Source organism: Lolium rigidum, chromosome 7, assembly GCF_022539505.1.
Source record: "Lolium rigidum isolate FL_2022 chromosome 7, APGP_CSIRO_Lrig_0.1, whole genome shotgun sequence".
In the NCBI taxonomy this organism is placed as follows: domain Eukaryota; kingdom Viridiplantae; phylum Streptophyta; class Magnoliopsida; order Poales; family Poaceae; genus Lolium; species Lolium rigidum.
The window spans coordinates 30296760-30368848 of NC_061514.1; the positions used below are offsets into that span (position 1 = coordinate 30296760).

Consider the following 72089-nt stretch of genomic DNA (forward strand, 5'->3'; position numbering starts at 1 on the left):
ACTGCTATTATGGGAGAACCTACAACCTATTTGGAGCTTATAGAATTGTATAATAATTATAGAGAATCAAGAACGGGTAAAGTTATGAGTGCTGTGATAGAAAAATTTAATACAATTGCTAAAATCTTGCTTAAACGCCATGATATAAACTGTTGCTCTCAACAGGATACTAAACATCTTAAATTTCAATGTGGCTTTAGTGAGGAAGTTTTAATTAAGAACTATAATTGGAATAGCTATCTTCATTTTGGGTTCGAAGAAGTAGAACAATTTGTCTTATTTATGGGAGCCTCTAAGATAGAATCCTTACTTCAATACAATGATCTCATGAGCTGCCTTACATGATTGAGATTCATCTGATGTAATCGATGTTGTGTTTGTTGGGATCCGATGGATTGTTACATTATGATTAGTCTATCTATAAAGTTTGTGAAGTTATTGTTGCTGCAATCTTTGTTGTGTTTAATGCTTGTCACTAGGGCCCGAGTGGCATGATCTTAGATTTAAGCTCTATACTTATTGCTTAGATTGTATCTACAAGTTGTTTGCACATGTCTATGTCCGGAACCCGAGGCCCCAGAGTGACAGCAACTGGGATAACTGGAGGGGAAGGCTTAGATATGAGGATCACATATTTTCACGGAGTGTTAATGCTTTACTCCGGTGCTCTATTAAAAGGAGTACCTTAATTTCCAGTAGATTCCCTAGAGGCCCGGCTACCACCGGCTGGTAGGATAAAAGATGTTATGCAAGTTTCTCATTGCGAGCACGTATGACTATATATGGAAAACATGCCTACATAATTAATAATCTTGATATTATGTCTTAATGCTATTTCAATCCTATCAATTGCCCAACTGTAATTTGTTCACCCAACACTTGTTATTGGAGAGTTACCACTAGTGTAGATAGCTGGGAACCCCGGTCCATCTCTCATCATCATATACTCGGTCCTATATGACATTGGAAGTAGTATCAACTATTTTATGGTGCCATTGCTCTCATATTACTGCTACTACTGTTGTGTTACTGTTACTACTGCTCTCATATTACTGCTGCTTTCACATCACCCCTGTTACTAGTGCTTTCCAGGTGCAGCTGAATTGACAACTCAGTTGTTAAGGCTTATAAGTATTCTTTACCTCCCGTTGTGTCGAATCAATAAATTTGGGTTTTACTTCCCTCGAAGACTGTTGCGATCCCCTATACTTGTGGGTTATCAATACTCAAGGCATATCTTTTATCTTCATGGCATCCATACTTAAATCCAACACATGGAATATTGAGTTCCACATAAGAACTCCATCTTCATTTCTTATTCTTTATCATATCACGTATATTTCTTCAAATCGATGATCTTGATGCCAATACTCAAGATATATCTTTTATCTTCACGGCATCCATACTTGAATCCAACACATGGACTACAAGTAGTACTTATGGAATATTCCTTCATATAAACTCAATGAAAACATTAGTCGATAGGGGTTATCATTAATTACAAAAACCACACATAAGGGCAATGTACCCTTACATATAGGCATGGGAAAAACTCATGCGCACAAATGGCCAAGCTACAACTAGAACAAATCCTGTCTAGGCTAAAATTTGGTCTCTTAAAACCTCTGCTAAAGTGAAGATTTCTACATGGAGATTACTTCACGGGCCTATTCCTTGCAACTGCATTCTTGCCACCAGGAACATTATCACCAGTAGTACCTGTCCGGTCTGTGAAATCTACTGTGAAGATACCCTCCATGCTTTCTTTCAGTGTCCCTGAGTTACAGAAATTTGGGAGCACTTGGGTCTGTATAATCTGGTTAATGAGATGAGAACATCTGATAGACTGGGTTCGGGTGTCTTGGAGGCCATCCTATTGCTCCCCGATCGATCGGCCCCTTATATTTCCGACGTGGGGTTAAAGGAACTTGTGATCACTGCATGCTGGTATATATGGTGGCAGCGTAGACAGATCTCCCATCAGCACTCATCGGCCAAATATGCTCAAGCTATTCTGACGATTACTACAAACTACTATAGAGCTTCTAAGAATAATGCCCGTGCTCGCATTGAGGACTAGGAGAAACCCAAAGAAGGGTACTGCAAATTAAATGTGGATGCATCTTTCTTTGCTGAGACCTTTAAAGGTGCCACAGGTGTGGTCATCTGTGATGATCATGGTGTTTTTGTTGCTGGTAGCAGTTGCGGAATTCCTTCAATCTCTGATGCGACGACTGCGGAAGCTTTGGCTCTTCGAAACAGTCTTCGCTTGGCTGGTCAGGTTGGATGTACGAAGAGTATTGTTAACAGTGATTGCATGGAAGTTATTTTTACCATGCTTGATGGAGGCAACTATGTTGGAGCATCGGTGGCGACCTATGAGGAGTGCATTTTCTTGGCCAGAAGCTTTGCCCATGTTCTTTTTGCTCATTGTGGTAGGGATAGTAATAGAGTAGCCCATATGTTTGCTTGTAAGGCGGAGGGACCCCATACCACTTGGTTGGAGGATCTGCAGAGATTTTATTTTTGAGCTTCTCAAAAACGATGTAACTGATCCCGAAGCAGCATGTTTTTGACGCACTTTTTTCCTCACCAGGTACCTAAGGAGACTGAGAGGTTTTTAATGAGGCCGCCTGCTGACTTAATATATGGTGTTTTTAAAAAAAGATCGTGATATCACAACTCATTATTATTTTGAATTTTAAATAATTATTTAAATAAACATCAATGGTTAAGTAATACTAATCCCTACCGAGGATGCAATTATTAACTTATTTTAAAAAAAATAAAAAAATCTTGAATTTCTAGCAAAAACTAAAATCTTCCTGCTTTTAATGACCAGCGCAACACATTCCGTTTCCAGAACCAAGTTCCTCACCCCCGAAACTCTAGCAACTTCAACGACACGATAACATGCTAATAGTTCTACTCCTCCAGGATCTGACACGCGAGGGAAAAAATGGCAAGCGCTAGCGATCGCAACGCCATACTGATCCCTCATGATCACCCCCGCTCACCATGTTCTTCTCCAGGAGATAGAGCTCCGTCAGAGTTAGTCTTGTGCCAACCAGTATCAGGAGGGAGCCAATGCTCCAGTGGCGGAGCCAGGACAACAAGGCTGTGTAGTCAGTTTGAAACTGTGTAGTCAAATACATATACTTATACAATTTTTTCATTATTTTTTGCATTCGTTCAGCCTATTTTGCCAAAAAAAAAACAGTGTATTGAATTGACTACACTGCCTAAACGTGGCTCCGCCACTGCAATGCTCCATTTCCTTTGGCTCATGCATCACAACATCAGGTTTCAAGCCTTCAAGGCCTGCCATTCCTCAAATAGGGCCAGGGTTCATCGCACCGTCTGGTTTGGGTCTTCGATCATAGGCTCATCTCGGGCATCGTTACACGCTAGCCATAGCTGATATAGGCCGTGGAGAGGCATCATCTGATCATGAAAATATTTATATGCGAGCACACATGTCACTATTCAAACCATGGCATCTGAGACTATGCACAACTATCTATATAAAATTCTTGAGTGCAATTCGCCGAGGTGACAAACGGGGGAAAATAGATGGGCGTGGTTCAGGATGGTGTGCTCACCGATACTGTCGATTGAGTAGTAGCAAGAGTTAGTTCACGCATTGAACGCAAAGTTGGCTGTCCATTTTTGACATATTAATTGGTGTGTGATTTGGTGATCATGCATGCTTAAAGCCAACTACTGAAAAGTAACTCGATTTGTTAACCTCTATGAGAAGAAATCAAATTAGTTGTCTGTGCACTATGCACCTAAGTGACTTTTAGGTGCACTCATGGTTGATGCTTAACTACTCCCTCCGTTGAAGTGAATTCACTTAACTAGCAAGCTTAATTAGTCCTAGAAGACTAGCTACTTAACTACTCCTCCGTTTCGATTTATAAGATGTTGATGATTTTGCTGTTTAACTTCTGTCACGTTACGAAAATTACCGGGTTTCTAGTTTTGCCCTCACTCGCGTCGCTCTATCACCCGCATATATGCTTATGGACAAGCCGAAACGAGCGGACATAATTCTCTAGAGATAGTAGCTTAATTAGCTTAGGTTTCAATTCTAATGCACGAGAAGAAAATGAAAAGTCATGTCGGATGATAGGGCCACACCTCTAGGCTTTGTGCTTGCAAAACTAAATGAGTAGTTTATTTTCGAATTTTTTTCAAGCCAAATCCATAACAATTTTAAAATCGCATATTCACTCCCTCTATGCGACATATCGTCCTTTCAAAAATATCTATTAAGTTAGACTGAACATAAACAATCATAGCGTACGAACTTCTGGTAAGATATTCATTTTACTTGTATGCTCCAGAACTCTCGACTAGCTAGTATGGCTAAAGAATCTAAAATGGACATAATGCACATAAATTATTCTAGTACCATGTCTTGTTATATTCTACCTTTTTTTTATGTTTTAGAAATCGTAGTCTACAAATGCATTTCTTTTAACATAGCAAACTCAATCTCTGATAAAAAAACAAATTTTGCCGACGTATTTCAGGTAATTAGCCCTAGCACATTTGTATATATGGTGATAGATAAGCAGGATACTATAAGAACACACATTAGTTTCAATATTAGTTGCCCAGTTTAGTGCTATAGGCAAAATTATTAATATACTAGTTAAATATATACCCAAATACATGTAAATATGGCATATGATTAATACAAAAAGTGGATTCACGATCCCATAACTCATGTAGAAATCATCGTGAATGCAAATTTATGTTCCCATTTATTTTGTTTGGGCTTCTCTTGCGGTTTTCCTTATAGAAAATATATGTAACATGTGTTCGGAGACACGATAAGAATATATGTTTTGTAACATCATAAGTCACACAACAAGTAAAAATGTTTACTATAAATATATATATATATATGGTGATAGATAAGCAGGATACTATAAGAACACACATTAGTTTCAATATTTAGTTGCCCAGTTTAGTGCTATAGGCAAAATTATTAATATACTAGTTAAATATATTCCTAAATACATGTAAATATGGCATATGATTAATACAAAAAGTGGATTCATGACCCCATAACTCATGTAGAAATCATCGTGAATGCAAATTTATGTTCCCATTTATTTTGTTTGGGCTTCTCTTGCGGTTTTCCTTATAGAAAATATATGTAACATGTGTTCGGAGACACGATACGAATATATGTTTTGTAACATCATAAATCACACAACAAGTAAAAATGTTTACTATAAGTATATGAAACATTCATTTCTAATACACCAAGGTAGCGGCTAGGATTGCTCCTCAAGATGAAACAAGTCGAGAATGCAAATCTCATATCCAAATAGAAATCAAAATGCATGAAGCTTATCAGGTTTGCCGGTCCCGCGGACACGGCGGAGGTTGGAGGCGAGCTTGAGGAGGAAGTAGGCGCGGACGCCCGTAGAACGTCTCCACTGCGTTTGGGTGACGACCTGCAAAGCAATCGAGGCAAGGGAGGGGATACACCAACATAGGCAAAATAGTGCAACATCGAGATCAAACACCAGATCTACGACACAGACAACAACATGATCATGCACACCATCCAAAATCGCACCGCATATCCACCATCACCATAATATGTGTGAAACTAGAAATCTAAGTATAATATGTGTGGAACTAGAAAATTTTAAGTTACAACACATGTGGCACTGAAAAAAAATCTCCATTGCAACTAATGCGCAACTAAAAAAATTATTGGTTGCAACCTACATGCAATTAGGAAAAATGTCAATTGCAAACTATGTGTAACTGAAAAAAACCCATTGCGCAACTTAAAAATACTCGGTTGCAGACGACATGCAATTGGGAAAATATTAGCTGCAACCCATGTGTAACTGAAAAAATCTCCGTTACAACCAATGCACAAATCGAACATTCTTGGTTGCAACCCACGTGGAGCTGAAAAATTGTTAGTTAGAACATATGTGCAACTGAATATACTCAGCTACAACCCACTGGCAACTAGGAAAAATATCAGTTGGAACCCTTGTGTAACTAGAAATCTTTGTTGCAAAACATGTTGCAAAACATACCTAACTCACATTAAAAACAATCAGTTGCAACATATGGGTAACTAGTAAATCTCAGTTGCAACCTACCTAAGAAATTATGTTATAACCGATGCAATCCAATTGTCCATAACTTGATTGGTCGAAAATTAGGAAACAAAATAAACATAAAACATCATTTTGTTCATATTAACAAGTAGTACAACCTTTCATGTTGGTTATGCAAAAAAAAACTTGGAAAATGTAAGTAAAATGCGCATTATAGTGGTATAACAAACAAAACAAACAAGAAGAGTCAACACAAGCAAGGTTTGAATTAGTTTGCATTGCTGGTTTACCCTGATCACTCGTAAGGAGGAGCATGCGGAAATGTGAAGGTCATAGCTCTGGTATGTTTCTTTTTCCTGGGCCGAGTTCCTGGTCTAAGGCGGACGCAGGTTAGCAATCCGTGTAGAACAACAACCCCAAAAAAGATCCACACGAATCTCCACATAAAGATCTAACGGTAATCTATCAATTCCGTTTAGAATATATACCCGTATCTAATAAAATTCAGTTGGAAATCTAGCAATTCCGTTTATAATATATATTCGTATCTAATAAAATTCAGACCCCGGTCTCCACTTCCCTTTCCTCCAAAGAACCGACATGCGCGCTGATTAGAACCTCTCTCGTCCCTGTCCCCAGCGCTCGTAACCGCACGAGAGGCAGCCGATCTCGCCGGTGATTGCTTTGCTCCCCTTCCTCTCCGATTGCTGTTCTAGCATCGCGAGGGGAAGGAGAGGCGTGGTTCTCTCTCTTGTGTGTGTTTAGGTTTTCAAGGTTCCTCTGTCAGTATCATGGTGGGACAGATGTTGGTGGTGCTTCTAGGAATAATGGTTTCCCAGTCCATGTCCCTGCTCGCTGGAGGTGTTGTTGACGCCGACGAGAGGCTTGTGGAGTCCAAGCAGTTGGAGTGGCTTAGATCTAGTGCCGCATCTTGGCGTGGCGCTAGGGATCGGCTACTCTTGTAGCGCGGCAGTTTTGACTACTGCGTGTTTGCGGAATATGGTGGGGGATACAGCTGCCTGAAGGGTGGAGTGGCGCTGGCCCCGAATCCGACGTTGAAGAGGCTCGGAGGGCTCCTCCGGCCAATGTTTCTTATCGGGCTAGATCTAGTCTTATGAGGCTGGTGGCTATCGCGACTCATCAACGCCTTATGATTAAGGGCTTTTTCAGCGCCAAAGAGCGGATCAACTGCTGGTACTCTTCTTCTCTCTCGGTGAAGGACGCGTGTGCTTGGTAGTTACGGTGATGGCAGTTTGCAGCAGTTTAACCGTTTATTTGCTCCTTGTGTCTTAGAAGGAGAGAGTATTTCGTAAAAAGGATAGCCACGGATTGGGGCCTTGGGGGACAAGTCCGTTGTCCTGATCCAGCAAGGCGGCGGCCCAACAAAACTCCATCGCCGTGCCCTACATTTCAGCCTCACCGCCGACGCCTCCCGACACCCCCGCCTTTCGCGCGCCGCCGCCATCGCCGCCGGTTCCCCCGTCCCAACTCGTCCCCGCTGTTTCCCCCTCCCCTGGGCCTCTCACGCGCCGCCGCCACCCCCTCCGCTCCCAACACCTCCGCCACTCACGCCTCCGCCGCCATCACCGCTCCCCGTTCTTCCTCTTCGGGACACCCCCTACCTGCTCTCTCGGCCCCGCTCCGCCCACAGTATTTGGCCACTGGTTTCGAGGTAAGAGCTTGTTTCTGTCCAGCGACTCTCCTAGTTAAATCCCACTAAGGGGTCCTTCACAAATTCTAGATCCGCGCGACCAATCCCAGGTTCAGCTCCGACTGCTGGTAGATGAACACGTATATCATCTTTGGGCCGTGGTAAAAGAGGGGCTTCTACTCTTCATTGATAAACAGTGCCTATTCATTCTGCTATTGTAATGCTGCCTCTGCACTATAAGTGGCTTCCGTGCCAGCCTCTAATATGATTGTAGGGTAGATATTTCTGTTTGTTCACCTTGCTGGAGAATCGCCCCCTATTCATTTTGCTATTGTAATGCTGCAGCTATCAAGCAAAAGAGAGTGAGCAATGGACGTTCGCAGGGCAGAGTCTCCCCATCAGCATCTGATGGCAGGACCTGCTGCTCTAGACCCTCGGCGGGCTGAGGCCGCCAGCAAGCACGTCAGGGCGCTCAATACCCAGTTCGCAAGGTTGGCCTGCTATAGCTTGTCTTGTGTCATATCAATCGCATCGTCTGAAATATGGTGGTGCTGCATGAACAGTGCCCTGTCATGTTTATTGTTTCCTCTCTGATTGCTGAATATCTAGTCCTTAATCATTCCATAAAGGTTTCAAATAGTCAGTTATTGTCATATGCTCAAAAATCCTTATGTGGATACAGTTTTAGAAGTTACATTATCAGCATTCATGCTGCATATTTCCTGCTGAGACATGAGAAAAACTCATCTACATGTTTACTTTGAACAGCTGGGTACAACTGCAGTTGCAAAATCATCCAGCTGAACTTTGGGAGGATGGTATCAAAGATTACATATCACATGCTTCCGAAATCATGGTAAGCTTCACAGTCTTGTAAGGTACAGTGCTTAAGTAGACATATTATATCTTCCTGTCTCCACTGATCAAACGTATCACTACCACTATCAGTTTTGTTTTGTGCATGGCGTGCATGTTTGCTGGATTTGTGGATGTCAAGATTCCAGTAGGCAAAATATAATTTACTCCCTTGTTATGATTAGTTAAATAATATTATGGATTTTTGAACAAATAGATATCACCGGTGAGTCCCAATGTGGGGATGAACCTTGTTAGACCTCACTTAATCAAACTTCCATAGGCTCTTGTTTTCATTTGATTTGTTGGATCTCCTAAGTTTGTAGGTTGACTATGAAACTATACTAATCTGAAATCATGTCACGTGGGGAATACACTTTAGCAGGCACAAGCCCAAGCCAGCATCTGGACAGCCTGCAGCTTAGCAGCAGTTCGAATCGGAATAGTAGAGGCCCTCTTGGATCCTGAGGTGTATCAAGTCTGGATTGTACCAGATTGATATGCTCATATCAGATTAGGATTATAATTCTGTAGGTTTTATTTCCGTTGCTACGTTGTGTTGCAGTCTCCAAATATTTTGAGCTATAGGCTGTATGTGATTATCAAGTTATTCTCGTCCCTGAACTCTATCTTCTCCTTCCCTGCTACGTGTTGCACGTTAAGCACCTACCAGTCGAGTGCTTGCTGTCCCTCAAACTCCTGCTGGGCACGGCTATGCCCTCTGAGCCAGGTTACAGCTCCTCAAGTCTGTCTGTAACTTATTAATCACTTGTCATGTCCACAAGTATGTAAAGCTATTTGTATTTTACCACCCTCTAGTTTACAAGAAGTAACGTTTTGGACATGTCTTAAGTCAAACTTTGAACACTTATTTAGATTGAGAACATGAAAATCATATACATAGATTTGCCTTGAGAAGTTTGTCTTTAATAATTTTTTAGGTCGTTATACATCTATTGCAATACAAAACAATTGTCAATGTTAGATTGTGAAGAATGTGTCAATGTGCAAAGCGTCACTTTTTCGTGAATTGGCGGTAGTATTGTTTAGTCAGCACATACTATTTTTGAACACATCACCTATTGGGTCATGGCTGCTGCTTAGTTGGCCTTTTGGCACTTTAAATGTCATGTCAACAGTGTGTCAGTCTCATAATGTCTTGATCTCATAACATTCTATCTCCTTAGGAAAAGTTCAAGGATGTTGTCAGTTGGCTTAGGCAAAATAAAGCAGGTGCGACAGCTGTTTCATCCCCAAGTCCAGCCAATGATGAGAAGACTACTTCACCAGCGACTGTCAATAGCAAGTTCGTGGTGCAGCCAGGATCAGACAATGGACAGAAGAGTCCAACTATAGGAGCCACCTCCCTTGCTTTTCAGAACTCAAGCTCACCAAATATGTTCTCATTCTCTTCTCAGAAGAAACCAGCAGCTGTTGGCGGTATCACTTTTTACCAGTTTATACCTTTATATGTCATATTGCATTTACGCTTGTTGTAATTTTTTCCAGACTTATTAACTAGATATTTATGTTAGTTCTCTCATAATGATGTGCAGGCATATTTGATAACAAGGACACGTCTCGCGACAGCAGCAAATCAACATTCCAGTTTGGCGGAAATAACGGCTTTTCATCACCAGCTACTCCGTCCATTTTCTCTTCTCCAGGCTCTCAGAGTTTTAGCATGCCAACCCCAACACTATTTTCAGTGAACCCACAACCAATTTTCACTGGTATTTTTCTTTCCTTTTGTATGCCATTAGTGCTTTCTTATTATTTGTTGTTTCACACGTATAAGTGGCCAACACATGACATTTCCGATATCTGTATCTATGGCATTTATTTCGAATATTTGAATGGAATAATAAAGCCAGAACTGGTGTTATTGTCATTTTAGTGCCAAGGTTGTATGACTGATATATCGTCAACTCAGCCAAATTTACTGGGGCATGGTTGTTTGTGTTTCACACTTTCACTATTTTATTTATTTGTGGACCAATCATACTATTGTCAAATATTTATGTTCTGCCAAAGGACTGCATAACATAATATACTTTTGTGAGTAATGACAAACAAATGCATACAAAGCTAATATTAATAGATACATATCAAGTGCCCCAGAGTTATTCATGTTTGACGAAATATCGAATTACCATTTTCTATGCAATTCAGAAAAGAAAGCATCTATTGGCTTTAGGCATTCCTTGGTTTTTCCTAACACACTCCTCCCCATCCTATAAACTTACATGTGAAACTCTGATGATGAAGACAATTTGATTATTCTATTGACGGCGAAATAAATAAGTGCTGTATTATGAGCCCTCTATGTCGATACAGTAACGAATTTTTCTTATTGTTGCTCTTTCAGGAAACAAAAATGCTGCTGAAGCTTCAGGTGATGCAGATGATGGTGAGTATCTATTGATTTGTTAAGTTATGGGGAAAGTCCAGTTTAGCACCCCACCCCCCATCATGACAATTAATTTTACACCCTCAGCTATAAAATGGTCCAACGAACACTGCCATCTCTTAAAATTAGTGCAAGTCAACCCTCAATGGCGTTTTGTTGTTGGTTTTGGCCTGCTGGCAGCAGGCATCATCTAACATTGCTAACTGTACCACATCTGGATCATCTCGTATCTCCCACACCCCCTGACTCATGGAATGCTCCAAAGAAGCAGTTCAAGATGTAGTTCATCATGCAAGACGGCAAGATTCTTTTTTGTCTTGATTGATCTAACAGCTAGGAATCTTGCCCCAGTCTCACATTCAACGAGATCATGGCTAATATAGCAGCGATTGAGTCCTTCCCAATATTAAAATTATAGTCTAGTTCATATGTCTAAAACTCCTCTTGCAAGACTGAGGTATTGAGGCCGACATGCTCGACTGCTGCAGCTGCTCTTCTGTTATTCTGTCAGGGTGGGGTATGAGCAGCGAATGAGGCAGTGTGTCATGACATGTAAAGCAGTGCTTTGGCATGACACAGGCTGGAGGCAGGAGTGCTGTTGCCTGTGGGCAGCAGCTGAAGTTGTCAAACCAGTGAGTTTGAGCCACTCAAGATGTTAACTTAACCTTTGACAGCTTTTAGATGCCACGTCAACCTGTATTCCCTGGTAGAATGCCACATCAGCAAAATATCAGTGTGGTTTACAATGAGGGGTTAGCTATACAGGTTTTTAATAGATCATGGTGTAAATTAAAGTTTTATAGTAGTTGACTTGAGCGCACGCAGGGGCAGGAGGTGGTTATGTGGGCATCTCTTGTCTCTTCCATATCTGGAATGTTTGTTGTTGTTTTAATTGAAGTATGTTCTTTCATTACCAGTCCCCATCACTGTACTCGCTCACTGCCAGTAAATTATCTGCTTCAATACTTAAATTTTCTCCTGTTTGAATGATCAGATGCTGAAGCTGAGCAACCCAGCAGCCCTTCTGTAAAAAAGGCAGAAGAGAAAGGAATAGTTGTTGTTCATGAAGCCAAATGCAAGGTGTATGTGAAGGTATCATTTTCCATTCATCTCTGTTTAGCATAATTTTTGTTCTTAGATCTACAACTTGTTTTCCCTGGTGATACTATCCAAGTGTTCTGCAAAATATGCTTAGCATTCTTATTTTCATTCATGTAGCACGAAGATGCTACCAAGGGTTGGAAAGACATTGGTCTTGGTCAGCTCTCTATCAGATGTAAAGAAGGTGCAGAGAAAGCTACGAAAGAGTCCACCCCAACAGTTGTTATTAGAAATGAAGTATGCTCTTTCCCTTTTCTGCTGATATATAGTGATCCAACTTCATTTATCCTCAGCTCAGTGGTGGTATTCTTTTGTATGTCAAATGTGAATGCCTATATCTCATATAGTTGTTCAAAATGTTGTGTTTACTGAATTTCTCCTTTTATGAAGTACATTAGATGGAAACATAGTGTACCATAGATGAATTTCTTGAATATTTCTATCGTTTTGGCTGGCAGGTTGTGTGAGATCAACTCCCCTTTCATATTATCTGTTATGCTGCTATAATTTTATTTCTGTCCGCAAACAAGATATTGATGACTGCTTTCTGGTATCAGGTTGGCAAAATTCTTCTGAATGCTCTGATCTACAAGGGGATAAAAACAACTGTTCAGAAGAACACAGTGGCCTCGATATTTCATACCTCAGTAAGTACCACGTTCAGCCCCTGTCAGATATGTGCAGTGCATATCTCACCCAGTTCGACTCTGATCCATGCTATATTTTTCCACAGGATGCTCAGTCAAGTGAACCAGACGGTGGAAAGGTTGTTGCTCGGCCATACTTGTTCCGGCTGAAGAACGAAGAGGCTGCTACAAACTTGTCGGCAGTGATCAAAGAGAATGTGCCGACGGACTGATTCTATATACAGCCTGCATTACTGTCGTAGAGGATTGCTTTTGGCAATAGCTGTAGTATGTAGAGGGGCCAGATAACTTTTCGCGAACGGGCCAAAAGACGCCCTGCAGTTTTTGCCCCTGAGTTACACACCTGGAAAGCACACCGAGATAGAATTTTGCGTGGTTGGTAACTCTAGCTAGCCAGGTTAGGCATGCATTGTCTTTCTTCCCTGACTGTATCGTTTGTTGTCACCAATTGAGGTTGTTGAACACGCTTAGAGCATGTCTTGTTAATGCCAGATGACTAAATTAACAATTTTCATCTCTTGAGTTCATCTGTTGGCACTCCTTGCAAGCCGCGTTATAACTTACAAACTGTTATTAAGTGATACAAACTGTTATTATTAGATTGTAAGGTCTCCTTTTAGGCAAAAATTAAGGTTTCGACTAAGTTTTTCTTAGAAAATTTAAGAACTATGAGAGTTGAAGAATGATGGCGCGCATCACATGCATGTCCTTGTCTTTACGGTTACAAAATGATAGCAATATAGTTTGAGGAGGCTTGCCAATTTTTTTTTAGAAAAATCGACATACATGATGGGTGGGACATTGTCATGACCGAACCTTGGGAGACATGGGCCTGGGTCTCATGGGCCACGAGCTGGTGATCATGGGCTGACAGCATCGGTGGATACCAACAAAAGGGGAAGCCACACCTGGAGAAGTTATCGAAGAAATTGTACCGAGTCGGGTTGCTCCCGTTCATCTCTCTCCCGTCCCCTACCTCTCCGGTGGCTGCTCTCCACAAGCAGTGATATCCTCCGGTGGCCGCTCTCCACAAGCGGCGTTATCCTCTCCTCACGCTCCGGTGACCTCCGGCAGCAACGGGGTATTACAGACATCGAGTTGCAGAAGGGAAGAGAATGACGAACCGAAAGAGTGAACCACCACGCTTCACTGGAGTAGGCAAGATGGCATGACAAATTCCTTGCAACACACGGACATTTAGCCAATCTTTATGAAGTCTTATATAAATAAACACGTGATTTTTTTACGAAACATAGTACATACATAGAGGCTCACAAATAGTTAATACACTCACCCCTACTAACAAAAACATCAAATCGACCCATGTAAAAAGAATATCCATACCGGACGTCTGATTTCTTCTCCATTAGGCCGTTGCAATTCAGATTATGGCCGGCGCCATTCCTTATCAGCGGATTTAGTGTAGTTTTCAGCCACGCACGGTCGGAAAGCGAAACAGTTATTTTTTTTATGGGAGAGACTGCAGCTCAGTCGACTGAGATTTTATAAATCTCAATCGCTGACGTCACTTAGTTATTAAGGCAGCTCTTACGAACGTGCTCAGTTTGCTGTTTGTTGTTTCGACGTTAGCTTGTAGCGAATTGCCTAGGGGCTCTTTGACATACTACAAACTAGAAGACCATGGAAGCTGGCACAATTATTTTTTTTAAACGTGAGGGCCATGATTTACTTGTTACACCTTACATAAAGTATATAAGAGAAAAAAAGAATAAATCTCCGTACTTGCATCTTTTTCACTGTAAAAAATAGAAAAATACTCAATTACAACCAGTGCGAAACTGGAAACTGCAACCCACACAGCTGCCACCCACATGAAACTACAATTTTTTTAATTGCAAACTACATGCAACTGAAAAAAAATCAAATACACCCTTGTGCAACGAGAAGATATTATTAGTTGCGACTCACATGCAACTGTTAAATTCTCAGTTGCGACCCACATGTAATTAAGAAAATCTCAATTGCGATCCATATGCAACTGGAAAAAATACCTATTACACTCTTTGCAACAAGAATATCACAATTGCGACCCACGTGCAACTAAAAAATTCCCAGTTGCGACCCACATGCAACTAAGAAAATCTCAATTGCGTCCCACATGCAACTGGAAAAAATATCCATTACACTCTTTGTAACAAGAAAATCTCAGTTACGACCCACATGCAACCGAAAAATTCCCAGTTGCGACCCACATGCAACTAAGAAAATCTCAATTGAGACCCACATGCAACTGGAAAAAATATCCATTACACTCTTTGCAACAAAAAAAAGTCTGTACAACCCACATGCAAGTGCAAAAATATCTGTTACACCCTGTGCAGCTGGAAAATCTCAGTTACAACCCAAATGCAAAATCAAAAAATCTCAGTTGCGAGCCACATGCAAATGTTACGACCTATGTGCAACTGAAAAAAAAATCTGCAACTAGGAAAAATCTTAATTATGACCCACATGCAACAGGGAGAAATCACACTTACGACCCACATGCAACTCGAAAAAATCTCAAATAATTACGTAATTCAATAGTCCAGATTTTTTCTTAGCTACAACACATGTGTTGCTTTTTTTTAAAAAAAAAGCAGAGCAACATCAAAGCACACAAAAAGAAAAGAAAAAATATGCTAAATTACACAGTACAGATGCATTGTAAAGAAGCAGAGGAAAGGAGCACATGACAAAAGCAACAGCGCATAGTTGCGGCAGCCCATGGCCAAAAATGTCAGCGTGCAGCCCATGAGGAAAAAGTATGATGGTAAAACAGGAAGCTTGCACAAATCTTGATGTAGTTAATCTAATGGAGGATGAGGTGACTGAGATTTAATAAATCTCAGTCGCCTGATTTCTAGCAATTCCGTTTTTTTATGCCGGCTACCGATGTATAGGGTCCTTTGGTGAGACTAAAATATATAGTACATACATGAGCGAACGGCAACAGTAGGTAGTCGTACAGGACGAGGAGTCCGTGCCTGCCTAGTATACCAGTCTCCCCCGGCACTGCTTTGAGGTGTACTATACATATCTACAGCTTCCCTCATCAACAAGACAACAACCAATAGAAAGATTATCGACACATCGATCGATCTAGCAGAAGATGGACGTCGACGGCGTGGCATCGCCAAATATTTACTTGCAAGACCTGGTGAGTTTTGGGCGCGGGCTCCTCCGTCAAGGGCTTGTTGTCCAGGACAGCACGGTGAAAAACAGCTTTCTCCCCGTGGACACGTTCGCGATCCTCCTCATCGACAACTCTGTCGTCTATAAGAACGCCGGGGATATCAGAGTGCTCGACAGGAGCCACCTGCACCCCGGCCAGGTGGTTGGGTCGGCGTCCGACATTGCCGGCCAGATCGGCATTGTCACCGGCGTGACCACCCTGCTGGACCTGGCGGAGCGTGACAACCGGGGCATAGCGACCGGGGTCATCAGGGGTGTGTCCCCGTCTAACCTGCGGCGAGTCAGGAGCCTCAATCTTGGGGATTTCGTCGTGTCCGGGCCGTGGCTCGGTAGGGTTGTGGAGTTGGATATTGATGTTGATGTCTTGTTCGACGATGGTGCTGTATGTAGAGTTACCGACGCAAAGTCCAAGATGCTACTGAGACCGGATGCCGAGCATAAAGATTACCGCATTCAAATGAACTGTGACTTGTACCCGGGGCTGAGTGTCACCGGGAGAAACCCTTGTTCCCTCTTTAAGGCAGCACGTTGGCTTAACGGCTACTGGAATCCTGGTCGTAGAGTAGGCACTCTCATCAAGGTGGAGACGTCTGGCGTTCTCGTCTACTGGATTGCGTCGATGCATTATGGCACGGACAAGGAGCTTGTCGAGGCATCCGCTCCGCCAGCGTACCAGCACCCTCATGACCTGACCTTCTTCTGCGCCGCGCGTAATTGCAGCTGGGGGGCAGCTGACCATTGCTTCTTTCGAGCACCTTGTTCCACCAAAACCGACGATGATAATGGAGATGTGTCTATAGCTCACGATCAGGAGGAAGAAGAGGAGGAGGAGGAGGAGGAGGAAAACAACCACCCATGCTTTGAAAACAACCAGGACGTGATTGACAATGAGCATGAAGCACCAATTACTCTTGTGGTACCGCGCACGAAGCAGAATAATGCCATCCTTTATTCGAATCAGCTGAGGAAGGTCTTCTTTGAGGGGCACAGACGGGAGCGACGCCCACAAGTTAGGAGGCATGTGGAAGTCGAATTTCCCATGTCCGTCGCCAGCACCAGGACCTCTGTTGACGTGCTATGGCAGGACGGCACCCTGCAGCATGGCATACCTTCAGCGACCCTTGTCCCCTTTTCTATGATGAATGAGCAAGAGTTCTTCCCGGGACAACACGTCGTCGAGAATGATACCTCCATTGATACTAATAATGGCGGCCACGATGACGCAACAAGCCGTGTGGGCATCATCAGGAGCCTGGACTGCAAGGACCAGACGGTTTGTGTGTCATGGTTCAAGGAGGGGATGTGTCCTAACGAGGCTAGGGAGGTCGACTACATTAATACCATGAGTGCATATGATCTCAAATTGAGCTTCTCACCTTACTACGGAGATATAGTTGTCCGCCTTGTACAGTCAGGATCAACGAATGATGGTGGTAGTGTGAAATTAGATGGTAAAAAGAAGAAGAAGAAGAACGCCGATGTTGTTGACCTTTCGTGGGTGGGGCATGTTGTGGACCTTCCCGATGGACACGTCCAAGTCAAGTGGGGTGATGGTAGTATGTCGATGGTATGTACATGGATTTTCTTTCTTTACTTTTTCATGGACCTAAAACTTTAACTAGTATGTATAAATTCTCTACTCAACCAGCTGTAATTCATTTTATTGAGCGTGCTGCAGGTATTGCCACACGAGATCGTTATCGTCAACGAGGAGCACTACATGGATCTATGGACTGAAACAGGTGATTGGGTGGAGGACGACGGAATGGATGATGCACCTCATCAGCCGCCTGCTGCCAACACGGTATGTACATTCTTCTAAGTGATGAAACATTGACGTGTTAAAAGTGTGAGCTTACATCTGATTTTAGGACAATGATCCACGGAACCCAGCCGATCATAGTGATGTCAAAAATGAAGACACATCAGCGATGAGGACAAGCCTTTTGGGTTCTGTAGTCCGGTCTTTGCTCCAATTGACTGGCGACATGGTGGCTCGAGGCAAGGGATACCTGACCAACCGCCAGCCCCCGCCGTCATCCTTGTTACCAACCTCAGAGGTACCTGCGGCAACGGAGAACATGGCTGCTGCCGTGACAACGAATGTTGTGGATGTGAGCTGCCACGGTTTTGCCGAGGATGGGACCACTAGCTCCGCTGACGAATCGTTCATCTTCCCACGTTTCGATGTATTGCAGATTACCCCTGAGGATCACCATTATCTTGATAACGCAGACCAGGTAATATTTTATTTCTAGAAAATGAACAATTGTGGGTAATTGCGATGATGATTTTTCTTAACGAACAATTGTGGGTAATATTTTATTTACCTTAACGAACTATTTTTCTAAGTAAATGCAGGGCGGTAGTCGTGTAAAGAATTGGGCCAAGGCAGTGCAAAAGGAATGGAAAATTCTAGAGAACGACTTGCCAGGTATGAGAGTACACCACTAAATGCATATGGTCCACGATTCTAAATAAGTACCTATAACAATTTTATGTGCAGAAACCATCTACACGCGAGTGTTCGAGGACCGCATGGACCTGCTCCGGGTGGTGATGGTGGGCGTGAGCGGGACACCATACCATCACGGACTCTTCTTCTTTGACTTGCAGCTACCATCCTCCTACCCGGCCGAGCCACCCCTAGTGTATTACCACTCCTACGGTCTACGGCTCAATCCAAACCTCTACGAGTCTGGTACCGTGTGCCTCAGTCTGCTAAACACGTTTGATGGTGAGGGCACCGAGCTCTGGTCGTCGGTGACATCAAGCCTCCTCCAAGTTGTTGTCTCCATTCAAGGCCTCGTCCTCAACGACCAACCATACTACAACGAAGCTGGATATGAGACCCTAGTCGGCAAACCAGAGGGTCGTCGCAATGCGCTGCCCTACAGTGAGAATGCTTACCTTCTCAGCCTTCGGACCATACTCCATGTGTTGCGCCGGCCACCTCGGGGATTTGAGGACTTCGTCAAGGACCACTTCCGCCGACATGGAAAGTTTGTGCTCAGGACATGTGATGCGTGCTTGCGGGAATGCGTCGTCGGTGATGCCCATGCCACTGAACCGATTAAGGAACAACCATGCTCAGCCGGGTTAAAGCTTGCGGTCGCCAACATGTTGCCTATCCTCGTGGCAGCTTTCACAGAGATCGGCGCCCAGGGGTGCGAAGAGTTTGAGAAGTCATATGCTCTCAACACCGCTCACTCGTATGTACATCACATAAATATCTCAAATTAAATAGTATTAAAAACATGTATATACTTGATTTCTCATGTGTTTGCTTTTATGTCGGGTGATTATTATAGGTACAATACCAACAAAAATAAACAAAGAACATACTTAGTTTGTCTACTTTTAAGTTATCTAATGATTTTTAAATTGATATATTTCATATACTTGAACCTATCTTTGGATTAATATCTAATCATCATCTACTGTCTACTCCCTATGCCCAAATTATAGACCCTTTTTGTTTTATTAACTTTTGTTCTGTTTTTTTTATTCAACATGTATGTTACTCCTTTTACGTAATAAGAGTACTAATGTACATGCGTCCAATTATTTTGTAGTTCATATTATATTGGATATCTGGTTGCACCATATTTTTTCTATCTCTGTTCCATGCTTTGTACTCTGGATATCGCTTATGTTCATAAATACTTTTCAGTTTAAGACCAAGATATTTTCTTAAGTATCTAATCAGTAACTTATGCGTGTTTTTAGGAAAAAAATGATACTATGATATATAAAATCTAATTTAAGAAATAAAAAATAGGCATATGTTCTTTATGTACATAAAAAAAAATCAAACTATTTTTAACCTGAAAAGAGCACATCTTGATTTTACAAACGGCTAAGTGAGTTATATTGATGAGGTAGAGTAATTATTATTTATAGATAGATTATGTGAGATAAAAGGGTAATCGAAGAGGCCAAATACTTAAAGTTTATCTTATTTAATTGCATTGCAATTTCTTACGTCGATAATTTTATATGTTTCATATTTCTGATCTTACATTCGGATTAATTTCCAACTATCCTTTGTCTCCCAGGGTGGAGCCCATAACTTAATCTGTAATCTAATCCTTTATGTCGTCCATGATTTAATCTCTAACTTAGGATTTTTGTCACATCCGTTTGGGTTCATTAAGAATCTATGATGGAGATGGCTTGTGGTTCCACACTGACGGTTCCGCTCCACAATTGGGGCGGCATGACTAGATGCAGTAGCCGCAGCTGGCTACCATTTTCACTGTCATTGTCGCGCGTGACTCTGCACGAAGACGAGGGTACTAGCAGCAATAGCTGTTACCGCCAACCCTTCTCGCGGGAGATCCCGCTAGAAGATGACGACAGTAGCAGCCATACCAGACACCGCCACCAACCCTCCTTGTTGTCCTCGTCGCAGGCGAATCTGGTTGAAGGCGAGGACGTCCTCGCCGAGATCCTTCTCCATGTGCCCCCGCAACCGCATTGCCTGCAGCACACAACCATCACACTACTTGAGAAAGGCCTATAGCCGCAAGGGTTACTACCGGCGCGCCAAAAAAAAGTGCACGCCGGCGCACCACTATATAGGGGCGCCGATGAGGCCAAAATACCATCGGCGTACCACAAATTTGGTGCGCCGAGGGTAATGGTCGACCAGGTTTGGGCTAGGAAAAAATGACAGCTCCCCTTATCGCCGGCGCTCCACCATATTGGTGCGCTGGGGGTAATTTGATTACCATCAGCACACCAGTATGGTGGTGCGCCAGCGGTAAGAGGAGCTGCCACGTTTCATCCACACCCCTCGGAAGGCCTTTTCAGTTAAAAAAAATGATAGAAAATGATCTAGTCTTAAGCAAATTTAACAAACGTGAATTTTGGCTTCTTTTTTTTTTTGCAAAATGGCGTCGTCTTTCGTTAAAATTGCTTTTCTGGTTGCATACGACCTCCGAAAATGTTTTTTTTATATCAAATTGTTTCTGCGGAAAATTTTACATCCGAATTCAACCACCTAGGATCTTTTAGACAATTTTTACTTCCCCCAAAATCGAAATGGAAACCGGAGTTTTTCCAGCTTTCGAAAGGAAAATTACCGCCGACGCACATGTATAGTGTCTGCGGTAACCTGGCGTATATAAAGAAAACAGCCCAACGGCCTCTTCTCCTTGCTCACTTTCTCTCCTCCTCCTATCCTTCTTCTTCCTCCTCCTCCTCCTCCTCTTTCCCTTTTCCTCCTCCTCCTCCTCCTCCTCCTCCTCTTTCCCTACCTTTGGCGACACTCCGACAAGCACCTCCTCAACCCATTGACCTCCCTCCGGCAAGTACCTCCCCAAGCCGGCGACCTCCCTTCGGTGACCACCTCCTCAACCTTGCCATGACCTCCCTCTGGCAACCCTCCGGCGACAACCTCCTCAGCCTCAACGGCAGCCACCTCCGCAAGCTCGCCCACGACCTCCCGTCTGGTGACCCACCTCCTCAACACTCGCTAGCTACATTGAAGAACGTGAAGAACACATCACGACGAGGTCGAGATCTATATCTAGATTTGTCTTTTTTTTTTAAAGTTTGAAAAATAAACCACCAGTGCACTAGGTTGGTGCGCCGATGATAAATCGAGTTACTATCGGCGCACAAGGAGGTGCGTCGGTGATAATGCGTTACCACCAGCCTGTTCCCAGCGCACACTGGTGCGCCGGCGGTAGTATTTTTTGGTGCGCCGATGATATGCATTTTCCTAGTAGTGTCATATGCAAGAGCTGGCGAAGCATCATGAGTAACAACAAGTTCCGTCAGCGCTACCGCATCAACCACAAATCCTCCCATCCTCTGCCTTTGTCTTCGGCTGCAGGCATGCCCCCCCCCCAGAAAGTAGAATTAAGACGCACCGCGGACAAGATGGTTTTCAACCAGATCTGCTTCATGCGGAATGACTACAAAAACCACCGTTTCGACGGCTGGGTTCTCATAGACAACCGCCATGGGCGCTTATTCTTTTAACAATGGAGTAAATATTTATGCACCGTTTAGTACCCCATCACTCAGGACTTCTGCAAAAATAGGGTGCCACAACAGTTCTTTGATGCAAAGATTGTGCACCGCTACTGGGCAGTGCTCTGTGGCGACGACGCTGCAGACCACATGCACGACCACTAGCTCTGGAGCCCTGTTAAAGTTTTCTTGGTGGGCACCTATAAGAAAGACAATCAGGTTTTCGTAATTGCAAGTATCTTCTCAGACAATGGATGCCATGATATCCCAACAACAGGTGGACCATCATCTGTTGCTGAAGTTCTAGATGATGCGAGTGTACTTGTTGGTAGCACTATTCATTGGTTGCTTTGGTGGGGACAGAATAAAATTCAGTTTGATCCGGTTAGTCAAAGCCTACCTGTCGTTGAGAATGAGAGGCCTGCTGGTGTTCTTAGTGTTCCTCACATCCGTTTGGACTCTGGCGGTGTGGCCTTGGCTACTTTGTATTGCAGTCTGCGCAACCAAGAGCCCCCCCATCTTGCAAACATGGGAGTAGATGGACGACCACCCTTCTGCTGTTACCGGATGGGTGTGTGTGTGTGAATATTGTTCAACTAGAGACGATCATTCCTAGTTTGCCGATGAATAAGTTGTCACCCATAGTGCGCTACATTGAGGATGATGGTTGAATTTTTCTTTGAATTCGCAAACAAATCTACATGGTCCAGCTGAAGATAATGCATGCTAAGACAATCTACTTTGAAGGGGATCCGTAGTGCGCCTATTTCCTTGAGCTCGCTTTACAAAAGAAAAACTCCCACCTACCATCCTTTCACAAGATTTTGTACTTATGATAATTTTACTAGTTCTTCGTAAGTGTTTCACTATGTGTTGTATAACTTTAAATTTGTTATATGAGTTTTAATTTAAAATTGCGGTCTTTTTGTTAAGTTATGAATTTTGTGGTTGGGTTCATTATCTAACGGTACGACCAGTGACAAGATTTTAATGACATGATTTTCTTGTAATGTGTTAAATTATTTATATTGCGAGAAACTAGATATTGCTATATTTAATTATAGTATGTTTTTCCTTTGGCAAAATGTCCTGCAACTGATAATATTGAGAAATATAGGATAAAATCTTTGCTAAATATTTTTAATACTATCACTAATAATATGTAAGGAGGAAGAGATATATATATATATATATAGATATAGGATAAATACTTCCTACTCCAGGGTGTAACTACACCCACGTCTCATATACTACCATACGGAAGTATATAACATACTTTATTGGTTTGAGTATGTTCGTACACTATATCTAAGATACTCCAAACCAACTTTGGTGAAAAAAGTTTAAATACACCCACAGTTTGCACTATATATACAAAATACATGCATATTTATACGTAAAGAAATAGTGTACGTAAAAAAGTGTACATACTACCTACAAAGTAGTATATATACTACCAAAATATTTTTATATACTTCATACTACATGTATATACTCTTCGGTATGATAGATACTACCTAGATTGTGTGAAACATACGTGGGAGTAACTACACCCGGGTGTAGCATGAATATGTCCGATAGATATATATATGTATATATGTAAGTGCTTTGAACTTTTTCTGTATATTTACTTGCTGCCAGATCTATGTATTTTATTAGCAATGAAATCATTAAGTTCCGTATCTTCATAAAAGCTATATTAACTAGTTGGGGCAGCAAGCTTTTAGAGGAGTATAACTAGTCAAGTTTTCATTGTTTGATCCAAATAATCTGTTGATCATTTCTTCTTAAATGTATGATGCTAAAATTTCGTAAAAATTTAATATTTAATGCGGCAAGCGTTTTTAGAGGAGATATATTAACTAGTCAAGTATTCACTATTTAACCTAAATAATATGTTGATCATCTATTTTTAGATGTACGATGCGAGATTTATATAGTTATTACGTGATATTCATTGATTTTTTTCAGAAGGAGTCGAGCACGCCATCATTTTCATCAATAACATCATCAACGAAAAGAAAAAAACTTCGGGTTAACCAAGATAGACATCAACATTTTTAAGAAGAGAAGGCGTGAGTCGAGTAAATCCTCAGGTAAAAGAAGAAATTTGAGCCGATGATCAGTTGCAAGAATCTGAACATAGACCCGGGGCTACTCCCATCGGGTGCGCCCCGATGGAAAGAAAAGTTTGAGAACAATATGACAAAAGAGATACAAAAGAAATAACGTCGAGCCTATGATCGGTTGCAAGCAACTGAACATAGTCTCGGGGCTACTCCCATCTGCAGCGCAGATCACGCTCCCGACGACTTCAGCAATCGATCGACTTCGACCACGCGCACACGCCTCGTTCAGGCCTAGCCTTGTCCGTTCATCTTATTTTGTTGGACTGTTCATCGACTCGGTCGCCTCCATCGATCGGCGTTGCTCGTAGGTATGACGTGCTTCATCGATCGGCGTTGCTGCTCCATCAATCGGCCATCCCCACCCCCCCTGCGTTCGACTTCTCCTCAAATCGAATCTACCCTCTATGTAAGTCCATACCTTAACCTGTAATCTCATCCATGATTTAATATCTAACTTAGGATTCTAATTTGTAAGGTTGTAATTTCATGTAAATTTCCTAACCATTATAGGAGTTACAATGCCAACACAAATGTTCGATGGTAAGGAGAAGAAGAAAAGAAAGTGAGAGAATCACCTTATTAAATCGCAAAGAGGTGCTTCAAATAATGTTGATCTTGATACTTTCCTTAGTGACTTTGCATATAGGAATGCACAAGTAAGATATTCGTCAAGCACTGAAAAATCATTGTCAATGGAGTCAATGTAATTTGGTTTTATATTTGAGGTAATTAACCTAATACAAAATACTTCTATATTTTGTATTTTGCTACCTTTTTTATTCTCTCTACGGCAATATGACATTTCTTAAGGGCTGTAAATGCTTTTCAAGATAAAGTAGACACGTATATATTTACATATTTAATTATGCATACATATATATTAGCATTAAGGGATCTTTTTGTCGACTTCGCCCAAGTGCCCCGAAAAATACAGAGCTGACCCCGATTGAAGGCTACACAACGTGACAAACATGTGGATATGAGTATAGTGAATAGTCCTCACAGCCTCACAATTTGTTATTTTATTTTTTGAAATCAAAACACCACTGTATTGAGCACGCAAGCCCGTCTCATTAAAAACCTTCCAGTCCCCTTAGGTACCCTGGAAGAAAAAGAGTGCGTCTGGAAACTTGCAGCTTTTAGGAAGACATAGTCAAATTACAATCATGTGTGATCAGCTCCATCACGCAGGGAGGAGTTGCATGACGAAGTAAACCAGAGTAACCTGACTTGCCTAACTGAGCTAGTACATGAGCTACACCATTGCTAACATGGTCCACTTTACTAACAGAGATATCTTGATACACACGAAGGAGTTCCCGAGCTTCCGCATAAAGAGCCCAACCTCCCGAGTTATCAACACTGTTACTAGAAACCGTTTGGATCACACGGAGGCAATCGGATTCGATGATCGCAGGCCAGCAACCCAAATCTATCAGATGGTGCAAACCGGCTATTAAAGCAATCATCTCCGCTTCTTCGACAGTTGCACATGCGATAATGAACCTCCACTCAGACAATTTGTTATTTTGTGTTGACCAGAATATGATTCATGTTATTTTGCACGATTGTAATACACATCATTTAATAAATCCAAGATTTTTGTGAAACATTGCAATACCAATTCAGAAATTTTCAGAAAAACTAGGCACATATAGCCCGAACTCTAAAACAAATGTATTCTATCGCACTTTTATTCGCAACGAGTATATTAAGACTAATAAAATCAGAAAGCTGTTTAGGAAAGGAAAAGAAAGACTTGCCAAAGGAGGCAACTGCCACAAAGGGAGGATAATGTGTAATTGACGATCATACGAATAAACTCACAAATCTCACCCTATTTTTTTTATGGGATTTCTATTTTCGTGCCCTCGGGTCCTTAGTTGTACTCAGTTTTCCTCAGCCCCTTAGTTTTTCCTCAGTTTTCCCCAAGCCTTTGTCTGAAACCCGCAAAAGGAGCTCGGACGGAAGGAATCCGTTTATTTGAACGTTCCGTGCTGACGTGTGGGGCCGCGTCGTGTGGGGTTGGTAGGAAGGGACCGCGTGGGACAGCACGAGACCGTGTTTGATTGTACGTGTGTTATCACCAGATTTTGGCTAAATCAGGAGGTGGGCCGCGATCAAGATGGGCTTGGAAGATTACACATGGAAGATCTCTGAAGCGGCCTTGCACGGAGAATTTGGGCTAGGTTGCCCGTGTATCTTTAATTACAGTAGATTGTATCTAGATTAAAAGTTAGAATCTTACCCGTGCACGGTTTAGTGCACGCCCACATTAGAAAGTCCGCTGGACTATAAATATGTACCTAGGGTTTATGGAATAAACAACAACCAACGTTCAACCACAAACAAATCTCGGCGCATCGCCAACTCCTTCGTCTCGAGGGTTTCTCCGGTAAGCACCATGCTGCCTAGATCGCATCTTGCGATCTAGGAAGCACTAAGCCTGCCCACGTTGTTCATGCGTTGCTCGTATCGAAGCCTTTTTGATGGCGAGCAACGTAGTTATCTTAGATGTGTTAGGGTTAGCATTGTTCTTCGAATTACATGCTTTCGTTATGCAACCCTTGCGCATCTAGCCGCCCTTACACCTATCTTAGGTGTAGGGGCGGCACCCCGCTTGATCATAATTTAGTAGATCTGATCCGTTACGATTTCTCCTTGTTTCATCAAGGATTAGTTTAACATCCGCAATAGTTAGGCCTTACAAAGGGTTGGAGGATCCAGCGGCGTGTAGGGTAGCGTTTGCTAGCCCTAGAAAGGATGTTCCGGGGATCAACCTCGTGTTGGTTTTTAGGCCCTGTCTAGGATCGGCTTACGGTCACCGTGCGCGAGCGCGAGGCCCAATCGTGAGTAGGATGATCCGATTATGCGGTGAAAACCCTAAATCGTCGTAGATCTAATTAGCTTTATCTTGATCAAGCAGGACCACCATATATTCGGATACCTTGTCCGGATCATGGGTGGATCGGCTCTTTGAGCCGATTCACGAGATAACCCGAGAGCCGATCGAGGCTCGTATTTAATGTTTACGTGTATGCCATGCGGAAACTAAGCGAGGCATCATCCACACCTTCCCGACCAGGTATAGGTCGGGTGGCACGCCCTTGCGGTTGGCATCGGCGCGTGCGACCGGGAGGCTTTGCGGGCCGTCGCTCCGAGGGACCGGGGCCAGCCGCAGCCCTAGTTGTTCCCGGCTCTACCGTGTTGACCATCTCTGCCCGCCGGGGGGTTTCGACGTCAACACATTCGCGCACGCCCGGTGGGACCACCTTCGACATCCACCACATCGCCGTCTCGCATCCGAGATGGCGGAAGGCACTCCGGTCAAGTACGAGGATCTGCACGATGAGCTCAAAAAGAAGCATGACGAAATCAAGGCGGTCCTCGAAGCCGAACTCATCGGCTCTTTCCACCGAACCCGCTCCCATGGCGTCGGGTGGAAGGGTTTCACACCCGAAGGCGCACTCGATGGAGTGGACCTGTCCGCCCCGTCGGAAGAACGCACCAGGTCGGCTGAAGTACGAGGATCTGCCGAGGAGCTCAAAAAGAAACATGACGAGATCAAGGCAACCCTCGAAGCCGAACTCATCGGCTCCTCACGAGAAGACCCGGCCGCACGATATCAAGCTCGGTAGAGACTCACGTCCGTCGCCTGGCGTCAACATGGTGGATCTCAGCCACTCCATAGGCCAGCCAAAGTTCTCCTTTGGTGTCAACATGGCAGGGCTTGCGAGCCGCCATGGCAAAGACAAAGCAGAAAGCAGCCACTCCCGTGGCAAGGATGAAGAGGAGGCCGATCCACGCGACCGGCCCCAAGATGATGACAGGCGGTACCTGATAGGGGAGGGAGTGAGAAGCGTGCGGTATCAACGTCCACTCTCCGAGCACCTCCTCAACAAATATGAGCAGCAGTACGACCGACGTCGGCATTACGACGTAGATGATGAAAGGAATTGTCGGTCTGATGCAGAGGTCAGGAGGTACCGTCAACATGATAGAAGCAACGACGGGTACGATCGTCGCGCTGAAGGGAGGTCAAGGGGGCAGGATGACATGGATAGGCACTGGGACTGTCCGTTCTTCAAACATTGCTCGGGACTCGGGAATGAGCCGATTGCCAACAATCGAGAGCTGCCAGAATGCAAGCAAAGGAAGAAGGATGCCGCTAACGTGTCCGTGTTCAAGCGTCTAGGGCCTCTCCCGCCTCGGAACAAGCACGCTGAGTCCGCTCGGGCTGGAAGATCTCGAGGAACTAGAGGACGATGATGAAGAAGATAAATATCATCGGCCCGGGTGGTGCCACGATGGGCTCAGCCGTTCCCAAAAGCGAAGGGTTCAGCGTCTGCGTGGGTTGGAAGAAGCTGAAAGATTGTACCTGCACACGCTAAGGAAGGCGCGGCCTGATCTGGCCGCCAAAATTCGGCGAACCCTGGACGAAGAAGGTCGGCCACAAAGAAAAGAGTGGCGCCCCAAACAGAGGAAAGCCGATGATGATACATCGGCTGGTACGAACATGGTCTTCATTCTTCCAGCGGAGTTTAGCGCTCCAAGGTTATATGAAGCACCTGTGGCACAATTGGACTGCGGCCCACGGCCGGTCATCTTTGAGAAGCCGAAAGAAAGAAGTTACAGGCATCTGAAGGCCCTGTACTTGCGAGGTTACATCAATGGGCAGCCTGTCAACAAGATGCTGGTGGACACCGGAGCAGCAGTCAACATTATGCCATACTCCATGCTACGTAGGTTGGGACGCTCCAGCTCAGATCTGATCAAGACCAACGTAACACTGAGCGATTTCAACAGCCAAGCATCTGACGCGCAAGGTGTTCTGAATGTGGATCTGACCGTAGGAAGGAAAACTGTCCCTACGACGTTCTTTATCGTCGACGAGCAAGAGTACCTACGCTGTCCTACTAGGGAGAGATTGGATCCACGCCAATCTGTTGCATTCCATCCACGATGCACCAATGCCCGATACGAGTGGGATGGAGATGAAGTAGAAGTCGTCCACGCAGATGATTCGGTCGAGGTTTCAACAGCTGGCATGGACGTTTGGGAGACATCGGGCCAAGAGCCACTCTCGGGCATCAATGCGGACGGCTGCGAGCGCATCGACGTGACAAAGAACGGGGTTAGGCTGGTTTTATCCACAGGCCTGACCGTGTAACAAAGCAAGCGTCGATGAACAAACGTGGCGAGACTGATCCTTGTGATCGGCCCCAAAAAATCTATGAAGGGACGTCACAAAACCTTCACCGAGGAAGCAACGGGAGGCCGATTCCAGCAATCGGCCAAAATTATCCTCACCATCCATTCTGCTTGGGTTCAACATGTTATCCAACAGAGCCGATACCATCAATTCTCTTGACAGAATCGGCTCCGGGGGGCACCCAGGTGGATGAAACACGAGGATATGCAGTGGAAGCGTCTCATCCTTTGATGGGTATTGGAGTATGGGGGCCGATACACAAATCGGCTGAAAATTCAAAATTTTTCAAGCATAGCCGATGTGCAGACATCGACTTAAGGATCAATGGAGCAGGGAGTGGGTCTTCCCTTCAAGGACCCCTAATTCCCGTTGGCAAGTCTTCAAGTTCAGCGGCGTTAGCAGCGAGGAACGTGACATCTTCTAGAACCAGGGCTACAGGATTGCGGATCGTCACCCTGACTAACGTACAAGTCAGGTTAGGGATGAGCCTAACGAAGGGAGCATATCTCTTCTAAGACCAGGAGAACCGCCGATGGCGAAGCCATCGGCACGTCCTGCTGACTCGAAGCTCGTCACTTCCAGGGGTTGTTGCGCCCAGGGTTGGAGGGCGTCAGAAATGCGAGGACATCCTCACCCGAAGTTGCTGCAGCCTGCCGAAGGTGATGAGCCAATCTGATCAGCAAGGCGCAAGGATTGAACTGAAGAAGCTCGGGGGAGGGCGGCTCGCCCTGAAATCTCCTCACTCTAAAGAGCCGATTTTGTTGAATCGGCTGATGCTGCATTACGAGTTGGAAACCGAGGGTGACCGGCAGGGTCGGCTCACTGCTATTCTCGCCCCGACTGAGGCTCGGGGGGCAGCTCACCTTGAAGGTTCTCTGCGCTGGGCAGCCGATTTCGTTGGAATCGGCTAACTCTGCATCACAACTTGTCTGAAGAATGGTGCTGATGTTGCAAAATTATCAGTTTCAGTATGCAAGACGATTCAGCGGCAAGCCCAGGACTATGTTGAGGACACCTACTCAACACCAGATTACTAGCCTGCTGGATCGACTGTATTGACTGTCAACGGATAATAGGTGATCAATTGGTTGGCCCCGCACGATAGCACTCTCAGACGTGGTCGAGCCCAGGCCTGTTTGCCTGAATTACGGGTCCTCATCACTGTTTCCACCCCGGCTGAGGCTCGGGGGTCAGCTTGCCACGAGAGGTCCTTTGCTATAAGAAAGCCGATTTTGCTAAAATCGGTTGGCTCTGCATCTCAGTTTGATTTTGAGCAATGGTTGCTGAAAGAAAACAGAGCATGATTATAAAACGTCACTGCATACCATCGCGAGGGAATTTGTGGGCAAGCGATGCTTGTCCTGCAGAAGTGGCAGCTTCGGCGTTTGAATTGATCTAGTAACAGTCCTAGGGCTCTTCTGAAGGCAAAGAGGATCTGGAAGGGAAGGATGCGGCAGAAGAATGTCTGAAAGGCCTAGGGTTTGCGCGATTATGGCTTGGCCTTGTTTGACCGGAAGTTTGGGTCCGGATGGATCTATCTCGAAATTTATCGTGAGAGGCCGATGCGATGCCGTCGGCTTATTGGGCATTGACCAGATTGACAATCGGCAGAATCAGTGCGAAGGATAATCGGCTAAATTATCATAAAGGGAATCGGCAAAATCAAATTGGGGAATTTCTTCATTGATGAACCAGATTTCTTACATAGAAGAGCTGATTGCTCTCAAAAGGAAGTACTAGGGGATACATTGCCCCGTCTACTACTGCTGGCCCTTTGCTAAGATCCTATCTAGGGGCCGTTGCTGCCCTCGTCGTCGTCGTCGCCGTCATCGCCACTGTCGGCGCTACTCCCTACCGGCTCGTCATCGCTGCTCCAGCGGCCGCCGACAGGACCCTCGTTGTCCTCGTCCTCCTCGTCAGCGTCGTCGTCGTCGGCGTCGACGTCGCTGAGGTTCCCGGGCCAGAGGCGGCGGCGTTTGGCCGGCGGCTCGTCGGAGGAGCTGTCTTCGTCGTCCTCCTCCTCCTCCTTCGCCTCCTCGGAGGAGGTGAAGTCATCCCGGGGAGAAGCGATCGTCATCGCTCTCCTCCTCCGATTCCCCGTCGGCGAGGAAGCGGAGGTCGCTCTCCCCACTGGTCAAGGATTTGTCTTCCTCGGACCAGATGGAGGAGGCGTGGTCTTCTAGGTCCCATTCTTCTGGTGCGCGAATGTCCGGCGGCGTCTCACGGGAGGAGGAGGACCCGAGGGAAAGTTCCGATGAGGTGGAGGAAGAGGAAGACATGGTGCGCAGAAGGGCTTTTGGGAGTGCTAATGTGAAGAGGACGAAGAGGAGAACTGTTCGATGCAGTTAAACAAAGGAGATGGAGATTTAATTTTCGAACAGTTTTCGAGGACATGGTGCCAAAACTGTCAAATCGTGCAGAGAAGTTGGGAAGGCAGGTCGTCATGATGAAACATACTGCGACGGTTCTGCTCTGCCACGACGTGACCCTTCGAAGGAAAAACAGAGTGGTTTTGAAATTATCATTACCAAAACCAGGGGGGCATGTGTTATCACCAGATTTTGGATAAATCGAGGAGGTGGGCCGCGATCAAGATGGGCTTGGAAGATTACACATGGAAGATCTCACGAAGCGGCCTTGCACGGAGAATTTGGGCTAGGTTGCCCGTGTATCTTTAATTACGAGTAGATTGTATCTAGATTAAAAGTTAGAATCTTACCCGTGCACGGTTTAGTGCACGCCCACATTAGAAAGTCCGCTGGACTATAAATATGTACCTAGGGTTTATGGAATAAACAACAACCAACGTTCAACCACAAACAAATCTCGGCGCATCGCCAACTCCTTCGTCTCGAGGGTTTCTCCGGTAAGCACCATGCTGCCTAGATCGCATCTTGCGATCTAGGCAGCACAAGCCTGCCCACGTTGTTCATGCATTGCTCGTACTGAAGCCTTTTTGATGGCGAGCAACGTAGTTATCTTAGATGTGTTAGGGTTAGCATTGTTCTTCGAATTACATGCTTTCGTTATGCAACCCTTGCGCATCTAGCCGCCCTTACACCTATCTTAGGTGTAGGGGCGGCACCCCGCTTGATCATAATTTAGTATATCTGATCCGTTACGATTGCTCCTTGTTTCATCAAGGATTAGTTTAACATCCGCAATAGTTAGGCCTTACAAAGGGTTGGAGGATCCAGCGGCGTGTAGGGTAGCGTTTGCTAGCCCTAGAAAGGATGTTCCGGGGATCAACCTCGTGTTAGTTTTTAGGCCCTGTCTAGGATCGGCTTACGGTCACCGTGCGCGAGCGCGAGGCCCAATCGTGAGTAGGATGATCCGATTATGCGGTGAAAACCCTAAATCGTCGTAGATCTAATTAGCTTTATCTTGATCAAGCGGGACCACCATATATTCGGACATCTTGTCCGGATCATGGGTGGATCGGCTCTTTGAGCCGATTCACGGGATAACCGAGAGCCGATCGAGGCTCGTATTTAATGTTTACGTGTATGCCATGCGAGGAAACTAAGCGAGGCATCATCCACACCTTCCCGACCGGGTATAGGTCGGGTGGCACGCCCTTGCGGTTGGCATCGGCGCGTGCGACCAGGAGGCTTTGCGGGCCGTCGCTCTGAGGGACTGGGGCCAGCCGCAGCCCTAGTTGTTCCCGGCTCTACCGTGTTGACCATCTCTGCCCGCCAGGGGGTTTCTGACGTCAACAACGTGAGAGCTGGGTTTTGTCTCTCTCGGCCCAAATTGGCATTTTTATGAGCATCTTTTCCCCTCTTTCTCTCTCTGTGTTTTTCACCAAATTAGTATCAAATGTAGAGAAGCTCCTATTTCTGTCTTTCTTCAATTATTTATACCTTTTGGCCCTCGTTTTTTTGCCTAATATGGCAGCAAATCTAGAAGCTAGTATATGATAAATTCACAGCAGCATAATCAGAAAACTAAGTATAATACATAAACTGTATACAGCAGCCAAAAGCAGCCAATAACGTTGTTAATGTTCACGACAAACTAAGCTGAAAAAAATACAAGACGCACACAATGTATGGCCAACAAGAAGATTAGGATATCCCAGGATGAATGAATTTGTTCTTCATTCCTCATATATTTCTTCGTCGCTCCATTCCTGCATTATCCCAAGGAAATATTCATTGAACTCCTTCCGTCTGCAGTGTGCGGCCAATACATCCTCCAAACGGTATGGCCTGTGTTCATTTCTCAGACCGTAGTTTCCTATTCTATCCACATATCGTGGCCACTCATCCCAGGCCTTTGTATCATGAAAGTACTCTCTGAGATAACCCAAATCCGCGTAGTATATGCAGCCAGGTCGAAGTGTCGGGTGCACTCTGGTATCGACGGAGATACACCGGATATAATGCACAAAGAAGGCATGACTACCAATGTTACTGACCGGATGGAGAGAGCGGCTCTGAGTGTCCACACGGTACACCAATGGTTGGTCCTCCAAAAGCATGTTGTCCACCAACACAAGCAGCAGATCACCATCCGACTTCACAAGGTAGAACTTGTCATTTCCAAGTTGTGGAAATGAAATTAGTGTCTCCATCTTGACAGTGCTCGCGCGCTGCTGCAACTGTATATTAGTGCACACTAATCTTCCGGACTCAAAATTGTCCACAGCTATTGCATACAGTTCACCATTGAACGGGGTAATGCAACGCAGACCATGGTTCTCGATCGAAAATCTTCCTTCTCCCCAATCTTCATATATATCCTTAATTAGTTGGAGTGCTCTCATCGACCCAACCAATTTTGTTCGGGTAATGTGCGCAAACGAAGACCATAGTCGGGGATTTGATTACAATGACTGAATCCAGAAAAATAGATGGCATCTGCGCCTCAAACATAGTGTTCGATGTCTTTGTGAGTGGGTTCAGAAGCCGTATCTTGTGCGGCGGGTTCTTCTGGGCAAGCACGATGACGCCACGACAAAAGCCGACGAAGTAGTATCTAAAATATATTGATGAAGATAACATTCAGCACTAAGATTGAAAATAAGAATAGATTAACCATATGGACATGGACGAATTTGAACCTTGCACGAACTTCCGATAGATCTATGGTGACGTAGCGGGATGTGCCGAGTTGGGGGAAGGAGAACTCAGCGGCGCGTGGAAGGGCGTGGTCTACTATGATCCATTCGTGCAGGTGCACGTCGGGCTCAGGTAAACCTGAGCGCCAATTTCTACAGGCTTGCCTCATAGCAGAGTAGGTGTCCACGTACTCCTCATTTGCCAGTAAGCATTCGCCGATCTTGTGAAGTGGTTCGTCAGCCATGAGAGAGGCCCAGTTCACGGAGGCGCCGCGCTTGGATGCGCCGCCCTCGGAGGCGACGGGCTCGGCGGCGACGGGCTCGGATGCGACGGGCTCGGAGGCGACGGGCTCGAAGCCGACGGGCTCGGAGGCGACGGGCTCGGGGGCGATGGCCGCCGGCGCATTCTTCTTCTCCATCGCCGGCAGGGAAGCGCTCGTACGGCGGTTGGGGTTTTTTCCTTCGATTTGGAGAAGTTGATGGGACGTGAGAGGCGTGATTTCGTGCGTGAGCGAGAATGAGACGTACTGTGTGCAGAGAGAGGGAGAGAGGGGCTTACGCGTCCTAAAGTCGACCCTAGTCCTACGCATCCACTATTGCACGTCTGCACCGCGACACGCGTCAACAATGGCACGTCTTCCACTTCTGCACCGCAACATGCATCCTTGAGTCTAACCCTGGAAATTTAGATATACTCAGGTATACCCTCGAGTCATATACTAGCATTTTTTGTATGCTCAGTTTTCCCCTTGAGTGCTAATACTGACTAGTGCAATATACTCAGTTTTACCCTCAAGTGGCTGGTCAACAGAGAGTCAACTAATGGGATTAACTAGTTAAATGAGTTATTTAATGTGCAAAAAATTCCGAAAAAGAGTGGCACTTACTCATGGAGTCTTTACCACAAATTGCCACTTCTCAAATCATAGATAAATCAAGTTTTACCACAAATTTCCACTTCTCAAATCACCTAGTAGCTATAAAGGTGCATGGTTTTCCACAATAAGCCCTACCCAAAATAGTTTTCCCAAAACATAATTTGTCTGAATGAGGCCATAATTTTCACACTCATGTATATTTGTATTGCAAATAGTTTGAGGTAGGCCAAGATGGGTTTCATTGTACAAAACACGCATTTTCCATTTTTAAATCTCATATTTGAATCCCTTAGTCTGTTTACTACTCACTTGCCCTTGGTTTCTTGATACTACTCAGTTTTGCCCTCTTCCTTCACAAATTCTCACAGACGCCCAACATTGCCCTGATTGGTCTAGCCCATGTCACGCGGATCGTGCCCGCCGACCGTTGATCGTATGATTTGACGGGCAGGATAACCCCTATCTCTCTCTCTGGTCGGGGCCACCACCCTCTCTCTCTCTGTCTACGGTTAGCTTCCACCCTCTATGTATGCTAAAGGGCGGTTACCTAGTACGCTAAAGTTTGGTTTTCTGCATTATTTTTCATGAGCTAAATTATAAACTCTTTTAGGCATTATTTTTCACGCAAAAAATGATAAACCATCACCGATTTGTTGTAGCCATTACTTTTCACGCAAAAAATGATACACCATCACCCATTTCTTGTAGCCATTACTTTGCACGCAAAAAATGATAAACCATCACCAATTTGTTGTAGCCATTACTTTTCACGCAAAAAATGATACACCATCACCCATTTCTTGTAGCCATTACTTTCCACGCAAAAAATGATAAACCATTGATACGTCTCTAACGTATCTATAATTTTTTATGTTCCATGCTAGTTTTATGACAATACCTACATGTTTTATTCACACTTTATAATATTTTTATGCATTTTCTGGGACTAACCTATTAACAAAATGCCACAGTGCCAGTTCCTGTTTTCTGCTGTTTTTTATTTCAGAAAAGTTGGTTTACAAATATTCTCGGAATTGGACGAAACAAAAGCCCACGGCCCTATTTTCCACGGAGTGTTCCAGAAGACCGAAGAAGAGTCGAGGAAGGCCAGCAGGGGGCCCACACCATAGGGCGGCGCGGCAGTGGGGCCCCCGCGCCGACATGTGGGGAGGGAGCCCCTGGCTCCCCCGACGCTGCCCCTTCGCCTATTTATTCCTTCGTCCCCGAAAACCTTAGTACCGAGAGCCAAAATACGAGAACAGTTCCAGAGACGCCGCCGCCATCAACCCCATCTCGGGGGTTCAGAAGATCTCCTCCGGCACCCTGTCGGAGAGGGGAATCATCACCGGAGGGCTCTACATCACCATGCCCGCCTCCGGATTGATGCGTGAGTAGTTCATCCTTGGACTATGGGTCCATAGCAGTAGCTAGATGGCTGTCTTCTCCTATTATGCCATCATGTTTAGATCTTGTGAGCTGCCTATCATGATCAAGATCATCTATCTGTAATGCTACATGTTGTGTTTGTTGGGATCCGATGAATATGGAATACTATGTCAAGTTGATTATTGATCTATCATATATGTTATTTATGTTCTTGCATGCTCTCCGCTGCTTGTAGAGGCTCTGGCCAAGTTGATACTTGTAACTCCAAGAGGGGGTATTTATGCTAGATAGTGGGTTCATGCCTCCATTGAATCTGGGACAGTGACAGAAAGTTCTAAGGTTGTGGATGTGCTGTTGCCACTAGGGATAAAACATCAATGCTTTGTCTAAGGATATTTGTATTGTTTACATTACGCACTGTACTTAATGCAATTGTCTGTTGTTTGCAACTTAATACTGGAAGTTGTGCGGATGCTAACCCGAAGGTGGACTTTTTAGGCATAGATGCATGCTGGATGACGGTCTATGTTCTTTGTCGTAATGCCCTAAGTAAATCTCATAGTAGTCATCATGATATGTATGTTCATTGTTATGCCCTCTCTATTTGTCAATTGCCCAACTGTAATTTGTTTACCCAGCATGTTATTTATCTTATTAGAGAGACACCACTAGTGAACTATGGACCCGGTCCATTCTTTTACATCTGAAATACAACCTACTGCAATCATTGTTCTCTTTTGTTTTCTGCAAGCAAACATAATTTTCCACACCATACATTTAATCCTTTGTTTTCAGCAAGCCGATGAGATTGATAACCTCACTGTTAAGTTGGGGCAAAGTATTTTGATTGTGTTGTGCAGGTTCCACGTTGGCGCCGGAATCCCTGGTGTTGCGCCGCACTACACTCCTTCACCAACAACCTTCACGTGATCTTCATCTCCTACTGGTTCGATAACCTTGGTTTCTTACTGAGGGAAAACTCGCTGCTGTACTCATCATACCTTCCTATTGGGGTTCCCAATGGACGTGTGCTTTACCGTCACAAGCAACCATCACCGATTTCTTGTAGCCATTATTTTTCACGCAAAAAATTATACACCATCACCCATTTCTTGTAGCCATTACTTTCCACGCAAAAAAATGATAAACCATCACCGATTTCTTGTAGCCATTATTTTTCACGCAAAAAATGATACACCATCACCCATTTTTTGTAGCCATTATTTTCCACGCAAAAAAAGATAAACCATCATCGATTTGTTGTAGCCATTACTTTTCACGCAAAGAGTGATGAACAATCACCGATTTCTTGTAGCCATTACGGTAAAATGATAAACTATCACGAATTACCATTTCTTTTAGGCATTACTTTTCACGGTAAAATGATATACTATATCACGAAGTTCCATTTCCGTCAAGATAGTCCGCATTACTTTTTTGTTGAGATATATACCCCCACAACGGTCATCTCCTCCTTAATTTATTGTGTAAACCCCCACAACGGTCACCTCCTCCTTAATTTATTGTGTAAACCCCTACAACGGTCATCTCTCCCTTATAAACACCCACAACGGTCATCCCTTGTGTCAATAGGTTCTGCCTCTCTCTTCTTCGTTCACATACACTTGATCCATTGCCATGGCTTCCACTTCTCGGACGCGGACCGGAAGGGGAAGCGGCAACCGTGGTGGTGGATCATCATCATTTCCACCACCACCGTCAACACTGCCATTGATCATAGAGGAATTCTTCATCGTCGTCTATGAAGACCCTTTGGTAAAGAAGGTACGTACGCATTCCCACATATATGATGCATGTGATTAATTATGGGCATGTTCTAAAAAACCTTTAATTTCAAACGATCGGCGCTCGATCTCTTTGCAGGCACTCCCAAAAATGTTTGCTAACTATTGATACGTCTCAAACGTATCTATAATTTCTTATGTTCCATGCTACTTTTATGATGATACTCACATGTTTTATACACACTTCATGTCATTATTATGCATTTTCCGGCACTAACCTATTGACGAGATGCCGAAGAGCCGATTGCTTGTTTTCTGCTTGTTTTTGGTTTCAGAAATCCTACAAAGGAAATATTCTCGGAATTGGACGAAATCAACGCACGGGGTCTTATTTTTCCACGAAGCTTCCGGAAGACCGAAAGGATTACGAAGTGGGGCGACGAGGCGCCGCCACGCCGGGCGCGCGCGGCCAGGCTAGGGCCCGCGCCGCCCTGGTGTGTGGGGCCCTCGTGCCGCCCCTAAACCTACCCTTCCGCCTACTTAAAGCCTTCGTCGCGAAAATCCCAGTACCGAGAGTCACGATACGGAAAACCTTCCAGAGACGCCGCCGCCAATCCCATCTCGGGGGATTCAGGAGATCGCCTCCGGCACCCTGCCGGAGAGGGGAATCATCTTCCGGAGGACTCTTCATCGCCATGATCGCCTCCGGATCGATGTGTGAGTAGTTCACCCCTGGACTATGGGTCCATAGCAGTAGCTAGATGGTTGTCTTCTCCTCATTGTGCTATCATGTTAGATCTTGTGAGCTGCCTATCATGATCAAGATCATCTATTTGTAATGCTACATGTTGTGTTTGTTGGGATCCGATGAATATTGAATACTATGTCAAGTTGATTATCAATCTATCATATATGTTGTTTATGTTCTTGCATGCTCTCCGTTGCTAGTAGAGGCTCTGGCCAAGTTGATACTTGTAACTCCAAGAGGGAGTATTTATGCTCGATAGTGGGTTCATGCCTCCATTGAATCTGGGACAGTGATTGAAAGTTCTAAGGTTGTGGATGTCTTGTTGCCACTAGGGATAAAACATCAATGCTTTGTCTAAGGATATTTGTGTTGATTACATTACGCACCATACTTAATGCAATTGTCTGTTGTTTGCAACTTAATACTGGAAGGGGTTCGGATGATAACCTCGAAAGTGGACTTTTTAGGCATAGATGCATGCTGGATAGCGGTCTATGTACTTTGTCGTAATGCCTGATTAAATCTCATAGTACTCATCATGATATATGTATGTGCATTGTTATGCCTTCTTTATTTGTCAATTGCCCAACTGTAATTTGTTCACCCAACATGCTATTTCTTATCGGAGAGACACCACTAGTGAACTGTGGACCCCGGTCCATTCTTTACATCTGAAATACAATCTACTGCAATTGTTCTTTACTATTCTTCGCAAACAAACATCATCTTCCACACTATACATCTAAAACTTTGTTTACAGCAAGCCGGTGAGATTGACAACCTCACTATTACGTTGGGGCAAAGTACTTTGATTGTGTTGTGCAGGTTCCACGTTGGCGCCGGAATCCCTGGTGTTGCGCCGCACTACACTCCGCCACCAACAACCTTCACGTGTTCCTTGACTCCTACTGGTTCGATAACCTTGGTTTCTTACTGAGGGAAAACTTGTCGCTGTACACATCACACCTTCCTCTTGGGGTTCCCAACGGACGTGTGTCTTTTACGCCATCAAGACAGTTTTCTGGCGCCATTGCCGGGGAGATCAAGACACGCTGCAAGGGAGTCTCCCACATCCAATCTCTTTACTTTGTTTTTGTTTTTGTCTTGCTTTGTTTTATTTTATTTACTACTTTGTTTGCTCTTATATCAAAAACACAAAAAAATTAGTTGCTAGATTTACTTTATTTACTGTCTTGTTCTCTATATTGAAAACACACAAAAAATTAGTTACTTGCATCCACTTTATTTACCTTTTGTTTATTTCATCATGTTTCCTCCTAAGTACACTCTAAAAGACATACCGGTGGGACGAGGGTCTATAATTGGAAGAGATAATATAGAAGATTTTTTCACTCATGTTAGTACAGCTGAAGATTTTGAAGATAGACACTTGGTAGAACTTGCTCCTACTTATAAAATTGTTGTTGCTTCTTTAGTACACATGTTGGAAACTAAATTTGTTAATCTCAATCCTATAATTCAACATATGTTTCTTACACTATGTGATATGGAGGAAGGAGAAAAGAAAGATTTTGTCTTAGAAACCTTTCTTAAAGAATTTGGTGGTGTAGCAAGAGAGGCTAGAAAAGTCTTTATTAAATATAAGATGCTTGGCTCTTATACCAACTTTGCTAGTACCCTTGAAAAAATGGAAAAAGATAGATTAAAGTACACTAATAAAGTTAATTGTGAAGGGGAGATTAAGACATCAATACCTTGCAAGCTCCTAGGAATGCACGAAGCTCTAGAAAATAACTATGGTTGGCTTATTCCTGAAAATTTGTTTGATGAGAATAGCAAGCCTAAGAGTAATGAAAAAGGAGCCTCTGAAACTTACATAGATAAGATACAATGCATAGTTGAGAAAACTCCAAACCCCTCTGTTGATGCTTCGTCTCTTGATAATACTTGATTCACACTTTCTGCGCCTAGCTGAAAGGCGTTAAACAAAAGCGCTTATGGGAGACAACCCATTATTTTACTTCTGCACTTTTGTTTTATATTTGAGTCTTGGAAGTTGTTACTACTGTAGCAACCTCTCCTTATCTTTATTTTATTGCATTGTTGTGCCAAGTAAAGTCTTTGATAGTAAAGTCAATACTAGATTTGGATTACTGCGCAGAAACAGATTTCTTGCTGTCACGAAATTTAGCAGCCCCTTCTGTAGGTAAATCAGAAAAATCTGCCAATTTACGTGCATGATCCTCAGATATGTACACAACTTTCATTCAGTTTGAGCATTTTCATCTGAGCAAGTTAAGTGCCCCTGAAAAATTCGTCTTTACGGACTGTTCTATTTTGACAGATTCTGCCTTTTATTTCGCATTGCCTGTTTTGCTATGTTTGATGGATTTCTTTGTTCCATTAACTTTCAGTAGCTTTGTGCAATGTCCAGAAGTGTTAAGAATGATTATGTCACCTCTGAATATATGAATTTTCAATTATGCACTAACCCTCTAATGTGTTTGTTTTGAGTTTGGTGTGGAGGAAGTTTTCAAGGGTCAAGAGAGGAGGATGATACAATATGATCAAGAAGAGTGAAAAGTCTAAGCTTGGGGATACCCCCGTGGTTCATCCCTGCATATTTTAAGAAGACTCAAGCATCTAAGCTTGGGGATGCCCAAGGCATCCCTTCTTCATCGACAACTTATCAGGTCACCTCTAGTGAAACTATATTTTTATTCCGTCACATCTTATGTGCTTTACTTGGAGCGTCTGTTTGTTTTTGTTTTTGTTTTTGTTTGAATAAGATCGGATCCTAGCATTCTTTATGTGGGAGAGAGACACGCTCCGCTGTTGCATATGAACACATGTGTTCTTAGCTTTACTTTTAATGTTCATGGTGAAGGCTGAAACTGCTTCGTTCATTGTTATATGGTTGGAAACAGAAAATGCTTCATGTGATAATTGGTATAATGTCTTGAATAATTTGATACTTGGCAATTTTTGTGCTCATATAGATCATGTTTAAGCTCTTGCATCATGTACTTTGCACCTATTAATGAAGAACTACATAGAGCCTGTTAAAATTTGGTTTGCATGATTGGTTTCTCTAGAGTCTAGATATTTTCTGGTTAAGGTGTTTGAACAACAAGGAGACGATGTAAAGTCTTATAATACTTACAATATGTTCATATGTGAGCTTTGCTGCACCTTTTATACTTGAGTTTGCTTCAAACAACCTTGCTATCCTAGCCTTGTATTGAGATGAATTCTTCTCGTGCATCCAAATCCTTGAGCCAAATACTATGCCATTTGTGTCCACCATACCTACATACTACATGGTATTTCTCTGCCATTCTAAAGTACATTACTTGAGTGCTACCTTTAAAAATTCTATCCTTTGTCTTTGCAATATATAGCTCATGGGAAAAATAGCCTTAAAAACTATTGTGGTGAAGAATATGTACTTATGTATCTTATTTCTTAATAAGTTGCTTGTTGAGCGAAAACCATGTTTCTGGGGACGCCATCAACTTTTACACCTCTGTTGAATATCATGTGAGTTGCTATGAATGTTTGTCTTGTCTGAAGTAAGGGCGATTTTCATGATCAAATGGTTTGAGTATGCATATTGTTAGAGAAGAACATTGGGCCGCTAACTAAAGCCATGAATCATGGTGGAAGTTCCAGTTTGGAAAATTAATCCTCAATCTCTTATGAGAATATTATCTGTTGTTGAATGCTTATGCATTAAAGAGGAGTCCATTATCTGTTGTCTATGTTGTCCCGGTATGTATGTCTAAGTTGAGAATAATCAAAAGCGAGAATCCAATGCGAGCTTTCTCCTTAGACCTTTGTACATGCGGCATAGAGGTACCCCTTTGTGACACTTGGTTGAAACATATGTTATGCAATGATAATCCATGTTAATCCAAGCTAATTAGGACAAGGTGCGAGCACTATTGGTAATCTATGCATGAGGCTTGCAACTTATAAGATGTCTTATACATAACACATATGATTTATTACTACCGTTGACAAAATTGTTTCTATGTTTTCAAAATGAAAATCTCTAGCACAAAAATAGTAATCCATGCTTCCCTCTGCGAAGGGCCTATCTTCTACTTTATTGTTGAGTCAGTTTACCTACTTCTTTCTATCTTAGAAGCAAACACTTGTATCAACTGTGTGCATTGATTCTTACATGTTTACCTATTGCACTTGTTATATTACTTTGTGTTGACAATTATCCATGAGATAAATATGTTGAAGTTGAAAGCAATTGCTGAAACTTATATCTTCCTTTGTGTTGCTTCAAATTTTTCTACTAAGAATTTATTGCTTATGAGTAACTCTTATGCAAGTCTTATTGATGCTTGTCTTGAAAGTACTATTCATGAAAAGTCTTTGCTATATGATTCATTTGTTTACTCATTATCTTCACCGTTGCTTCGAATCGCTGCATTCATCTCATATGCCTTACAATAGTATTGATCAAGATTATGATAGCATGTCACTTCAGAAATTATCCTTGTTATCGTTTACCTACTCGAGGGCGAGTAGGAACTAAGCTTGGGGATGCTTGATACGTCTCAAACATATCTATAATTTCTTATGTTCCATGCTACTTTTATGATGATACTCACATGTTTTATACAAACTTTATGTCATTATTATGCATTTTCCGGCACTAACCTATTGACGAGATGCCGAAGAGCCGATTGCTTGTTTTACTGCTGTTTTTGGTTTCAGAAATCCTACAAAGGAAATATTCTCGGAATTGGACGAAATCAACGCCCAGGGTCTTATTTTTCCACGAAGCTTCCAGAAGACCGAAAGGATTACGAAGTGGGGCGACGAGGCGCCGCCACGCCAGGGCCGCGCGGCCAGGCTAGGGCCCGCGCCGCCCTGGTGTGTGGGGCCCTCGTGCCGCCCCTAAACCTACCCTTCCGCCTACTTAAAGCCTTCGTCGCGAAAATCCCAGTACCGAGAGTCACGATACGGAAAACCTTCCAGAGACGCCGCCGCCGCCAATCCCATCTCGGGGGATTCAGGAGATCGCCTCCGGCACCCTGCCGGAGAGGGGAATCATCTTCCGGAGGACTCTTCATCGCCATGATCGCCTCCGGATCGATGTGTGAGTAGTTCACCCCTGGACTATGGGTCCATAGCAGTAGCTAGATGGTTGTCTTCTCCTCATTGTGCTATCATGTTAGATCTTGTGAGCTGCCTATCATGATCAAGATCATCTATTTGTAATGCTACATGTTGTGTTTGTTGGGATCCGATGAATATTGAATACTATGTCAAGTTGATTATCAATCTATCATATATGTTGTTTATGTTCTTGCATGCTCTCCGTTGCTAGTAGAGGCTCGGCCAAGTTGATACTTGTAACTCCAAGAGGGAGTATTTATGCTCGATAGTGGGTTCATGCCTCCATTGAATGCTGGGACGGTGATTGAAAGTTCTAAGGTTGTGGATGTGCTGTTGCCACTAGGGATAAAACATCAATGCTTTGTCTAAGGATATTTGTGTTGATTACATTACGCACCATACTTAATGCAATTGTCTCGTTGTTTGCAACTTAATACTGGAAGGGGTTCGGATGATAACCTCGAAGGTGGACTTTTTAGGCATAGATGCATGCTTGGATAGCGGTCTATGTACTTTGTCGTAATGCCTCGATTAAATCTCATAGTACTCATCATGATATATGTATGTGCATTGTTATGCCTTCTTTATTTGTCAATTGCCCAACTGTAATTTGTTCACCCAACATGCTATTTCTTATCGGAGAGACACCACTAGTGAACTGTGAACCCCGGTCCATTCTTTACATCTGAAATACAATCTACTGCAATTGTTCTTTACTGTTCTTCGCAAACAAACATCATCTTCCACACTATACATCTAATCCTTTGTTTACAACAAGCCGGTGAGATTGACAACCTCACTGTTACGTTGGGGCAAAGTACTTTGATTGTGTTGTGCAGGTTCCACGTTGGCGCCGGAATCCCTGGTGTTGCGCCGCACTACACTCCGCCACCAACAACCTTCACGTGTTCCTTGACTCCTACTGGTTCGATAACCTTGGTTTCTTACTAAGGGAAAACTTGTCGCTGTACACATCACACCTTCCTCTTGGGGTTCCCAACGGACGTGTGTCTTTCACGCCATCAACTATCTTGACGGCCAGGAGTCAGCTAAGGTGTATCTGCGAGCAGCTGACTGCGGTCCTCGTCTCTGGACCGTGGAGGTCCTATTTGACGGACAAGGCCAGATGTACCTCGACAAGGGCTGGGAGAATTTCGCCATCGCGCACGGTGTGGATTTCGGCTACTTCGTGCACTTCAAATATGAAGGCGATTGACATAGGCATCCCAAATGGGCCTGCCAAAGATAATACCCGGGGTTTATCGAAGGCCCACTACCCGAAGAATAAGAAGGTTCGAGAGCCCAAGATATGTTAAGGAAAGTAGAATTGTAATAGGAAGTGTTGTTTGTAAATCTGGCGGGATGAGTTAGAAACCGTCCCGGACTTTGTAACTTGTACAAAACGAAACCCTCGGCTCCACCTCTTATATAAAGGGGGAGTCGAGGGACGAGGAGATCATCGAATCATTGTCTGCAACCCTAGTTTTCATAATCGTCGAGTACTTTTCGGCTGAAACCTTCGAGATCTACTTGCCCTCTACTTCTAACTAAACCCTAGCCTACAATCCATAGGCATTGATAAGTTAATCCCTTGTCAATTGGCGCCGTCTGTGGGAATTAGAGGCGTAAGGATCTGATCTCGATGGCACGTTCAAGATCTTCGACATCGTCAACCGGAAGCAAACACTATGGATCGAGGTAAACAGATCGCTACTGGTCTTGTTGATTTTGTTCCTCACCCACCCTCCCGTTTGGATGCATATGCGTATCTGGCGGAGCCCTTGGAGATGACGTTCGGAAGGTTTCACTTTCGCGTCGAGAAGGAAGGATCGTATCGTGTCGAAATTCCGATTTCGTCGGGATCGTCGGCGGTCGATTCTGATTTTTCAAGCTATGCATCGTCAACCGAGTCAGAAGAAGAAACTTCGGCAACACATTACGTCGACATCGAGCAAGAGAGAAACTCGCCAAGATCTTCGAGCAACACATCGTTTGAGTCATCTGCGGACTCATATATAAGCGATGGCTCAAGCGATGTCGACGGTTACGACTTCATCGACAAATCTCTCACAGTGGGCAAGGTCTTCATCAATCTCAACAATGATGTCACCAAACCCAACATAGATCGGAGTACAAAATATCATCAGATTTATGCTATCGACAATCAAGAGGAAACATCAGAGGCTTTCGATGATTTGGGGAATCCTTTTGTCGATCCCTCAGATCTAAGGAGAGGTATGGGCACTAAATATGTTGGGCCCACACCACGAGTCAGAGTTCAACTTCCACAGGCAGCTTGGGATAGAGCGGCAAAAGCCCTAGATGGGTCGGAGCCAATGACGACAACAGCTACAGCTCAGGAACTGCAAGCTTATCAATATAGGCTCGCACGAACTGCCCGAGAAATAGAAAAACAGACGGCTGAGTTGAACGGGAGAAAGGAGGCAGCTTCGCATCCGAGCGAGGAGAAGGGCAGATCTAAGTGGACAATCTAGAGTTTCGGGTGACGGCCACGGGGAGGCTCGGAACGAGAGGAAGATCAAGGTTACAACACATACCCGAAGCGAGAAAGAGAGCACTTGGTTCAAAACCTCGACATGTCCTTTATGTCGATAGATACAAGAGGAAATATTATCCCTAAGACACCGGAAGCTGGGTATATGGCGACACAAGCTTACATCCTCGCATCCAGGCCACCCCCGGGAGATCCAAGGGAAACATTATACAATATGGCGTTAGCGAGGGTTGGAGCTATGGGGACAGCGTTCGTAGCAACGCCTCCCGAAGGAGCGGCAAGGCAAAATAGTCCACGACCTGCAGACAGCAACAGCGGCAGTTCCTGAAGGACCAAGCGGAGCAAGAGACACAGGAGCACAAGCAAGGGTCGATAGAGCAAGACAAAGCAGAAGGGATCATCGGCAATCCCCGGAGCTTAACGACGAGGATATGTGCGGCTTGCCGTGCTTCACAAGGAGAGTACGAAAAACTCGAGTTCCGTCGGGATTTAAGTTGCCCGATCACTTCAAAAAGTTCGACGGCCTGCAAGATCCAGAGGAATGGCTAATTGATTACCTCGAGACGGTGAAGCTAACTGGAGGAACTAGAGCAACAGCCATGCAAAGTATTCAGGTGCACTTAAGTGGAGCCGCACGATCTTGGATCAAAAAACTTCCGCCAGGATCCATCGACAGCTGGGAAAGTTTCGAGGACGTATTCGTCAAGAACTTCAGGTCCACGTGCAAAAAACCTGCGTCGTTAGAAGAGCTAAGGGCGTGTCGACAAAAGCCAGATGAGTCAATGAGAAAATATATCCAAAGGTGGAACATCATAAAAAACTCGGCAGAAAATATATCTGACGAGAGAGCAATAGATGCGTTTGTCGCAGGAATTAGGCGTGGAGATTTTGTCGAGGACTTGGGAAGAACCAATCCAAAAAACAGTATCCGCGTTGATGGAGATAGCAAATAGATGGGCAGACGGAGAAGACGCTGTCCACAATAAACGACACAGGTCGCCGGAGGAGGACCGTGGTCGAAATTATCAATCGAGGCGACGATTTCCTCGGCAGTACCAGAACTACGACGCTCCAGGGCAAATTTCGGCTGGATTCCGAGCCAGCGCAGGAGGAAATAACAGAGATGATTATCAGAGAAGTAATGAGCAGCGAAGCGATAATAGGGACGACTCCCGCAACAAACAAAATAGTGGGCCGAGGTTCTCAAGACCTTTCGTGTCCCCCGAAGAAATGCTGAACGGACCGTGTCAGATGCATTTTTTCATCGACATCAACGGAAAAAGACAGGTCGGGGCACTGCCAGAAAGACTGCCGAAATTTTCAGGCAATGTTCAGATATGCAGAAAATGCTCACGCTCGAGCAGCACAGAGAAACCCTCGGGAGCCTAGGAGCGAAGTTCATCTACCGCCACCTCCTGCGATTACAGACGACAATCGGCATCAACTCAGAATAGCGGCAGCACCTCCACCACCACCTTATGTTGATCCTAACTCAAACGGAGCGGTGTCGATGATTCAGAAGGGAAGGCCGTCCAATAGAACTCAAAAAGTAATCTCGAGACAGGTGTTCATGGCAGAGAAAATGCCTCCACCAACAGTTGAGTACCTCAATTGGTCAGGGAAAGACATCGGCTTCACCATAGCGGACCACCCGCAGCAAGTTCCTCGACCAGGGCAGTCAGCACTTATTCTGCCGGCAGTTATTGCGGGCTTTGATGTTTCTCGAGTATTCATAGATGGTGGCAGCAGCTTAAACCTTATGTATGCGAGATACATTGAGGAAGATGAACATATCCTTAGCAAACTTGAAGCCAACGGACACAAGGTTCCACGGCATCACACCGGAGAAACCAAGTTACCCATTGGGAAAGATCAACCTCGACGTTCAGTTCGGAACCCGAGAAAATTATAGAATCGAGAAACTGGAGTTTGAAGTCGTGGATTTTCCATCACAGTATCACGCTTTGTTGGGACGACCAGCATATGCTAGATTCATGGCAGTACCACACTATACATACCTGTTATGGAGATTGCCTGGACCCAAGGGACCAATCACGGTCAAAGGGAGTTTCGCCTTAGCTGATAAGTGCGACAAGGATTTTCATCGGTTATCAGAAACCTTCGGGATGCAAGCTGAATACTTGGCGTCGAAAAGCATGACTGATTACGACGTACTGCCAGACGTTGGAAGGCCAAATAAAGAATCAACTTTCAACACGAGAGAAAAATTCTAAGGAGGTGCGAGATTCACCCGACGGATCCAAAAAGACGACATCCATTGCAAACAACATGGATATCGCATAGGAAAGCGCGCCCGTCGAGTTCCTCCGTGAGAACTGGACAATCTTCGCATGGTGTCCAGCTGACATGCCAGGAGTACCCAGGGAACTTGCCGAGCACCACCTAAATTTGGATCCAACGAGCGAGACCAATCAAACAACCTTTGCGGCGTTTTCGGAACCAAACCGCAAAGCTATGCTGTCGTAAATCAATCGACTACAAGAAGCTGGTTTCATCAAAGAGATATTCACGAAGCCACATGGGTAGCAAATCCCGTGATGGTGCCAAAGAAAAACACTAAGGTCCTTCGCATGTGCGTCGACTTTACGTGTCTCAACAAACATTGTCCAAAGGATCACTTTCCCCTCCGAGGATCGATCAAATTATCGACTCCACGGCTGGATGCGAACGTCTTTCCTTCCTGGACGCGTATTACGGTTACAACCAGATCAGGTTAAAAGAAGAAGATGAAGTAAAGACCGCGTTCATTACGCCTTATGGCGTGTTTTGTTACAGAACAATGTCCTTCGGTCTAAAAAATGCGGGAGCAACATATCGAAGGATGATGCAAAAGTGCTTGGTGACACTGATTGGGAAAAACGTGCAAGTATACATCGACGACGTCGTCATCACATCAAAAGAAGGATCAACGCTGATAGAGGACCTCAAGGAAACGTTCGACAACCTCAACAAGTTCTGCTCGAAGTTGAACCCGACGAAGTGTTCCTTTGGTGTCCCAGACAGGAGAACTCTTGGGGTTTCTAGTCTCGGCAAGAGGGATTGAAGCAAATCCCGATAAAATACAAGCTATTGTAACAATGAGAAAGCCAACAAAGTTGAAAGAGATACAACGATTAAGCTGGGCGAGTCGCAGCTTTGAGCGGATTCGTCGCCGAGGCTAGGAGAAAAAGCGTTACCATTTTACGCTTTGATAAAACAAGGAGACAAATTCCAGTGGAACAAAGAAGCCGACAGAGCTTTCGAAGATTTGAAGCGCAAAATCTCGACACCACCAATCTTGGTGGCACCGAAGGAAAAGGAACCTCTCCTGTTATATATCGCAGCCACGCCCCAAGTGGTGAGCACGGCACTGGTTGTCGAAAGAGAAGAAGAAGGAAAACTCCACGGAGTACGGAGGCCGATCTACTTCGTCGGCGAAGTTTTATCGCCGTCAAAACAAAGGTATCCTCGATATCGAAGTTAGCATATGGAGTGTTCACAACAGCACGAAAATTGCGCCACTATTTTTCGGCACACCCGATCATAGTGGTCAATGAGGCTCCTTTGTCAAATATGCTGAACAATCCAGAAGCTACGGGTCGTGTCTCCCTTTGGGGAATAGAACTTTCCCCTCGGGACATCACGTACGAAAAAGAAAAGCAATCAAGTCGCAAGTTTTGCCGGACTTCATCGCGAGTGGATGGAGGCTGCAGAACACGGGACCCCAGGACACTGTCAAGAACCCGGACCATGAATTTTGACGGGTCCAAAAGAGTAGAAGGAGCTGGAGCAGGAGTCATACTTATATCACTCGAAGGCGACAAATTGAAGTATATCCTTCGGATGACGTTCCCTAACGCATCTAACAATGAAGCGGAATATGAAGCCCTCATACACGGGATGAAGATGGCAAAAGCATGCGGCGCAACTCGACTAAAAATCTTTGGCGACTCACAATTAGTGGCCCAGCAAGTTATGAACCAATGTGATGCGATCAATGATAGCATGGTAGCATACAAGGAGGTGTACAATGAACTTGAGAAGTTATTCGATGGATGCGAGGTAAACCACATCGATAGATTGAGCAACGATGAAGCCGACGTCCTCGCAAACATCGGGTCGCGGTGTCTCCCGGTCCCGCCGGGAGTGTTTTGGGAAGAAATATCGGAGAGATCTACAAAGTCAAAAAAGGTGCGAGAGAAAAGAAAAAATTTCGACACCCCTCGCAGAAACCACGGAGGATGAAGATGAACAAGAGCTTGTGATGATGGTACGAGGTTCCTTGGATGCAAGCATATGTATCATACATCCTCGGGAAAGAAATACCCGACGATCCAGTTGAAGCAAGGCGAGTAATTCGACGGTCTAAAGCCTTCACGGTGGTCAAAGGAGAACTATACAAGCGAAGTATTTCAGGTGTTCTGCAAAGGTGTGTAACACCCGAAGAAGGAAGAGTAATTCTGAAGGACGTGCACGAAGGAATATGCGGCCACCACGCGAGTAGTCGAGCTATCGCGGCCAAGGTTTTTCGGGCAGGCTTCTGCGATTGACGGCAATCGAGGACGCCAAAGAAATAGTAAGGACTTGTGATGCGTGTCAAAGGTTCGCCGCAAAACCTCACTCTCCAGCAGCGAGAACTAGCACCAATACCTTTGTCGTGGCCCTTTGCACAATGGGGACTCGATATGGTGGGCAAGTTACACAAATCATGGCCGGGAGGAAAGGAATACATGCTAGTAGGCTGTCGACAAATTTACAAAGTGGATAGAAGCGAAGCCGATAAATTCGCCGGATGGAGCATCCGCGGTAAAATTCATAAAAGGCCTCGTCTTCAGATTTGGAGTGCCTCATAGCATCGTCACGGACAATGGCGGTAACTTCACATCCAACGAATTCAAAGATTACGCAAAGAAGTGGGTATCAAGTTGCACTTTGCGTCGGTTGCACATCCTCAAACCAACGGGCAGGTCGAGAAAGCCAATGGCATTATACTGCAATGGCATCAAGAAACGTCCGTTGGGACCACTAGAAAAAGCTCGACATACCTGGCCCGAAGAACTACCAAGTGTGTTGTGGAGCATCCGAACAACACCAAATACAGCGACACAAGAAACACCGTTTTTTCTGGTCCATGGCGCGGAGGCAGTACTTCCAATAGAAATAGAGCACGACTCCCCTAGAGTCACAGCATATGATGAAGAAGCGTCAAGGACAGCATTGGAAGACGATGTAGATGCACTCGACGAAGCTCGAGACGAAGTATTATCAAGGGTCACCAAATATCAACAGGACTTGAAGAATTACCACAGTCGACGTTTGCGGCCAAGATCTTTTCAAGTGGGGGACTTAGTTCTTCGGCTCACGCAAAAAAGTCATGAAAAACTCGAGTCACCATGGCTTGGTCCCTATATCGTCACGGAAGTAATTGGAGGAGGAGCATACGGGATAAAGGACAAGAAGACGGGGGTGGAGGAGCAAAACCCCTGGAACGTGGCGCAACTCGGGCGGTTCTACGCCTAGAGCGAAAATATAGTCCTTGTAAAAACTTCAATGTACTTGAAACTCCCACGAGTTTTCGGACGCACTCTTTTCCTTTTTCGGGGCACCGAGTGGGGCCGGGAAAGGTTTTTAATGAGGCGGGCTCGTGGTGCTGCAATATAATAAAGATAGTGGAGATATACTTCTTATTTTTCGACACGCTCGGGGGCTCAACGCCCAAGTCTCAAAATACATACAATATAGATTCACCGAAATATTTCGCCTTGGTACATTAATACCTCGCTAAATATAACAAAATCGAAAGCCAGACAATCATAAATATAGTGTACACATCAAAAATCGTAAGTGCCTTGGTTTAAAAACCTCGCCATGTAAATATAGAACTTCGACATCAAAGATACTCGAAGATTGGCAATCCATCCAAGGGACAAACAAGGATGTCTTAGTACAACAGAAAAGATAGATTTCAAGGAGGGAAAATAGTGCAACCTTCGCTCAGTTAGGCTCGGGGGCTTCAACAATATAAAGGACCTCAGCAATATACAATAAATTCCTTCGGAAATATAAAAAAAGAGGAGGGAAAACAAAAAAGAGTGAGATACAAGGTTTCCAATATAATACAAGTCAGTTAAATCCCAAGATAGTATCTACGGACAAGCCCCTGGTTGTCTTATGTTCAGCATAAGAACCCTTGGTAAAAAACTCCGAGTCCATCCGAAGAAGTTCATCTATCATCGATTCAGCTACGGGAGCTACCATTGCATCGATTGAGTCAATATCATTTTTCCGACGCGTTTTCTTGGCCGGGCAACCGGCAACAATCTTCGTCAGGTCCAACTTTGGATAACAAATGTTTATCATAATCATGGCAAATCTCGCTCCAGCAGTGAGTTGAGCCCGCACAAAGTTATGGATACGAGGAGCATCTCTGAATACCTCCAATAATTCGGGAAGAGTTTTTGGAACCTCGTTTCGCGGAAATAGATTCCTATAGACAAGGGTTAATGTCGCCGTGCAAAAGCTGAGAAAATCGCGCACTTGGCAAGCACGATCTTGGAACCTAACAATTTGTTGGGTTCGTTCGGGAGTGGCCCAGAACAAACACCCATGATTAAGGGAGAGATTAACAAGAAGATTTGTCCTCTCATTCACTCTCCGATCTTCGGCAGCGAGAATCAAGAGCTGAGCCTGTTAAAAGCGACAGGGCAAGAAATTGGAAGAAAGGCACAGCAAGATAAAGAGGAGGCATCAAAAGAAAGCAAAAACGTACCTAGCATATCTGTGCTAGCTTCCAGCATTAGCTCAAGCATACTATTTTCTCGGGTTGTGGCTCCCTTTGCTTCCAGTACAGCAGCATCCCTAGCAGCCATAGCTTCTTTGGCTTGATGAAGAGCAAGTTTTCTCCTTCAGAGGCTTTCCGAGATTGTTCCATCATGGCCAAAGTTTGTTTCTTCATAGATTGAAGTTGTTGTCGAAGTTCTTGCAAATCTTCCGACAAATGTCCGCTTGATGAACTCTCGAGGAGATTATGGTCGACTAGTACTTTCTTTGAGAAGGAAGATGCGGGTGAAGCAGCGGCGAGAACAAGGAGGGGTCGAGTAGTTATCAAATATTAGCTGGAAAAGAAAGGCCCGGGATCAATGAAAAGCACGAAGAGAAATTTCATTCCTTGCTAGAAAATTTACACGAGACATTACAAAAGAAAGTTTTCCGGGGGGACTAAGAGGGTAATTGTCGCCAAGGCTAAAATGGCGACAAGAGCAAAAGAAACGAGAAAAAGAAACAAGGAGGCATGCAACTAGACCTCCGGCCTCGAGGAGCTAGGAGTCGAAGATGGCTTGATCCCGAGATACGCCAAGATCTTCTTCGTGTTGGGCTTGGCTGCCTTGATCAGCGACCTCCATCTCGACTTGCTCTATCGATCGGTGTCGCCAACCTTCATCCAATCAAGCGTTTGTTGGCTGTCAGCAACCAGGGCAACAGTATTCTCGACAGCAACCTTCATATTCTCCTGACGCATCTTCAGTCCAAGGTCTTCCGATGAATTGAAAAGCTTGGCAAGGGCAAGGAAAGTCGAAGGTTCCTCTTTCTTCGGGAAGAAGTAGGGGAACAACGCCGACAAACCTGCACTGGCATTGGCCACGCCTTCACGAATTTCGCGCCCATGGAACTCCGAGAAGAGAAAGTGCGTCAAGGAGAGGGTCATTGACGGGATTCTCCAGATCAAAATCTTGGTTGGTTTGGGCTGCCACACGAGACAAAACATTAGTCGAAAACCAAGAAACGGGAAGTACAATAAAATAGAAGGGATTGATGATATTACTCAGCGTACGTCGACTTTGCGACTTCAAACGCTTGATGATCCCTTGCTCTCGAGAAGCTTGTGCAGCTTTCTGCTCGTCTAAGGCAGATTCAGCATCTTTGAGCCTTCTCTGCAGTTTCCTCGACACTAGCGGCCTTTGCTTTGGCATCATCGGCCTCAGCTCTAGCTTCGCTAGCAGCAAGTTCGGCTTTCTCGCGAGCCGCCTCACTATGCTCTAGCTTGTGAGCAAGTGCGTCGGCACGCTTGTTGGCCTCTGCAAGTTTCTCTATCAAGATAAACAAGGGGAAAGAAAGATCAAAAAATAGCGACAAACAAAAAGGAGCAAAATTCAGGAAGGACAGTAAATATAAAAGTTATTACCTTCGGCTCTGCTGGCATACTCGCGGTACCCAATAAATTGGGACCCGATGCGGATAAGATCCTTGATCATAGGCTGTCAAAGAAGAAGAACGAAGGGGAAAACATCGGCATTAAAAAAAGTAAGGGTCCACAAAAGCAAAATAGAAGAAATATAGACATCGACAAACTTACATCATCCAAGAGCTGCGACGAAGAGCTGCTCAATTGAGGAGGAGGCTCAACGATCATTTCAACCCTTGCCCTTTTTGGCGAAGGGACAAGGGGGCTTGAAGGAGGAGTAGATGTATCAACATTACGTTGAGGAGGCGACGATTCTTCTCCTTCAACAGGCTTCTCCGATATAACTAAAGTGTGTGACGTGCTCGTCCGAGGAGCTACGTCACGAGGTGGTACTTCTTCCTCGTCATCACTGCGAGTAAGGATCAATAGCATAAAAAGCAAGATAAGAAAAAACTTCGACTACAGAAATAAGAGAAAATCAAGGTAACTTACGAGCTGACGAGGGATGCAACATAAGGATCATAAGTCGCCTTCGGATGGGAAGGAACAACTTCCTCGGCTTTGGATGTGCCGGAATCTTCGACATCGTTCCTCCTCCTTTTCCTTTGTGGGGAAACAGCGGGAGGAGGAGATTGGATCGACGTGGTGTCCTCGGAAGATCCCGCAGACTTTCGAGAATCCACGGGATCATTCACAAAGGACGGAGCTTCTTGATTGTCGTCAGTAACAATGCCCATTTCTTCGACTTCTCCATCCTCAGGAAGAGGAGGAAGGGAAGCCATAATAGGGTGATTCTACAAGAAAATAGCGACAAAGGGAAAAATAGAGAGATATCAATGCAATGAGATGCAGGGAAAATTCAGAACAAGATAAAATTCGAGAAGACAAAATACCTCGGGGAGAGGATTGGTGGAGCTGTAGGGTTCCACGCGACAAGAGGAAGGAATAGGATCCCTCTTACTCAGCGAGGTAATTCTTCGAATAAGCTTCTCCAAGTCCTTCACAGAAAGATCATTGGAGAGCCTATTGGCGTCATTGGCACCGAGTACGTCCAAAGGGGATTTTTGCGAGCCTGAAGAGGCTGCACTCTAATCCTAAGAAAATAGGCAGTGATTTGGACACCAGATAACTCTTTGCCTCGAGTATTTTGAAGCTGATGAATACGAGACATAAGAGCTTCTGTCGCCTTTTTCTCTTCTTCGGAAGCTTCGGCGTCCCAGGAGTAGCGGCGTTGAATTTTTGCGTTTCCGTCGAAAGGAACTATGTTGTGTTCCACGGAATTGGCGCTTTCTTCGTGTATATAGAGCCACCTTTTGCGCCATCCTTGGACAGAGTCGGGAAATTTGACGTCGAAATAATCGACATCGGTTCGGACACAGATAACTACGCCACCTATGTTGTAGGTGGCGTTGTGAGCGCCATTGCGGCGAAGGCAGAAAATGCGCTTCCAAAGAGCCCAATTGGGAGCGACTCCAAGAAAGCATTCGCAAAGCGTGATAAAAATAGAAATGTGAAGGATAGAATTGGGGGTCAGCTGGTGCAGCTGAATCCCATAGACAAAGAGAAGACCGCGGAGGAAATCATGGATTGGGGTAGAGAGGCCGCGGATGAGATGATCAACGAAACTAACCCGATACTCCATTGGAGGCTTGGGGTAGCTTTCTTCGCTGGGAAAGCGGATGGCGTCTTCCTTCTTCATCGGGCCGAGCCTCTTCGGCATATTGACATCTTGGTTGGAGATTTTGGATCTCTCCCACTCAAGATCTTCAGCGGCCATCTTGGATTCCGGAGTGCTGTGGCGAGTCAGACGCGCACGCGGTGGCATCAACGGCAATGGGCAGAGCAATGTATGCGAGTGCGGAAAATCAGAGAGAGTTGGGCGCAGGGGAAGATTTGCGAAGAGGAACAGGTGAGCGGCGCAAGCGAGGGGATGAACGGAGGTTGAAGACAGGTTTATATAAGAATTGGGTGAAGCAGTGGGCCGTTGGATGAAGAAATCGTGTGGTGAGAATAGATCTTCTAGATACAAGGGCAAAACAGTATTTTTACTGAGATAGGCGTTACCGTACGTGCGCCAGAAAAAGCGGAGGACGTGTGTCCCCCACTTGCACGACGTGTCAACGTGGTGGGAACAATGGACCCACAAGGCAGAAAAATTTTGACTATTAACAGAGCTGAAGAGAATTTGACAAAGGAAAATATGTCGACAAGGAAAATAAAAGGAGAATGGCGACAGGAGAAGTTATTTGAATATTTCGGGAGCCTTTGGTCAGAAACAAGTTTTTGCCCAAATGCTCGGGGGCTACTTCGAGAAAAATAAAATTTCGACTGTGGCAAATATAGAAATTGTGGGAGCCTACAACCAAGCACAAGTTCTTGGCTGTAGCCTCGGGGGCTACTCCCATCGGGAGCGCTGTTCGCGCACCCGAGAGAAAAAAAAAAGAAGAAAAGAGAGAGAAAGAATATCGGGAGATAATGGCAATACAGCGACAGGGTGGATTAAAATGTTGAGCCTACAACCAAGCACAAGTTCTTGGTTGTAGCCTCGGGGGCTACTCCCATCGGGAACGCTGTTCGCGTGCCCGATGAAATATAAAAAGGAAAAAGAAAGAAAGATAGAAAAGCAAGAGAGTATATTTCGAGTTATAATTAACTCTACATATACTCCCATCGGGAGATTAATATAAGTCATATTTGACTCGATAAAATGTGCCATTCCAACAGCCGGAAAAGCACTCGACAATATATTCTCAGAACGCCAATGTTGCGATCAATTTCTGAATGCCGCAAATTTGCGAAGGTAAGACCCCAGATCCATTCTGCTGGGCGTGGCATCGCCGAAGACTGCGCTCTGCTACTTTTATCCGTATCAACAGATACGAAGAAAATCCTAACGGACGCGTTAGGTACTCGATAAATTTAGCGGGACTCGACGGAATGGTAAGACCTTAAGCGGCACCTGTCGAAGTTTGCACCGGTATCCCGAGATCATGTCCAGGGACGTGATCTTGAAGTAGGTTTTTGCGGATTGCCACTAGAGCAGTTAACTAGTACCTGATCCGTCAGATGAACTAGCCCCAACTACCGATATCCCTGTACAATATAGAAATTTATATAAAGAAATATAGAAAAGTTTACATTGTGGAATAAGAATAAGCGGTGGAGATTTTCCCTGATTCTACGATTCAAGCAAAATCTCGGGGGCTACTGACATAGGCATCCCAAATGGGCCTGCCAAAGATAGTACCCGGGGTTTATCGAAGGCCCACTACCCGAAGAATAAGAAGGTTCGAGAGCCCAAGATATGTTAAGGAAAGTAGAATTGTAATAGGAAGTGTTGTTTGTAAATCTGGCGGGATGAGTTAGAAACCGTCCCGGACTTTGTAACTTGTACAAAACGAAACCCTCGGCTCCACCTCTTATATAAAGGGGGAGTCGAGGGACGAGGAGATCATCGAATCATTGTCTGCAACCCTAGTTTTCATAATCGTCGAGTACTTTTTGGCTGAAACCTTCGAGATCTACTTGCCCTCTACTTCTAACTAAACCCTAGCCTACAATCCATAGGCATTGATAAGTTAATCCCTTATCAGCGATGATGTGCTCACAGTGAAGGTGTTCGACGGAACAATTTGCAGGAAATACTACTACTCAGAGGACGAAGATACTGACGATGAAAGCGACGACGACGTGAAGCCATGCATCCATCCCTTTAGATAAGGGGATTATGACCATGAATATATATGTAGCTTCATATGCATCGATTTAGAGATCTAGCTAATTTCTATATATTATGCATGTAAAAAATAATATCGCAATTTCTACCATGATTCGAGCACCACAGCCTCCAAACGATGCCGATGCCGATATCGGCATGGTCATAATGGCTATGCTCGCCGCCACTGCTAGGTCACCATCGGGATGCACCATGTTTAGCATAAGATTCACATTAGATTAAGCTGCGAAAATAGTCACCTGCCATGGGCTGAGGCGGCCCCACAGAGCGGCTCTATATGATATTATCTAAATAAATAGACGACCCCAACGGTCATTGGCTGCGGAGGCCCCACAGAGCAGCAATATATGATTTTCTATAAATAAATAGACGACCCCACTGGTCATTGGCTGCGACAGCCCCACAGAGCGGCAATATATGTCTTTTCCTGAAAAATAGACGACCCCACTGGTCATTGGTTGCGGCAGCCCAACAGAGCGGTAATATATGACTTTTCCTGAAAAATAGATGACCCCACTGGTCATTGGCTGCGGCAGCCCTATAGAGCGGCCCCATTTGTCATTGGCAGCACCGGTATAGAATCAGGAAATAAAACGACCCACGCATCAGCGACAGATGGATGGCTAAGGCCTCTGGCCTGAAGACAACCCTCCCATCCGAGCGTCTGCGAGGGATTTAAAACTAGAGGGAGGGGAAACTGAGGAAAAACTAAGGGGCTGGGGAAAACTAAGTACAACTAAGGACCCGATGGCGCGAGAATAGAAAACCCTTTTTTTATTCAGTAGAAAAGATAGCACTTTCGCGCTCGAACTTTAAATGATTGATTAATTTACAAGGAATGTTTTTGCATAAATGACAATACTATTAAACACTTATTCTTTCGGTGTAAGTTTGCTATGTCTATATGGTTAGTCGTTCAAATAGGGTCTACCTTATACCCACCACGTAGTGTTGCCAATATATTTGTTAATTGGCTCAATGGTGTGGTTGTTATGTTTAAGCGTCTTATTAGGATGAGAGCGATTGCCTTTATTTGGTCGTTGTTTCTATGTTGAAATGACAAGATTTTCAATAATATTTCTTCCTCTCTTATGCAGGTTATATACCGCGCTCATGGTACCTCTTCAGCGGGTGGAGCATCGAGATATCTTTACGGAGGTGTCTTCACGGTTGGAGGATACGGCGAGGAATATTTTTTTCCAACACGGGTGGCAGCGTGATCTTGAGCTGAATCCTCGAGAACTTTGAACTTTGGATTTTTGTCATTGGGAATCATTAGTGTTTTTGTAACAGATATTTGTACGGCCGTGTGTATCCATCCTAGCTATGCAGAGGACGGGTCTATTGTTTAAAGTAATAAAGTGTCCATTTTCAAAAAAAAATGAATGTTTTTGCACATCAACCGATGAAAAGCTAGTTACTCCCTGCCGTTTAAACAAAATGTTACATCCTCCTTTTGGCTAATGCGTGGTGCTAAGAGAACCTGGTAATGGGACTCAGCAGCTTCTGAAACACTTCGCACCCACTGGCACCTAGCTCCTTGAAGGCCGTCAGGAGGCTCGGTACCATGTTCGCTAGCGCAAGCTTTAACCCAGCCGAGCACGGCCGCTCCTTACCAGCTTTAGCGGCATTGTCATCTTCCATGTGCATGCCATTAACACATCCTTGTAGGTACGCCTCACATGTCCCGAGCACAAACCTCCCCCGACGGACGAAGTGATCCTTGACAAATCCCTCAAATCCATGAGGCGGCCGGTGCAACAGGTATAACATGGTCCGGAGCGTGAGAAGATATGCGTTCTCACCGTAGGGCAGCGCGTTGCGGCGGCCTGCTGGTGTACCTACCTGTCTCTCATAGCCGGCTTCGTTGTAGTATGGTTGGTCGTTTAGGACGAGACCCTGGATTGAGACGAGTACTTGGAGGAGGCTCGATGTCTCCGGGGACCACACCTCCGTACCCTCGCCATCGAATGTGTCGAGCAGGCTGAGGCACACCGTGCCAGACTCGTAGAGGTTGGGATTCAGGCGAAGACCGAAGGAGTGGTAATACACCTGCGGTGGCACCGCCGGGTAGGACGGCGGCAGGTAGAAGTCGAAAAAGAAAAGACCGTTCTCATAGGGTGTTCCGCTCGCCCCGACCATCACCGCCCGTAGCAGGTCCATGCGGTCCTCAAACGCTCGCACATAGATGGTCTCTGCACATGAAGAACTTGTAATTTCACTGGGACATGCACAATAACCATGACAAATATTTCCGAGAGGTACCTGGTAAGTGATTCTTTAGAATTTTCCATTCCTTTTGTACTACCTTGACCCAACTTTTTCCACGACTACCGCCCTGTATTGTGTTAAATAAAAATAATGTTGGTTCTGAAAGAATATTTTTGGCAGCCTATTGAGCTCATAGATCAACTCAAGTGAAAAAGATATCATAATTAAAGCATATGTGCAGTGATCGAATGTTTGCGTTCTGAGATGATGTGGGATAATGATATTCTTTTCTAAATATTTAGCTGGCCATATTATCCTTGTATTGTAACGTTAGTGTTCTAAAAGAAAAAATAATACCTCGTCAGCGGTTTCAAGGTAATGGTGATCCAGAGGGCTCTGCAATACATCGAAACGTGAGAAACAGAAATATTGACCATCACCGGTAGCATCCGCAGCATTATTTTCCTCTTCGGATGATTTTGTAGACTCTCCGACATTGTCCTCAGCGGCTGTGGGTAACTCTGAGCTTGGAAACCATAACGGAAGCCAGATCTTCAGGAAGCGCTTACCCGGGGCCAACACTTCGCGGGCCAATCGGAGGAAATACCTGATGAAAGAAGTCAAACGGTAGGTACTTGTTGCTGCACTGTCACTTCCAGCATCGCCATCCTCTGCTAGGTTCACTAGATCATTGTCCTAGAATCAGATGGCCCCACTAATTAATTCGTACTACAGGTACATATATTAGTAGTATGCTGATAGATACTAACAAAACTGTTCGGTGCCAAGCGTGTGTGCTTGGTAGAAGTGCGTAGAGGTAGTACAATACTGGATGAATAGATACCGTGTTGGCGACAGCTGGTTCTTCATCGTCATCGGTGCTGCTATCCTCATCTGTTTCATCGTCATCAGTGCTGCTGTCCTCATCTGATTCATACTTTCGTACCATGTAGTCCTCCTGGCGGGGGACGACGATCTCATGGGGAAACACCTGCAGGATACCGAATCAAGTCACCAACAGCTAAAGGAGCGTACTTAATGAGTTGTTGGTCTTGTAAAACAAACCCATAACACATGATACAATCAGAGCGTCCTAGACCTACTACAGGAGCCCGGGATATAAGATATTATATTTAAAGTTTCATTATAGTTTGAAAAGATGACATATATATATTATTTTTTCCGAAAATGGAGACATAGCCCATATATGCCTCTTCATCGATTAATGCATGCAGCGTATATATGTGAACATGCGATCTATATATACAGTATATCTGCAAAAAAATTAACAATTGAACACATATGCATAGACGGATATGTGGGGGTGCATGCATTGTAGATACACATTATTAGTGTATTTTCTGTAGCAAAAATATACCATATCTCTTCATTTATTATTACATGGCATTTGTCATTTATATTTAGCTTGTTTAGCGAATTCAAGGATATTTTCACACTCACCATGCGTTTTCAAAAAATCTATAAGCTACAAGGAGCCTAGGAATGATATCCAAGATTATATACGCATATAATGGACATACCGTTGAGATACTACCATCACCCCACTTGACTAGAACGTGGCCATCAGGATGGTCAATGACATGCCCCACCCAAGAAAGATCGGCGGGGGAAACATTCTTATTCATCTCGCTCCATGATGATGGAAGGAGGCGAACAACGATACATCCCAGGTTAGAAGTATCACCAGATTCCCGTTCCAAACTGTACGTGCTCACGGTATCATTGCACTCGACCTCCCTAGCCTCGTTAGGGCACGCCGCCGCCTTGAACCATGACACATTCACTGTCTGGTCCTTGCAACAGACAGTTCTGACGATGCCGGCGCGCCTTGCCGGTTTGGTAACATCTGAAGCAATGTTATCATCGTTGATGGTACTAGCGGTCGAGCCGTCAAGAGATGCAGCATTGTCAAGCACATGATCACCAGGGAGGAATTCGTGGTCGTTCGTGATGTTGAAAGGGACCATGGACTTGGATGGTATGCCGCATTGACGTGTGCCGTCCTGCCACAACACGTCGACATATGTTTGGGTCTTGGCGACGGTCATGTGCAACTCCACCTTATTCATGTGCCCCCCTTGAAGATGGCATTTTCCAGAAGGAAGCTCAGGTACTTCTTCTTCGTCTCTATTGTGTGCTCCACGATTATCAGTGGTCATGTCCTCGTCGTCGTGTCGCTCCTCCGCTATTTGATGATCTTGAGCAAAATCTGAACCGCCATGCGTCGAACCGGGCTCCTTAAAGAAACAGTGGTCAGCTGGCCCCCATCCCATATTGTTGTAAGCCACCCAGAAGAAGGTCAAGTCATGAGGGTTTTGGTAGGCCGGAGGAGCAAATGCCTCGAGGAGCAGCGGGTCAGTGCCGCAGTGCCTGGACGCGATCCAGTGGACAAGGACGCCTGACATCTCCACCTTTACGACGGTGGCTACATCACGATCCGCGTTCCACTGTCCACGAAGCCACCTGGCGTCCTTGAAAACGCTACTGCAACAGCTGCGGACACGCTGCCCCGGGCAGAAAAAACTGTTCTTCTGACAAAGAATAACGCCGTGGGCAGTAAGTAGCTCTAGCAACCTGGACTTGGACTCCGCGTCGGCGACCGTGCAGAGGGCGCCGTCGTCGAACGACATGTCGGCGTCGACGCGAACCTCGGAGACCTGGCCGAGCCACGGGCCGGACACGACCAGGTCGCCGAGGCCGAGCGCCCTGGCGCGGCGCAGGCGCGACGCGGGCACGCTTCTGACGGCGGCCTCTGCCACCTCATCGCGCTCGTCGGTCCTGACCAGGTCGAGCCTGGTGGTGGCGCCGGTGACGACGCCGATCTGGCCGCCGGGGTCGGACGCCGACGCGACCACGTCGGCGATGTTGAGGTAGCTCCTGTCGATGACCGTGAGGTCGCTGCCCTTCTTGGTCACGAGGGTGTTGTCGAAGCGGATAATCTGGAACGTTCGGACGTCGTCCTCCGCGGTGGCCTCGGCCTCAAGGCCCTCGACTGCGCCGCAGTCGTGGAGCCCGGGCCCGAAGCTCACGAGGTCGTGCTGGTGGATGTCCATCTTCAGCTTCTCTTCTGAGATCGATCGATCGATCGATGATCTTTGTTGACTATGGAATTATAGGGAGATTCGTTGTTGTTGAACAGGATCGATGGATCGATCACAAGTACGGCGTATATAAACCCTGTTTGGCTATACTGCAACGTATACGATTATGTTTGTAGGCGCGACCCTGATCATCAGCACAGCTGAACAAATTAAGATGAACCAAAAAAAATTCCATCAAAGTTTGGACGAGTTCTGGCTGGACTCTAATCAACGACGTGTTATGAGAGAAGTCCAGATTACCAAACCTGTCTCAAAGTTCTGGGTGGAATCTAATCATCTCTATTTTGGTTCAGTTTTCACCCTCAAACTCTAAGAACCGACTACAATCACCCCTTTCTCTAATTTGGCCACGCCATGGATTTTTCTTAAGGTGTGTTTATGTCTCAGTTGACTGAGATTTTCTAAGTCTCAGTCACCTCGAAAAATTGCAACTGTAGTTCAAAGAAAAATGTAACTCAATTCAGTTGCACATTTCTGGTAAAAAAGTGCAACACAAAAGTACAAGTCAAACACTTTTTTTGTAAGTGACTTAGACGAAAATCTCAGCTGAGACATAGCAAAACCGTTTTTCTTAATCTGGGAGCTTTGCGTGACTCGAATTCTTGGAAGCGAGCGGGGTCCATGGATTGACTATCTTTGAGTATCCAGGGTTTTGTAGTCAAAACGATTGACTGAATTTCGAAATATACTAAAATACATCTAAATATAGACGAATATAGATGAATCTGCAATACTGATAAGGGTTGTCCGATCTTCTCAGTAAGCACGGTGGATGGTGATGAACACACGATGAACACAGCGGAGATAACACGATGAGGAGGTGGAGATAACTTGTATGACGCCGACGAAATCTCTCGATTGATTCCTGTCGCTAATGCAACAGCTCTCAACCCCGTAAGATATTCGCAACTCCACACACTTGGGCACGTAGCCGCCGACCACGAAGCGGTAAATTGCAACCATCTAGTTCCTAATGGAACAACAGATCACACAAAACTTTTAGTAGAAAAACACCAAATCGATGCGAATTGGTGTATAGATTCAATAGAGTTGCAACGCAATCAACTATGAACTAGGGTTTATCTTAAACGTGGTCTAAAACTATAATGGGGATGTCCTGGGCACTTATATAGGAGTTCAGGGGGTTTAGGACGACCAGAAGTCGAAAAATAACAATAATAACCGATCCAGATCGGGATCTGGTCGAGACTGACTCGGACACGGCCGGCCAGGGGCCGGATGGTCCGGTTTGGACCGGACCAGGGACCGGGCTGCCTCCGGGCCAAGGGCGGGGCTCTCAATATACCCATCCGGATGGCACCGGCGCAGGAGCCAGCGGGCGCCGGGCTCATCCAGCGTGGGAGTCGGCATGACCGGGCGCGGGGCCGGATCGGCTGACGTGGCGGCCGGTTGCGCTGGGCGTGGCGCCGACCTGGACTTCTTCTCCGTCCTTCGCGCATGCCTCCCTCTCCTCCCTCGCGCGTCCATGGGGTGTCTTCATGTCCAATACCATGTCCAGCTGTTCTCCTTCTCCTCGTGCGATGCTTCCTTTATCCTCGTACCTAATCATACGCAAGTCAAATGACTTAAGTAGTATAAAATTCTCATCAATCAAAGTATCGTTGAAGAACAAGTTCACCTGTTGTTTTAGTAGCTTCGCACGAGCTCTTGTCATAGGTCTAATTCTAACTTCATTGGACTTGAGCTTCACATCAACATCCTCTTCATCTTGTAATGACAGAGGTAGTGGTTCGGTAGGGATTTCCTCATCAGATACTTATTTGGAACGGAGTACAATGCGTAAGGGTTCGGTACGTAGTCTAAGACGATGGACTGAATTTCTGAATAAACGTGAGCACTGCATCGCGCAACTTAACTGAGGAACGGACGGCCCACGGCTTGAGGTTGTCTTTGCACGCCTGCTTGAGCGTCTCCATTAGGTACTCTTGTGGCTGAAATGCGGTTATACTGGTACGAGAAATAACTAGTGGGACGATGGTCTTCTCCACGTGTGCGGTGCCATGCTTGGACTTCCACACCAGCTGATACACAGTTGCCTCGGTGCTGCGGTAAAGAAATTCCACTGCTTTTGGTAGCAGCACCTCGTCAAGCTCATCGAAGCCGATGTTTGCGTGCACGACGTGGAGCTTCTCTTCCGCGCCGATCACTCAGGCCGCGCAGCACTCTGCCGACGCCTGCAGGTCCATGGGAGAGTCGTCGTGTTGCATGATGTAGGTGTGCAGTTTGAGAGGAGGAAGCATACCCTAACTGGGCTGCCTGGTGTGATATATATATTGACAGGAGTTTACATACAGTTATAATATGGCAATCTATACCGACATACAAGTGCGTCTAAAGGCTTGGAGCTGTCTCGACGAGAGTGACTTTGTGAACCCATCAGCCACTTGATCTCCTGTAGGTATAAACCGTATATCCAAAAGTTTCTTAGCTACTCTCTCACGAACAAAATGATAATCCACTTCAATATTCTTAGTCCTAGCATGAAACACTGGATTAGCAGAGAGATACGTAGCTCCAATATTATCACACCATAAACACGTAGCTCGAGATTGTGGTACTCCCAGTTCTGCAAGCAATGTTTGTATCCATATGACTTCAGGCCTAGAATTAGCTAATGACTTGTATTCAGCCTCTGTACTTGAGCGAGAAACTGTTGCCTGTTTTCTGGCACTCCACGAGATCAAATTTGATCCCAAGAACACAGCAAATCCACCTGTTGATCTTTTATCATCTGGGCAACCAGCCAATCAACATCAGAAAATGCACTGACTAAAGTAGAGGTGGATTTACTCAGCCTTAGCCCAAGGGAGATAGTTCATTGTAAATATCTCAGAATTCTCTTAATTGCTGACCAATGAACAGTTGTAGGAGCATGCAAGAACTCACAGACCTTGTTCACAGAAAAGGAGATATCCGGCCTTGTCATGGTAATATACTGAAGTGCCCCAACAATACTTCTATAACGAGTAGAATCTTCACTACTCAGTAAGTCACCATCAAGCACTGGTAACTTTTCAGAAACTGAGAGAGGAGTATCAACTGCTTTACACATCTTCATATTCACTCGGGTAAGAAGATCATTGGCATATTTCTCTTGAGACATAATGATACCACCACGCACCTTCTTTACTTCAATGCCAAGGAAATAGTGCAATTCCCCTAAATCCTTTAGAGCAAAGTCCATGCCAAGATCAAGAAGTAATGCATCAACAACCTTCTCTGACGAACTAGCAACAACAATATCATCAACATAAATAAGCATATAGATAGTCACTCCCCCTTTGTTGTAGAAGAACAGAGAGGTATCAGCCTTAGATGAAGAGAATCCAAGAGACTGACGTTTAGTACTAAGAAGAGAGTACCATGCCCGAGGAGCTTGTTTCAACCCATACAATGCCTTGTCCAATTTGCAGACATGTCCCATACGAGAGGACTCCTCAAATCCAGGAGGTTGCCTCATGAAGACTGATACGTCTCCAACGTACCTATAATTTCTGATGTTCCATACTTGTTTTATGACAATACTTACATGTTTTGCTTGCACTTTATAATGTTTTTATGCGTTTTCCGGAACTAACCTATTAACAAGATGCCGAAGTGCCAGTTCCTGTTTTCTGCTATTTTTGGTTCCAGAAAGCTGTTCGGGCAATATTCTCGGAATTCGACGAAACAAAGACCCAGCATCTTATTTTTCCCGGAAGACCCCAGAACACCGAAGGGGAGACAAAGATGGGCCAGGGCCCCCCCACACGACAGGGCCGCGCGGGCTCCACCCTGGCCGCGCCGGCCTATGGGGAGGGAGCCCTGGCGCCCCTCCGACTCCGCCTCTTCGCCTATATAAGTCCTTTCGACCTAAAAACGCGATACCAATTGACGAAACTCCAGAAAGACTCCAGGGGCGCCGCCGCCATCGCGACACTCCAATTCGGGGGACAGAAGTCTCTGTTCCAGCACCCTTCCGGGACGGGGAAGTGCCCCCGGAAGCCATCTCCATCGACGCCACCGCCTCCATCATGCTCCGTGAGTAGTTCCCCCATGGACTACGGGTTCTAGCTGTAGCTAGTTGGTATTCTCTCCCCTATGTACTTCAATACAATGATCTCATGAGCTGCCTTACATGATTGAGATTCATCCGATGTAATCGGTGTTGTGTTTGTTGGGATCCGATGGATGATACATTATGATTAGTCTATCTATAAAGTTTGTGAAGTTATTGTTGCTGCAATCTTGTTATGCTTAATGCTTGTCACTAGGGCCCGAGTGGCATGATCTTAGATTTAAGCTCTATACTTATTGCTTAGATTGTATCTACAAGTTGTATGCACATGTCGCTGTCCGGAACCAAAGGCCCCGAAGTGACAGAAATCGGGACAACCGGAGGGGATGGCGGTGATGTGAGGATCACATGTTTTCACCAAGTGTTAATGCTTTGCTCCGGTACTCTATTAAAAGGAGTACCTTAATATCCAGTAGATTCCCTTGAGGCCCGGCTACCACCGGCTGGTACGACAAAAGATGTTGTGCAAGTTTCTCATTGCGAGCACGTACAACTATATATGGAAAACATGCCTACATGATTAATAAGCTGGATGTTCTAACTTAATGCTTTGAATTCTATCAATTGCCCGACTGTAATTTGTTCACCCAACACTTGTTATTGGAGAGTTACCACTAGTGTAGATCGCTGGGAACCCCGATCCATCTTTCATCATCATATACTCGTTCTACATGACATTGGAAGTAGTATCAACTATTTTCTGGTGCCATTGCTCTCATATTACTATTACTAGCTGTCTGTGCTACGGTTACTACTTGCTCTCATATTACTCGCTACTTTCACATCACCCCTGTTGCTAGTGCTTTTCTAGGTGCAGCTGAATTGACAACTCAGTTGTTAAGGCTTATAAGTATTCTTTACCTCCCCTTGTGTCGAATCAATAAATTTGGGTTTTACTTCCCTCGAAGACTACCGCGATCCCCTATACTTGTTGGTCATCAAGACTGTTTTCTGGCGCCGTTGCCGGGGAGGCATAGAACTACTCATAAGTTCACCTGGGGAGTACACTCTACCTCTCTCTCTGTTTTTATTTTGTTTTACTTTGTTTTGCTTAGTTTACTTTTGCCTAGTTTATTTGTGCTTAGTTTATTTCTGTCTTGTTTTATTTTTCTTAGTTTACTTTTGTCTAGTTTTTTTTGTCTTGTTTTACTTTTCTCATATACCCAAAAATCCATAAAAATTTGAAAAACCTAAAAATTAAAAACTGCTGTTATGGAGAACCCATAACCTACTTGGAGCTTATAGAATATTATAATAATTATAGAGAATCAAGAGCGGGAAAAGTGATGAGTGCTGTGATAGAAAAATTGAATACAATTTCTAAAATCTTGCTTAAACGCCATGATATAAACTGTTGCTCTCAACAGGACACTAAACATCTTAAATTTCAATGTGGCTTTAGTGAGGAATTTTTAATTAAGAACTATAATCGGAATAGCTATATTCATTTTGGGTTTGAAGAGGTAGAACAATTTGTTATATTTATGGGAGCCTCTGAGATAGAATCCTTCATGGTTAAAAATTATGAAACTTGTGTTGTTTGTAAGGACCTTAAAGATTATGTCTCTTCTATCCTTAATTTTTGCAATGAAAGTTACACTGATAATCCTTATATCATTGATTATAAAGAGAGACTCATTAATGCACAAGAATGCACTCACAATTTGCGGGGACCTGTGGAAGAAGAAATTGATGAACTCGAAAGCTCATTGGATGAAAAAGAGGAGGAAATTGATGAACCTGAAAGCTCATTGGATGAAAAAGAAGAGGAGAGTGATGAACAAAAGGAGGAAGAATGGATTAGCTACCCATGCCAACCTTCTAATGAGAGTAACTCTTTATCTCTTACACTATTTTATTGTCCTCCATGCTTACCCAAAGAGGTTGAATGTTATGTTCCTGTGGATTCTCTTGAAATATTCCCTATGAGTAAAACTTGTGAGAATAATTATGCTACTGTTATTTATGATAATCCATGCTACTTTGATAAATCTTATGATAATGCTTTGTTTGTGCTCGATGTCGAAATGCATGGTACTAAAGAATTTTGCGTAGCAAATGTTTATGATAAAGCTCTTGATGATGGTCCTATGTTACTTGATAATATTAATTGTACTACTAATGAAAATGGGATTGGAGAGGTCTTGACATTATCTATGAGTCCCATATCCCTTGAGATTGATCAACCATCTTGTTATATTATTGATAAAAGTGCGTTTGAAAGTTTTAATCGCACTATTTTTGAGCTTGATAAAAATTATGTGTTTATGGATCATGAAAAACATGTTATATGTGATAGTTATATTATTGAGTTTGTTCATGAAGCTACTGAAAATTATTATGAGAGAGGAAAATATAGTTGTAGAAATTTTCATGGTGCTAAAACACCTCTCTATATGCTTAAAATTTTGAAGTTACTCTTGTTTTATCTTCTTATGCTTATCACTTTGTTCTTCATGAATTTATTTGTGTACAAGATTCCTATGCATAGGAAGTGGGTTAGACTTAAATGTGTTTTGAATTTGCTTTTTGATGCTCTCTTTTGCTTCAACTCTTATTTCTTGCGAGTGCATCATTAAAGCTGCTGAGCCCATCTTAATGGCTATAAAGAAAGAACTTCTTGGGAGATAACCCATGTGTTTATTTTGCTACTGTTTTGTTGTGTCTTGGAAGTTGTTACTACTGTAGCAACCTCTCCTTATCTTTATTTTATTGCAATGTTGTGCCAAGTGAAGCCTCTAATCGAAGGTTGATACTAGATTTGGATTTCTGCGCAGAAACAGATTTCTATCTGTCACGAATCTGGGCTGTTTTCTCTGTAGGTAACTCAGAAAAATCTGCCAATTTACGTGCGTGTTCCTCAGATATGTACGCAACTTTCATTAGTTTTGAGTTTTCTGATTTGAGTAACGGAAGTACCTCTTTAAAATTCGTCTTTACTGGCTGTTCTGTTTTGGCAGATTCTGTCTCTGTTTTTTGCATTGTCTCTTGCGGACTTTAAGCAAGGCTTTCTAGATGTGGAGAGCTGTAGCTAATGTTTTATTGAGTTCTTGCAATGTGTAACTACAGGGCCAAGGTGGATTAAAGTTTTTTGAGTACTAACCCCTCTAATGAAGTTTATGAGAAGTTTGGTGTGAAGGAAGTTTTCAAGGGTCAAGAGAGGAGGATGATATATGATCAAGAAGAGTGAAAAGCCTAAGCTTGGGGATGCCCCCGTGGTTCATCCCTGCATATTTCAAGAAGACTCAAGCGTCTAAGCTTGGGGATGCCCAAGGCATCCCCTTCTTCATCAACTTATCGGGTTTCTTCTATTGAAACTATATTTTTATTCGGTCACATCATATGTGCTTTACTTGGAGCGTCTATGTGCTTTTATTTTTGTTTTTGTTTGAATAAGATCGGATCCTAGCAATCCTTGTTTGGGAGAGAGACACGCTCCGCTTTTTCATATGAACACTTGTTCTTCGTTTTACTTTTAATGTTCAATGATAAAAGTTGGAAGCTACATCACTTATGGTTATTTGGTTGGAAACAGAAAATGCCTCATATTGTCTTGAATAATTTGACACTTGGCAATTGTTTTGAGCTCTCAAGTAGATCATGATTATGTTTTTTCATGTAGTTTAAACCTATTAGTGGAGAACTACTGTAGAGCTTGTTGAAATTGGTTTGCATGATTGGTCTCTCTTAAGGTCTAGATATTTTCAGGTAAAAGTGTTTGAGCAACAAGGAAGACGGTGTAGAGTATTATAATGCTTGCAATATGTTCTTATGTAAGTTTTGTTGTACCGGTTCATACTTGTGTTTGCTTCAAACAACCTTGCTAGCCAAAGCCTTGTACTGAGAGGAAATGCTTCTCGTGCATCCAAAACCTTGAGCCAAAACCTATGCCATTTGTGTCCACCATACCTACCTACTACATGGTATTTCTCTGCCATTCCAAAGTAAATTGCTTGAGTGCTACCTTTAAACAATTCAAAATTTATCACCTCTGATTTGTGTCAATGTTTAATAGCTCATGAGGAAGTATGTGGTGTTTATCT

At 44.5% G+C, this 72089-nt stretch overlaps 3 protein-coding genes across 3 annotated transcripts; 2 read left to right on the forward strand and 1 right to left on the reverse strand.

Annotated features, from left to right (window-relative positions):
• Positions 1–8101: 8101 nt before the first annotated feature.
• LOC124678834 lies at positions 8102–13292 on the forward strand. The gene is made up of 9 exons (XM_047214684.1): positions 8102–8243; positions 8521–8608; positions 9795–10047; positions 10164–10340; positions 10976–11017; positions 12012–12109; positions 12236–12355; positions 12676–12765; positions 12852–13292. Exons 1-9 carry the CDS (start codon positions 8122–8124, stop codon positions 12975–12977), a joined length of 1116 nt encoding a protein of 371 aa, XP_047070640.1. The 5' UTR covers positions 8102–8121; the 3' UTR covers positions 12978–13292.
• Positions 13293–15877: 2585 nt separating this feature from the next.
• LOC124671104 (probable ubiquitin-conjugating enzyme E2 23) lies at positions 15878–20037 on the forward strand. Its single transcript, XM_047207532.1, has 6 exons — positions 15878–17527; positions 17639–17764; positions 17832–18200; positions 18322–18394; positions 18467–19172; positions 20019–20037. The coding sequence occupies exons 1-6, from the start codon at positions 15878–15880 to the stop codon at positions 20035–20037; spliced, it is 2943 nt and encodes a 980-aa protein (XP_047063488.1).
• A 40071-nt stretch (positions 20038–60108) lies between these two features.
• Positions 60109–63920, reverse strand: LOC124671105 (probable ubiquitin-conjugating enzyme E2 23). Its single transcript, XM_047207534.1, has 6 exons — positions 62388–63920; positions 61691–61837; positions 61454–61542; positions 61204–61372; positions 60901–60973; positions 60109–60830 (listed from the first exon to the last, which is right to left on the reverse strand). Exons 1-6 carry the CDS (start codon positions 63918–63920, stop codon positions 60109–60111), a joined length of 2733 nt encoding a protein of 910 aa, XP_047063490.1.
• Positions 63921–72089: the final 8169 nt, after the last annotated feature.

Excerpts from the sequence above, each read along its gene's own strand:
- LOC124678834 (XM_047214684.1), top strand. The coding sequence starts at position 8,122 with ATGGACGTTCGCAGGGCAGAGTCTCCCCATCAGCATCTGATGGCAGGA. Across the intron at positions 8,609-9,794 it reads CACATGCTTCCGAAATCATG|GAAAAGTTCAAGGATGTTGT; the intron begins GTAAGCTTCACA and ends CTATCTCCTTAG. Across the intron at positions 12,766-12,851 it reads CCTCGATATTTCATACCTCA|GATGCTCAGTCAAGTGAACC; the intron begins GTAAGTACCACG and ends ATTTTTCCACAG.
- LOC124671104 (XM_047207532.1), top strand. The coding sequence starts at position 15,878 with ATGGACGTCGACGGCGTGGCATCGCCAAATATTTACTTGCAAGACCTG. Across the intron at positions 17,528-17,638 it reads GTGATGGTAGTATGTCGATG|GTATTGCCACACGAGATCGT; the intron begins GTATGTACATGG and ends AGCGTGCTGCAG. Across the intron at positions 18,395-18,466 it reads TCTAGAGAACGACTTGCCAG|AAACCATCTACACGCGAGTG; the intron begins GTATGAGAGTAC and ends TTTTATGTGCAG.
- LOC124671105 (XM_047207534.1), bottom strand. The coding sequence starts at position 63,920 with ATGGACATCCACCAGCACGACCTCGTGAGCTTCGGGCCCGGGCTCCAC. Across the intron at positions 61,373-61,453 it reads CGTTTGACTTCTTTCATCAG|CTCAGAGTTACCCACAGCCG; the intron begins GTATTTCCTCCG and ends ATGGTTTCCAAG. Across the intron at positions 60,974-61,203 it reads ACCTTGAAACCGCTGACGAG|GGCGGTAGTCGTGGAAAAAG; the intron begins GTATTATTTTTT and ends AACACAATACAG.